The sequence below is a fragment of the Daucus carota genome, chromosome 9, assembly GCF_001625215.2.
Source record: "Daucus carota subsp. sativus chromosome 9, DH1 v3.0, whole genome shotgun sequence".
Lineage (NCBI taxonomy): Eukaryota > Viridiplantae > Streptophyta > Magnoliopsida > Apiales > Apiaceae > Daucus > Daucus carota.
Genome location: NC_030389.2, coordinates 32,617,312 through 32,668,862, shown reverse-complemented (window position 1 = coordinate 32,668,862; position 51,551 = coordinate 32,617,312). Strand labels below are relative to the sequence as shown.

At 34.3% G+C, this 51,551-nt stretch overlaps 6 protein-coding genes and 2 long non-coding RNA genes across 10 annotated transcripts; 5 read left to right on the top strand and 3 right to left on the bottom strand.

Annotated features, from left to right (window-relative positions):
• The first annotated feature begins 648 nt into the window (after positions 1–648).
• Positions 649–3,130, top strand: LOC108200311 (uncharacterized). The gene is made up of 4 exons (XM_017368420.2): positions 649–833; positions 1,456–1,653; positions 1,740–1,803; positions 2,377–3,130. Exons 2-4 carry the CDS (start codon positions 1,490–1,492, stop codon positions 2,680–2,682), a joined length of 534 nt encoding a protein of 177 aa, XP_017223909.1. The 5' UTR covers positions 649–833; positions 1,456–1,489; the 3' UTR covers positions 2,683–3,130.
• A 10,101-nt stretch (positions 3,131–13,231) lies between these two features.
• Positions 13,232–15,479, bottom strand: LOC108200187 (zinc finger protein CONSTANS-LIKE 16). The gene is made up of 2 exons (XM_017368242.2): positions 14,276–15,479; positions 13,232–13,661 (listed from the first exon to the last, which is right to left on the bottom strand). Exons 1-2 carry the CDS (start codon positions 15,242–15,244, stop codon positions 13,437–13,439), a joined length of 1,194 nt encoding a protein of 397 aa, XP_017223731.1. The 5' UTR covers positions 15,245–15,479; the 3' UTR covers positions 13,232–13,436.
• A 9,200-nt stretch (positions 15,480–24,679) lies between these two features.
• Positions 24,680–26,699, top strand: LOC135149210 (uncharacterized). Its single transcript, XR_010287456.1, has 3 exons — positions 24,680–24,876; positions 25,294–25,447; positions 26,233–26,699. It is a non-coding gene; the product is annotated as an uncharacterized LOC135149210 (long non-coding RNA).
• A 2,908-nt stretch (positions 26,700–29,607) lies between these two features.
• Positions 29,608–30,358, top strand: LOC135149199 (uncharacterized). Its single transcript, XR_010287435.1, has 3 exons — positions 29,608–29,742; positions 29,832–29,895; positions 30,002–30,358. It is a non-coding gene; the product is annotated as an uncharacterized LOC135149199 (long non-coding RNA).
• A 2,216-nt stretch (positions 30,359–32,574) lies between these two features.
• On the top strand, positions 32,575–36,753 carry LOC108202965 (protein FLX-like 3). 3 transcript variants are annotated; one of them, XM_064084689.1, is made up of 4 exons: positions 32,575–32,726; positions 35,394–35,930; positions 36,103–36,236; positions 36,347–36,753. In XM_064084689.1, exons 2-4 carry the CDS (start codon positions 35,404–35,406, stop codon positions 36,490–36,492), a joined length of 807 nt encoding a protein of 268 aa, XP_063940759.1. In that variant the 5' UTR covers positions 32,575–32,726; positions 35,394–35,403; the 3' UTR covers positions 36,493–36,753. The 3 variants fall into 3 exon arrangements, with proteins under 3 accessions (XP_063940759.1, XP_063940757.1, XP_063940758.1); XM_064084687.1 differs by having other exon boundaries at positions 36,103–36,242; XM_064084688.1 differs by having other exon boundaries at positions 32,610–32,749; positions 36,103–36,242.
• Positions 36,754–37,139: 386 nt separating this feature from the next.
• Positions 37,140–39,204, bottom strand: LOC108202964 (3-ketoacyl-CoA synthase 6). Its single transcript, XM_017371611.2, has one exon. The coding sequence runs from the start codon at positions 39,146–39,148 to the stop codon at positions 37,658–37,660; it is 1,491 nt and encodes a 496-aa protein (XP_017227100.1). The 5' UTR covers positions 39,149–39,204; the 3' UTR covers positions 37,140–37,657.
• A 1,533-nt stretch (positions 39,205–40,737) lies between these two features.
• On the bottom strand, positions 40,738–42,622 carry LOC108202963 (3-ketoacyl-CoA synthase 5). Its single transcript, XM_017371609.2, has one exon. The coding sequence runs from the start codon at positions 42,386–42,388 to the stop codon at positions 40,877–40,879; it is 1,512 nt and encodes a 503-aa protein (XP_017227098.1). The 5' UTR covers positions 42,389–42,622; the 3' UTR covers positions 40,738–40,876.
• Positions 42,623–46,279: 3,657 nt separating this feature from the next.
• Positions 46,280–47,834, top strand: LOC135149625 (protein FAR1-RELATED SEQUENCE 5-like). The gene is made up of 2 exons (XM_064085383.1): positions 46,280–46,423; positions 46,611–47,834. Exons 1-2 carry the CDS (start codon positions 46,280–46,282, stop codon positions 47,832–47,834), a joined length of 1,368 nt encoding a protein of 455 aa, XP_063941453.1.
• Positions 47,835–51,551: the final 3,717 nt, after the last annotated feature.

Below are 51,551 nucleotides of genomic sequence, written 5' to 3'. Positions count from 1 at the left end.
TAATAAATATTTTTTAAAAATTTTAACAAGTTTCACTTCAAAAAGATTTAGCCGCGGTGAAGATTATCCGACTATATGTTCGAATTTTATAATAAAAATAGATAAATGATATCGATTATGCTATGTATATATATTTGCTAAAATTTGATGATCATCTTGTGATCACGCAATGCTTTGAAACAAAAACACCATAAATATGTTTTAACCAGTAATAGAAATTAATATTTATTAAAATTATTTAGAATGTAAAAATATAAACATATAATCAATGCAAACAAAAATTTAGCTAATAATTTTAAAAATAACAAAAACTACTTGCACACAAAATATATCAGTAACAAATTGAATATTATCTAAGATAAGTATACAAATTCACTAAATTTCTGAATAAAATACACAAAATTGTAAACATTAACTTAGGGTAAATTTTAATTTATAACTTAATTAAGTATTAAATAATTTAATTTATCAGTACTATTACCTAAAGTCCCTTAATACACCTACTTTGAACGACAAATATCTTAAAGAAAAAAAAACACACTCATCTAGTCATGTTGGAACACAAACCAAACAATCAACTAAAATGTCATTTCCCCATTATTTTTATTTTTATTATTTTAAAATTCACACCTCTCTCCATCTCTCCCTATTCCCCTCTTCCCACTCTATAAATCTCTCCCAACCTCTTTCTCGTTTCCCTTTTCTTCTTGTCTATCTCTGACCAAAATTTTCCCCTTCATACACAAAAACACACCAATATTTTTCTTAGCCTTTCATATTTATTTCATTCAAATCACACCCGTACTAACTCCGCTCCTGTACAGCTCCCTTAGGTAACCTTCTATCTCCCCATCTTTTTTTTTTTTTTTTCATTTTGCACTAAATAATCTTTGTATTTTTTCATTTTATAACTTTAATTCAGCGGCTAATATCAGTTTTAAAACAGTTTACGTGTGATACTGTCTTAGATCTGACCAGTTACACAAGGGTTAACTTGTTTTTTAAGGTTAATTAGCTTAGAAACTCTGTTAATCTGCTTGATTTCGTGTCTGTAGGTTTAATTACTACATGTTTTATATGTATCTGTGCTTGTTTGAAGTGATCATGTGTATGTAACATGGAAGAACAAAGAACATAGTTATCTACAACAGATCTGTTTGATTATATGTTTTTATGTTTATATGTTAAGTTGTTTAGATGTCATAATCATGATTCAGCGTTTTGTGGTTTAATTTTATCCTACAAGTTAAATTAGCTTCAGCCTGCAAGCTGAGGGTGATTTTTTTAAGTTTGATTTGTCGTGATGCGGTTAAATTAGGCCTCGGGATATCAGATCTGGCATAAGAAATGACAATAATTGTAATTTGAGGGGTGTGATTGTGTTTTTGTTGTTTGTTTTGATTTGTTGCGGACTGTGTGGCTAATATTCTGTTTTGGTGTTCGAAAATTGGACAGGTGTTAATTTAGTGTTGTTTTAGAGAAGGAAAAAATGAATCACTGTGTCGCGGCTCGTGATGAAGTGAGGAGCTCTGTTACTGTTTCGGTTGGGGTCTCGGATAAGAGGGATACTTTGGTGTGTCCTAAACCCAGGCGACTTGGTCTTATTAACACGATGGCCAACGAGCAGATCAGATCTTTGAGATGGCATATGAGGTAAGTTCTGTGAAGTTTGTAAGTTTTTTGAATATGTTGCTTAGTTATGATGAATTATGAAAACTAAGGGTTGTTATTCCTGGCAGCTATCAGTCGGAGCTTGGTGATTCGAAACCAGGATCTGAGCTCTTGGACATCATCTTGTCCAAGGTGTGTTTTTTACTCCTGTACTTATCGTATTCTACTACAATTTGTACTTCATATTCCCCGATTTAGAATCTGCTTGTTTATATATGGAGTTTTCTGTTGATCTGTTTTTTTTATAAACGGAGGATTTTCATAACCAATAATAGTAAAGAGGTTTGAACGCTTTCGTAATGGGCTTCATTGCGTCATGTAATTTAGTGCCCATAAAAAGATATTAATAGACTTCTATGTATTAAATGATTTTCATGTGACGACGAGAGTATGATTCTGTTCACCTATTACGCACACCAAAATACGCTTGCGTGCACATACACTTGTGATTGGCCTTCTTAAATTCCGGGTTGTTATGCACAACGGCGCCCACTCAGAGTTGCTGACATCTATAACTGTGTGCTTGATTAGTGGGATATACTCTTGTACCTAAGCTTCAATAATTTTCACTTGTTGGCATGAAATCTCTTTTGAATATTGTTTTTTTTTTAATTTTTTTGAATCGATTATTTTCCACGTGTGTGAAGTTAAGTTACTTTTTCCTTTTGTTTTGCAAATAAAGATTATTGTGAATTTTCTTTGCAGGGTGCATATGCTGTGGAACAAACTTGCACTCAAGCTGCCTCGTCGCCCCCTTTTTTTTGTGGGTCGCCGCCGAGCAGAGTTTCTAACCCACTAATTCAGGATGCTCACTTTGGGGATGCAAAGGTCACCCCTGTATCCCCTAGGTCGATTCCCATTCCCTCTGGCGTGTCTTCTTCCCCTTCTTCATCTGCAAGGAAAGGAGCATGTGGCAGGGCAAATTTTGGTAACAAGCCAGCTGTGAGAGTTGAGGGGTTTGATTGCCTAGACCGGGATAGGCGCAACTGCAGCATCCCTACAATGGCTTAAACCTCTCAGAGTGTAAACTTCTTAAAAGAGTACATAGAAAATTAAGATTGAGAACAAAGGTAAACTTGAGTAGTAGGAGAGAACAAAGAAAAAAAATTTAATATTGCATTTTCATGAGAGCAGGAGAGTTAAATTCCTTTTCTTAGTGTATATATGTTTATAATAGTCTGTCTGTAAATGTGTCTGTAAGAAATTAGAGAGTAATTAACCGAAATAATCCAGAGGTCTTTAGGTGTTTGCTTTTGTTGGAGAGTGTAAGGGTAACCCTCTTGTAATGTAAGTATGAGTAGAGGGGAATTTCAAATTCACATCCTTCCGGGGAGTAAAAAAAATTTACTACCCGGCTTTCTGTAGAAAATTTGTAGAAGATGAAGTCGGGTAATGGAGTCAGCTTTTGTAATCATTTTACCTTGTAATCGTATATATCAATGTATCTATGTGTTTTTTATCTGTTGTGTTCATCCTAATTGCCTCTCTTCCATTGAATCGTGAAAGACTATTAGATTGGTTTTACTATGTAGCTCATAATGTGCAAATTTTGTACATTGTGGATTATGTTCATGAGTTCATCTTCTCTTCCTTTGGACTGTTTTCGTCTTTGGTTTTTGACTGTTTGTTTTCAAATTAATTGTTGTCCGTAAATGTTCTATCGATTAGTTCAGATTCATGATCTTTAGAACAGTGGTGGTTATACATTTATATATACTTTTAATATCTTGACGGTCATACATCTTGAGGGGCTTGCTCTGAATCACAAATTGGTGACCTGCACAGCTAAGAACCAAGAGCATCATTTATTCTGCTATATCTTCGAAAAATGTCTTTGAATTTTGCTTGTGTTCATCAATTACAAACAGAGCAGCACCTGTCTCTATGTTGTACGTCGAATCACGAAAGTGGAGAGTTGAAAGTCATTGTTTCGTATTGACCAAGTGTGGGGGATTTGAATTTACAGGGATCTAACTCCGATCTCATACCAAGGTGAAACACGGGAACGGACTATATTATTCTGACCGACTTATTGAGTTGTCACAATGTTGTCGGTCTTAACTTATTTCTGAAATAATTATGTAAATGACCGGTGGCATACTAAAAATGGAAAAATAAAAATACTAGAAATGGAAAAATAAATTTTTGTTGGTCTGCTTATTTTTAAGTATTTATGCATATACATGAACGTTATCATGAAATTGCTTTATATTAAGATTTTGGTGTTTTAAGATTCGGTGTGTCTATGGACACACAATAAGCACTAACTCCCATTAGTTTACGTCAAAAAAAAAAAAAACCTCCTACGAGTTTGATGCATTTTTAGTAGTCATCTAATCATAAATAAGGATGACCCCTGCATTTACACCAAGTCTACCAAAGAAAATCCACCAAACTCATCAAATTTAGTGTATAATGTGTGCCTATGGTCATACATAGGGGTGTAATTCGGGCCGAGCGAGCCGAGTTTCAAGCCGGACGTAATCCGAGCCGAAGTTAATCGCGCCGAGCCAGCTCGTTTAACTAATCGAGCCTAAATCCCTGCCCGAACTCGACTCGTTTAATTGCACGAGTCGAGTCGAGCCGTCTCATTTAGCTAAACGAGCCGGTTTTAGCGAGTCGGGCGAGCCGGTTCGTTTAATTTTACACTTAATCGATCTAAACCTCTCCCCGAACTCGGCTCGTTTAATTTCACGAGTCGAGTCGAGCCGGCTCGTTTAATTAAACGAGTCGGAACCTTTGCCTGAGCTCAGCTTATTTGAGCCTAGTTAAACGAGTTTGAGCCAGGTGAGTTCGCGAGCCGCTCGACTCGAATTACAGCTCTAGTCATACACTAGAAAGACTCTTTAAGATTTGGTTGTCCATCAGTTTCGAGAAAAGGCTCCGGGTGACACAAAATCCACAAATAATGCTCAAAATAGTTGTATTGAAATAAATGACGTCAAATATAATTAACGTCAGATAATCCAATATTCTACTTTTTAGACAAAACCACTAGATTGTGTTATGTTTATGTGTAAAAAAATGTACAAAACGCAACACGATCTAACATTTTAGAAACAAAACACAACACGATCTGGTGTTCAGAATTTCAAAACGCTAGATCATATAGCGTTAAGAAGAAAAAGAAGATATACGTCAGACAATCTAGTATATTGCAAAATGACACGTCACGACCATCTTCTCCACTATTTGGGATCATTTTTCTTGAAAATTATGATAGTGAAGAGCAACACCCTCATTTTTCTAGCTTATTTTTAAAATTTTGGCGCACAGGAACATTATTGTGTTATCTGGCAAATATGACTCATTTTATGATTTTTATTGTCCATCATCTTTTAAGATGGACATATTATTAATAATCAATTATTCTAAATCAACATTGATATGTAAATTGGAATGATAAATATATATTAAATAATTAATTCTGAATATATTATATAAATATAATTATTTTTTCTCGAAATAATTCATCATTTTCATAAAAAAGTCATCCCAGATATGCCTAATAATTTTTCCTCTTTTTGTTCACGCAGTTTGCAGGCTATTGCGTGAGCTCGTGGGTTTACCCAGTGCGCACCCGAAAGGTAATGACTGCGGGTTCCTACGTTAAAAAATAAATAAATAATTTTTCCGCTTTATGTAATTATCTTTTCCAAGTGCAATCAAAAATCTTAAATAAAATCCCGACTAGCCATAAGATACTCATTTAAAAACTCCTTAAGAGCATTTCCAGCAGCTTAGCTATATGGTGTCTTAAGCTATTATAATAAGAAATATGACATAAAACACAACTCCAGCAGAATCCTAGCGGTTCCTTAAAAAGTTAGGATGCCCACTTCATTCCTCATTTTTAAGGATTGTGGAACCATTCCTCATACTATTTTGAACAATAAAATATCCATTTCTCTCCTTTCCCCCCTTTTCCCCTTATTTCTCTCTCCTACTTACAAGTTGAATATAATGTTATAATAATAATAGGGAATACAAATAGAATGCTGTTGGAGTTCCCGTCCAATAAAATGTAGTAATCCCTTAAAAAATAATGTAGTAATCCCTTAAAAAATGCATATTTTATTATATATTTAAGTCACATTGTAGGACTCTGCTGGAGATGCTCTAATATACTCAATATCTGACTCAAAAGTTCAAAAATGATTAAATACGGAATTTAATTTAACTTAGCTTTAGAAACATGACCCGATTTTATACGTGGACAGAAATTGTTCGAGTACATGAATATAGAAAATTACGATTGCGTGCGATTTTTATCCAAATATGCAAGTATACGTAATCAAACAAGCAACCTACGTACTCTTTTTTTTTGACAAGAAAAAAGATTACTTTCATTCATTTAAATCCCTCATACAAAGAGAGACCACCTCAGATGGGGCAGTAGCCTCGATAAAACTACAATCAGAGAAATAATAGGATTGCCTTGCTAAGCAATGTACTACCTTAGCAAGTACTACTCTATTTGCTTATCGTTTAACGAAACAAAAATCAGCATCTACTTAATTAGTTAATTCATATGCATTCCTACTTTTGTAGCAGCAAACTTGAAATGAAGATTATTATAATTCAGAAAAAAGCCTTAGAATTAGCATACCAACCCCATTTAGAACATGTTACTTGTGCCCGAAATATACAACAGTCCACATTTAAACAACCCATAATCCTGGTATCCTTTTCTTTAATTTTTTTAGTACACCATGCATCTAGAATAGAAATTCGCACACCCTCCAAAGTATACAACGACTGGACCACTGGTCGTAACCAAAAAAAACATGGCAAGACCCTTTGTTCTTACCGGTCTCCTGCAATTTTACCGCACGTATCAAGCCTCAGTCCAAGTGCAAACTATACCCGGGGACGTCAGGGGCGAATTTATAAATATTTTCTTAGGAGGGCACGAAACAAATTTTCGAAAAACATTTATATATTTTTTAATATTCAGGAGGTACTTCTGTAATTTCATAAATTTTAGAATGATGGGAAAATGTAGAAAAAAAATTAGGGGCACGTGTCTTCCCGTTCTCTTATGTTGTGTTTGGTTGGGGTGAATGATTCTGGAAGGAATGGAATGAAAAATGAACTATCTTATAGATGATTTTGAAGAAATTTCATTTTTTTCTCCATTCCATTCCCTACATCATATGCTAAATATCACCCATTCCATTTGAGATGGAATGCTCCATTCTCTCACATCCTCAATTTTTTCTCAAATCTTATCGTAGCAATTTTGTACTCTTTCAAATTTTTTCAAAACTTCTAACTATCTCAAGTAGGAGATGAGATAGATACTTAAATAAAGATGGTAAGGTGACCTCAAGAGGCCAAACAAAGTAACAAACCCGTACCTACTTAACCTTGCGAATATCTCAAAGGCCAATACATACAGACCACAGTCATCAAGCAACTGTCCATATAAAACGACAACATTTATTAACTTAATTTTGTGCAAGCAGGATCCATAAAATCAGTAGTATTTCACAAGCTTTTCCGCCTTTCAACAAAACACATATGAACCTTACTCCCTCAGTTAAAAGTTTGCACGTATTTTAACTTTATTATAAATTATACTTTTGTAATATTTTTTTAATAAAAATTTAAATGTCAAACCTTTATCAGAAAGTTTTTTTTAAAAAATATTATGAAACTATATTTTATAGAAGTTTAAAAATACATGTCAAAAGGTAAGGTAAAGAATCTGTTAGGACAGCGAGTAATATTTACACCTAACGATGGCAAAGTTAGAAATTTGAATGCAAACAAATTAAAACGGAAAATATTACAAATATCATAAAATATATGAGGGGTAATAAACGTGCGAAACCTGCAAAAATTAACATATAATTAGATATTTAGACTAATTTTCTTAATTTTATTGCTGGAAAGCGACATACCCTGCATATCAAAAAGTTTATTACACGTGTTCACAATTTTTGGACGGAAAATTAATATTTAGAAGAATAAAGTAGCATAAAACGGAACAATATTAGTAGAATAAAGCAGCAAGCATAAGTTATGGTAGACAATAAAAAGAAGCAAAAAACATGTGCCCACCATTTTGCATTATTTAATATCAACAATAATTAAACTCTTTTCTTTACATGAACTTGGTCAAGGTTTCCGTTTTAGAAAACGACCCCCTCCCTTGGCCCCCGCATAAATAAAGGTTATAAGCATTTTTCGTGCCTGTCGAAATATAATTATTTTAACCTCTTAAACAAAAAAATATCATTATTTTAAGTAAGAGTAGGGTTAGATATTCGCTCTAAATATTATGACAGACACATAACTAATTTTAATTAATTAATTTGTGTACACACAAAATTTATTATTATTAGTGAGACTTGAGAAATATTTGATTTTTTTTGAAATATTTAACATTTCTTAATGTGATATATATTATAAATTTATCACAACAATTATATATATATATATATATATATATATATATATATATATATATATATATATATATATATATATATATATATATATATAGAGTCCTACTCCAATAGAAACTAAATTAGCCTAAAAACTAAAAACCAGTTTCTGGACATTTTTTATCACTATTTTTAACTACAGAAATCACTAATTTGTACATAACATATCACTAATTTATATATAGCATATCTCGCGAATATAAATATATACACACACGTATATGCAACGTATATGACCATCATCTTCACCTAAATCGTAATAATGGACCTCTTACCACCATTACCAGACGTTTCAATGACTTGCCACCATTGTTTATCATCACTAATAATCACATACACTTTCCATCATTACTTACAAAACTAACGACTACTTACCGTCATCATACAACTTCTCTTGCGGCTTCCTACCGCCAAGAACCTTCCTACGGATGAAATTGATCATCTATAATCGATTATCAATAGTTTAGATAAGTAGATTTTCTCAATTTTGATAATAAAAATCGCTGTTTACATACTGTATAAAAACAGTGATTAGTGCAGTATAAATTAGTGATACCCGTAGTTATAAATAGTGGTGGGGAAACTGGTTTTTAGTTTTTATTTTAAGAGTGGTTTCTATTTGATCATGAGCCTATATATATATATATAATTATATAGAGATTATACCGTTACAACATATGTTTTTTTTGAAGAAAAGGAGATAATTCAATAAATAATAGCCATACGGCATCTACAAGAATGATCGAGTTGAACAAACATAGAAAAAATTAACATGCCTGTCTTCATACCTAAGATGAGACAAATAAGCGATGTTGAAATTGACGATGGTACATGTATAAATCCTTTCTCTGTGTTCACCATCTTTTCCAAAAACTCCGTTTGAGCTATCGACCACAAATGCAATTCCCGAAAGACTTTATCGATGAATCCAAACCACTCTCACAAAAGGAGAGAAAAATCACACACTCTCACCGGGGAGAGAAATCAAACTATAATCAAAACAAACTAAAACAATTAGATCTGCACCACGACGCTCAGGAGATAATCGATCCACTCACAAATCCAAAAAGGCTTCTGGAAGCGAATAGAACGAAAATCGAAAGTTTCGGTGATATAGATCTAAGAAAACTTTCTCCGAATATGGAGATTTATTAAGAAACTCAATGAAAAAGCAAGAACAATCAAAAACTAGCAATCAAACGAAAAGATTTGGGGCTTTCCACCGGAAACCGATGGAAGCCCCGTCGGAGATGAAAAGAGGAGGCGGCTAGAGAGAAGAGAGAAAAAGAAAATTAGGGTTTTGTAAATAATCCCGTTACAACATATGTTATCGGAAGATTGCAAATCTTCTCTCACAATTGCGTTAATCGATTTTTTGTTCACCCTATGCAATTGCGTGTGTTAAAAACGTTTATCAATAAGGGAAAATTTATACAAGCGACGAAATTAGAATTCAAACGATCCGAATCATTATTTTCCCTGTGGATTCATTTGTTTCTTGGTGTGTTTCTAGCAACGTGCAACACACCAACAGTGCTACCCGGCGCTTGGAGGTGTAAACCTGTGTATGTACAGAGTGACTAATCCTTTTTTGTATAGGGATTTTAAAATACTACTAGAAGAGTTTCATACGATAAGATTTTTATTAATGTTTGGAAAACCCAACCTTGACTAGAAGACAAATCTCTGTCACGTGAAGACGTGGTCATTGATTTTTCTAATCTTCACACATCACCATTCACCATGCATAACCAAGTCCCCAAATTTTATTTTCGGTCCAAATTAACTTCACCCCTTCCTTTATTTATAGCTACGTGTTCCCCTATGATTTTTGTCACAACCATACTACATGCACAGATAAACTCATATTTCTTCCGTCTCAAATTAGTTGTCTTGTTTTAAATTTGTGGTGACGGAAATGGGGGAATGGATTAAGGAAGAGGAGGTGGTGGGAGGAGAAAGGGCGGATTTTGTGGCGGTGGAGGCGGGGGAGGTGGAGTTGATGGAGTGGGAGGAGTGGTGCAGTAGCAGCAATGTGTGGATGGTGGGGGATGAGCAAATGTCATGGGGTACAAGTTGGTGGCCTTGTTGGGATATTGAGTTCATGGGGGAAGCTTATGATGATTTGTATAGTGATGTTGTTTGGGATGATGATATTTGGGATTTGAAGGGCATTAAGGAGGTTCCAAACTAATATATTCAGACATACCAGAGTTGCAACCTCTCTGTTTTTTTCGTGTGTACATCTTACTCTCCCCGGATTTCGGTTTGAAGTATATCTCTCTTTCGCCGGACGTACCAGAGTTTCAGAGTATGGTTTAGTATAGTGAGATACATATCTGATATGGAATCTATCAACTCGATTCGATTTTTTTGCATTTGCAGTAGCAGATGTTGCATTCGACTTGGAATCGGTGGATGAAATCCAGAAAAATGTACCAGTGTTTTTGTAATCCAAGGTTCCATGTACCTGGGTCTTTTCATTTTATCATTGTATCGAGTCCTGGTGATTTCTGAATACTATTTTGAGCCCGTTAGAGGTTTAGACTGTTTAAAACTTATGATTTAACGTGACTTAATGTGATAAATTTAAGGGTTTAAAATCTCCGTGTTAGATAAATTTGACTCATTAATAATTTATAAGTTAGTAGAAATGTAATAAAAAGAGTGATATATCATATATGAGTAACCTGTGACTTTTGCGTTAAAATTAAGTTAATGAAAGAGTACCTCAAACTAACTTATTGTTTTAAGTCGATTTCTAACCTTTTTCTAAATCGACTTCTGCTTATTAGACGAACAAACATTTTTTAGTTTTAAATTAAAAATAACTTAAAATCCGGGGTCAAAACCCACACAAACATACTCTTTGTCGCAAAGAAAAGCCATTATATCCGAGTCTTAACAAGTTTTGAATATCTTCGGATCACAAAAAATGAGCTTCTAACAATCAACTTTTCGATTTTAATAATTTCTGAATACTTCTGCAAAGATGAGTTTCTAATAATCAACTTTTCGCTATCGTGGTATGTAATGCGAATCAAATGTATAGATGAAGTTAGAAAACAAACAAATAGATATATTATTTTATCACCAACAATCACTACATGTCAATCCTCTATAATTCCAATTATCTTGTGTTGGAGAAGCAAGTAAGAAATTCAAAACAAGATTACAATCATACAATTCAAAGGAATAAAATGGAAAATGCAAAGGTTTATACATCAGCCGAACAACATAAAGGATAAATCGACAAACAGATTGATCTTCACATTTACTCTGGCCGGTGAGTAATGAAACTGATGCATGATGAATGTTGTCGAATCCGATAACACGCACGTAGGCCTGGGGGTACACCTTGACGCGCTCATCAAGCTCCTTTAACACCTGCGATGAGTCGGTGCATCTGAACATAGGCGGCTTCCACATGACCCAGAATCGTCTGTCATAGTATCCGAGGGACTTGTTGTACTCACGATAGACGAAATCATGCTACATTTGATCAATATGAGACAATTTATATGAACATTTCCAAACAAGGAACCCATCCACTACGGAGAAGCTAGTCGACTTCCTTGGCCAATTGCGGTTAGAGGAGGAAGGTATGAGAGGGTCTCAAACTTCTTCATGTTTATTGGTGGCCATACCTGTGCCATTTACACAATTAGCGCCACCTCTCTTCGCGATAGAAGCCTCGAGGTCCAGAGCATAAATTTAAGTGAAAATACTAATGTCCTAGCATATTTGGTCTCGAAAATCACCAATTTTAACAGCAAGAATTCATGTTTTAAGTAATATCACTACTACCACTTAGACAAGTTAATTCAATTGAAATCCTATAAGTGAATTACATCATTTCTAACACTACAAGGAAAGCGGTAAGCGGTCATTTTCGACCGGTGAAATCTGGTCGAAAAAGCTTATTTTCGACCGCATTTCCGCAGTCGATAATAAGCTGGTCGAAATTACGTCTCCGGTCGAAAATAATTATTTTCAACCATTTTCGACCGCCCAAATTTTCATCCTTCGCCTTGAAAAAATTTGAAGTTTTTCGTTTCCCGCTCAAAATTTGAAAATTTGGTCGAAAATATAAATTCGACCGCAATTTAAAACTCCCGCCAATATCTGGTCGAATGTAATTTCAACCGTTTTCGGTCAAAATTATCTTTATTGTTAAAATTAACTGGTCGAAAATATTTTACCATTCATTTTTTTTGGGTCAAATTTTTTACGCTATTAGATCGAAATTATTTTACCATTTATTTATTCCGGTCAAATTTATTATGTAATTATCAAAAAAAATCTGGTCATATAGACCTCTGCCTACCTGTACAAACCCAAGAAATGAAAAAAAAGAACAAACACAAATTGCCAACATCCAAATATCCTTAAACCAAATTCAACGTACAAATATCTTTAAACCAAATTCAACAGACAAGAGTAAGACTTAAAGACACACTGCCATGGCAATTCGGTCGAAAATATAAATTCGACCAGAAACGGTCGAATATATATATATATATATATATATATATATATATATATATATATATATATATATATATATATATATCGACCAAAGTCGGTCGAATTTGTGTTTTTGACCGACTCTTGTCGAATTTATATTTTTGACAGTTTCTGATCGAATTTATATTTTCGACCGAATACGATCGAATTTATATTTTTGACCAGAAACATCCTCAAAAAGTTTTAAATGTAAAAGTGCGGTAAAATTCGCGCCACCAATTATTTTTGACCGGAGCTTATTTTCGACCAAACACATAGGCGGGATAAACTAAGGCACAGAGTCAAAAATAGGCGGTCAAAATAAGTTTATTTTCGACTATATACGGTCGAATTCATTATTTTCGACCAGTTATTTTTTACTGGGATTATTTTCGACCAAAAACTATCGAAAATTAGTGTCCGATCGAAAGTTCTGGTCGCAAATAGCCACTTTTTTTAGTGTAAAGTACTTCTAGTCCCGAAATACTTTTAGTCGAAAGATATATTTTAAGTTGCTAAAGTATTATTATTGTTTAGTTGCGAATAAAATCTGCCATCAACAATGTTATTTATGATGAAAAAGGTGCTAAATTTCTATCATAAAAAGCTGAATGTTTTGTAGTAGCATTGATTTTAAAAGATAATTATACGTAGGACAAGAGTTTGAAGCAATTTACAGCGAGAAATGCATATAGATATGTACATTATATATGAAAAAGTGGTATATATCTTCCTATAGCTTCCAGTAAATGAGTAGATTTACCCCACTACAATTTGGCTGCAAGCATGAGAGAAATTAACTAGCAACTAAGCTGCATTATCAATTGGCCTCTTAACAAACCTTCCTTTGATTCTAGGCCTCTTCTCTGCATTTAGTTTCCTCACTTCATACCTTATTTTCTTGCAAAACAGTCTTCTTCTTCTCTTCTCTCTGTACCTTAATACTCTTGCTTCTCTCCCTCCGTCCGCCATTAAATTACTGCTTCCCCCCATCTCTCCGTACGCCTGATTATCAACTCCTCCACATACCTCCTGTAAAATTTGAATAATTCTCGTCAGATGACATGAAACCATTTCGTTTGTTTACGTTTTTGTAAGTTTCAAAAGGAAGTTGCATTTGTATTTCTCCGCCTTTATTTCTGTGAAATTGACCTTTACTAATAAGTTTCGTATGTATTTCTCCCCCTTTTAATTTTTGTTGATAATTAAACAAACTCGTACCCCATCATTTACGAGATTTGTGCTTAAAATCGGTGTATGCTCTTGTACTAAGTTCAACTAACCCTTCTGATATGGACTAGCCAACAACAGAAAGTTACTAAGCTAGACATTACATGCATAGTCTATATGATTTATCTCAGAAAATGTAATTTACAATAAGAACCCTTTTCTATATATTTTACTATAAAATTTTAATTAAATAGCTACATGAAGTGAAGTACATTTAATCTCGATTAAGTAATAATCAATAAAGTAAGATATTTCTATGGTCCTAACTAATGTAGGCGGTGTATTTTTATTTTAAATAAAGTAAAAAACTCGTAGTAATATTTTCATTGGTCTCGACGTTATTACTTTAAAGAGGCTTAACTGTGCTGCCTAATACTGTACAGTAAATTGAGTGACAAGGAAAAGAATCATTTTACCATGAAATCAGCTGGCCAGAAATCATTAAGGTCCAGTTCCGGCCGCCCTTCACCGATCACCCACGGTCTCTTTTGATCAGCCCAAGCAGAAATGACCCCTTCGTAATCAAGCGCCAACAAACGATTCCTCTTCTTTCCTATCAATTCATCTCCATTTCTGACGACAAATTCTTCGTTCTCCACACATGTTCCACCGTTAGCTCCTGCTTCATTATCTTCTGCACAATTCTCCGTGGACTCGTAGTCATCGAAATTCAGCTCAAATTTTTCCGTAATATCAATCTCACCAATATTTATCCCCATTGTCACTGCCGTGTCTTTATTTTCTTCGAGCTTCACTGTTTCGATACTTCTGTCACAACTTTCCACCAAGTCCTTCTCTCTGCAATTTAAAAACCCTAATTTTTCCATATCGAATGACTCCTCGTCTAAACCTTTGCCTAGTAAGCTTTCAACATCAGCTGCGAATTCCTCGATATCATTGTTCGATTCACTCAACCCGCGCAAACTATACTTATCATAATTTATCGTTCCATCACTTTTTTTGCCTTGTTTCGCAAGGCACAGCTGATCAGACAACAGGTCCAAATTCGGGACTTGATAAAGAAGCTGTTCCTGCTCATCATTCTCCTCAAACGAATTCTCATCCTGACCCATCTCTGGCACGAGATGTATCGGGTTTTTCTGCACGCCTTGCAATTTTGATTTTCGAGGCGTTCGAGGTTTTCTTGTAAATCCATTATGCCAGGACGGCTCCACGGAACCACGTTCCGTGGAAGCCGTCTTTAGGCGTACTCTTTCGTGTCTCCCCGCTAAAAGATTCGCCGAGTGAACAGACGAATCACAAGCTTGGCATAAAAAAGCATCATCGGCGGCACAATACCACCGAGCCCGCTTCTTTATGCAACCATCGCAAGCTCTAGCCGTTTTGCCACCTACTGCACTGGCCAATTTTTTGCTAGAAATCATCGATTCAATCCAATAAATCTCCGATTTTTCAAGTTTTCCGAACAACCTTGAAAGAAAACAATTAATGTAGCAGAAAAATTAGGACAAACGAGTGTGCACTTTAATCAGAGAATTTGCGAAATAATTGTGAACTGAAGTGTCAGCAATGACTCAATGAGGTTGATTTCATGCACTTTTCAGGGCCTTAGTGGAACTTCTGATTATTACCAGGATATATATTACTAAAATTGCAGATAATCTGATGCACTTTTCATGAGACAAGTGCACATTATTTGGATTATTAGGACCCACCGAAAGGCCTTATCTATTTTCTAATTGGTTAAAAATATAAATATTATCTAGTTTCTGATTTCTAATTGGTGACATGTCAATTCACGGGATTTCCATTGCTGTGGATGAGAAATAAGTCTCTGATCTAGTTTTTTGTTGTCAATTTCTTGCTTGCTAGATGTGAAAGTGACCCATTTTGTTAGATTGTCCCCTTGTTTTTATTTACCTCTTAAGTAATTTGTGTCAACAAATTATAATTCTTCTGTTTGGTACAGATTGAGGTGTTGCCCCGTACTCAAAACACACTGTGCTTTACTAGCTGGTTGGCTGTGCTTGGAATCTGTCAATATTGGAAGTGATTAAAGTTGATCAGAAAAATTATTGAAATGATATCAGTTTTTGGCATAATCGATAAATAATATAAAGGTGGATTAGGCATGTAAGCAGGGGCGGATCTAGGAATATTTTCCTAGGGGGGTATCAAGCAAATTTTCGAAAAACATCTATATATTTTCAGATTTTCAGAGGACACTTATATAATTTTGTAAAATTTATAAAGGTGAAAAGACGTTAAATTTTTTTTAGGGAGGACACGTGTCCCTACGTGCCTATTACTAGATCCGTCCTTGCATATAAGTATCTAAATTACATAATTTGTCATCGCAAGATAAGATAAGTATTTTAGGATGAACTATTCGTTGCAACTTTACTCATCATCCGAGTGCAACTGTGAGGAGGCCTACCATGATGTTGAACGTGCTACGCTTTTACTGAACTTGTGAAGTTGTGGCGTTTCGCTTAATTTGCTACTCGAGCAAAAACTACGGAAATTTTCCGTCATAACTTGGCAAATAATGATGGATTTAGGCTTAAATAACCTCTATAAAAAAGGGTGATTAGATATACTGTTGCGGGAATTTCTGAGTCTAATCACCGAAATTATTAACACTTATCCTAGTGAAAAATACTTACTTCCTTTTGGTATTGTTGGCACAGACAACGATAATTTTTCGAGACTTTTCTCAATATTGACTTTTGAATCACAATTATTTTTAATAAAACAAACACTCTCATCTTTCTGAAAAAAACTATTTTTAGCATTATCGGAAAACTGTGACAGATTTCAGTATTAAATATCATCAAAATTATGCTTATAACTTGAAAAGTTAAAATATGTAAACATAAAGCCTACGCTAAATCAAATTACCTCCAACTATTAGAGTCAGCTAAATATTTGTAGGGTTAAATAAAATTTACACCGCAAAATTATTGCATGTTTAATGGAATGAATCAAAACAGGAGTGTGAAAGCTGCGAAAAGGTAGAAATGGTTTCCTGCCTACTTATTGTCAGAAGTCAAGTACAAATGCTTGAATAAAATACAGTCATACAGATTACTACTACAAAACAATACAAGCATTTGGCCGAGGTTTAATATCAACAGATAGGTTTTGTACTAATGGATAATCTTGACGTGGAAACCTCATCCTACCTTGCATATGTGGGAATTTCAAAGACTTTCTACGGGTGTGCCCGTGACTAATACCCTGCTGGCTTATCCACTTTTTAGTTCAGTTCCTTTTCACCAATGAAGTAGGAAAAAAGTTTACAAATTTCTTTTAAGGAATATATAGTTTCGATAAACTACAAATTCTTTACAAACACTTTTCATTACATATTTTTAAAGTGTCTCCAAAAGTATTCTAATTTAGAGCATTTCCGAACATGCAAACCCGTAATGATAATATCTTATGTGTGGCGGTTCTCAGTAATGAAGCACTTCAATACGTAATATGTAAAAAAAGAATTCTTAGCAAAAAAATGGAGATAAGTTCTTACCGATGATTATATCTAGTTAATTTCTAATATATGTAATCAAATATATAAGTGCCAATACATTTTGAATTGTACATCTTTTTTGGTGTCCGTATATTAGTCAATTCGGCGAAAATGTTGTTAGTTATATATAATATTGAAAAGTCAATTATAATGATTTGGGACATACACACGTAATGTTATCGCCAACAATATTTTTTTATGATGTCTATAGTAAAGTAAGATTTTATATACACTTCAGGCTAATTAATTGGGATAATAATCTTCACAAATTATCACTTATTACATATATTTTCTGCTTTCAAATAATACATGTACGACCGTCGGCATCTATCTATATATACTATACTACTATTAAAGACGAAATATTAAAAGTTTGGTCGGTCGGTACTTGGGCCGAAAATATGGGCCTATCTATATAACTATAGTATTAAAGCCGAAACATTAAAAGTTTGATCGGTCGAACTTGGGCCGAAAATACGAGCCTATCTATATAACGAAATATTCATTTTAAATATGTGCCAATCTATATACTCAGGTATTCATTGTAACCAAAATATATTATCCTCTTTATATTTTCTAACTAAAAAAAATCAATCTCTTAGAATAACATCGAGCAACATAGTAATTACCTTTTTAACTAAACACATTTTAGATTTTCTAACTAAAAAACCGATGTTCTATAATTAACACGGGCGACATATATAAAAATATAATATTATTATATATGATTTTTAGTAAATAAGCCGAGTTTTCTGAGCCGGTTTATATTCGACTCACGTACCCCCTTAATTTACAACATATTATAATATATTTTTTATTATCAACTAAACCAAAACATTAAAAATTAGGTTAATATGATGGGTCGGTATATGGGTTTACGCATCTTTTTAACTTATATATGTTATATTCTATATTATTCATTATTAATTATAAAATATTAAAAAGTTGGTTGGTTTAAATCTAGATTTACAGGTCTCTTTTAATTATAACATTTAAAAAAAAATATTTTAACATTTATATTAAAATATATATGTTCGACCTATAATTAGCCATTTGACGGACTTAACTATTACGTATCATTGTATCTGAACCAGTGGCTCACTTTTTCTAATTATTCAGTTATTAAATAAAAAATTATTTAACCACATTATTGTGTCTTAATTTATTTTCATAATAAAATTAATTAAATTTGAAATATATATGATAAAATAATAAATATTAAAACCACCCGTGCATTGCACGGGTTATAAGCTAGTAATACCATTAATTTAGAAGACTAACATATCAAGTGGTTTGATAACTAAACCGTGTGTAAATAAAGTATATTTGCTTGTCCTATTTTAATATTTTTATCATAAAAAAACCTATTTTTGGGACTTTAGCGGGTGTTGTACCAAGCACAGATTCCTCTCAATACAATAAACAATGAAGACTTACATCGAGCCAAAACCAATTACGGGAGCCACTACTTAAAAATAAAAATAAAGAACTAAACTATCTTTGAAAGAACACAAAATATGAATGGAAATTGTCCGGATATTCTATAATGACCATGCTTGATAATGACCAATATACAGTTGGTCTGATCGAAAAAGTAGAATTATTATAAATTTGTGTATAAATTGTAAACTAGTCAGGAGTTTCCTTTCTTCTGCTAAATGTTAAAATTTGCCTCATATAACTAAACTAGCATAAAAGCATTGTGTTTTAAATAATATTCGTGTGTCATCATATTATTTCGAGCATAAGTGCATAACTATTACGTCTTTTTTTTTAAACAGAATATGTAAATATGAAATGTAACATTTGCAATCTAATAGCATTGATATATAGTAATAATATGTACTATATTTAAAAATAATTATGGATCAAAAACAACATTTGAACTAATTTTTCTATATTCTAATTCGTTAGGATATGGAGGCCACTACCATATTATCTACATGTTCAAAATTATATTCGAAATTAATCCTGAAACTTTTAGAATTTAAATATATTATACCTCATTAAAAAGATTTGTAATTTATTGTTAAAAATTATTAAATTATTTCATCCAATATGAAAACTTGTTCTTGATATGTGAATTACGATATCCTAAATCATGATTAGATGAAGATGTGTGGTCCGCGTTGTTTTATATATATTTCTCTTTTTTTGAGCGTACGTTTGTGTAATAGTTAAGTGATATATGATAGACAGACCATCAACACATTCTTTTATATCATATGTTGCACACACCTTGTATAAATAATAATTGAAACATATATTGTATGTAAAAGACCCTACCCTTTATTATAAAAGCATCAATTACAAAAGTTTTCAATGTTTAAACATATATTGTATGTAAAAGACCCTACCCTTTATAGGAGAGGCGTTATCAATGTTGCTCTCCTCAGCTGCTGATAAAGGATTATTTCATAGTGTACTCCTCCCAAACTGCAGTACCCCGGTCACCCATCTGCAATTTGCAGATGACGTGATCCTTTTTATCCAAAATGACAATATATCAATCTCGGGAGTCAAGAAAGTTTTACAGTGCTTTCAGCTGCTTTCCGGGTTGAAAATCAATTTTCAAAAGAGTTTTCTCTACGGAGAAAAGTCTACGTTCGATAATCTTCATGCCTGGGCAAATCAGTTAGGTTGTCAGGTTGGTTTTGATAGCTTTACCTATCTTGGTTCTGTCATTGGTAGCTCGCCTAAATCCTCTAAATACTGGCAACCTCTATTGTCAAAGGTGGAATCAAAACTTAGTCAATGGAACCCGTCTGATATCTCTTTAGCTGGACGGCTAATTCTCTTGCAATCTGTGATTGACTCTGCTCCAGTATACTGGTTTAGCATGTTCCGTATTCCAAAGATGGTGCTTCAAACTCTGGATCGCATGCGTAGAGGTTTCCTATGGGGTCATGATTCTAACAACCATAGAAAGCTGCACTCGATCAATTGGGATAAGATCTGCAGCCCTAAAGCTTCTGGTGGCCTTGGTATGGCCTCTCTGCAACGTCGGAATATCTCTATGCTCACGAAGTGGTGGTGGCGATGTTACGAAGAAAGGGACAAAGTCTGGAATAAATTATTTACTGAGCGCTATGGCAGGGTGATCAATCACAATTTATATGATCTTATGATCCCTAGAGGTGCTTCTTCTATTTTAGAGAGTTTTGTCAACATTAAATCTCTACCAGAACTTGTCCCCCTCTTAAACAATGAATGCTTTCGATGGAGACTCGGCAACGGAATCAAATGCTTCTTCTGGGAGGATATTTGGTGGTCTGACCGTTCATTAGCTTCCTTATTCCCTAGATTATATGGATTAGTGTCTGTTAAGTACATCTCCGTGGCCTCGGTTGTTTCCTTATGGTCCCCAGATAACAGGTGCTCCTTTATGTGGACAAGAAGCATTCTGGAACGTGAAAGTTCTATGGTCTCAAGCATCTGTAACATAGTGGCCCAAATCAGTCTAAATACCTATCAGGATACTCTGGTATGGGCACCAATCAATGGTCAGTTTTCCTCCGCATCGTGCTACAAACTCTTATCTCCTAATTTAATAAATGGTGGTAATCGCCACTCGATCTGGCAACTCATTTGGAAAGCTCCTACCCCTCCAAAAGTTAAAATTCTCTTGTGAAAAATGCAATGGGATGCTATACCCACTGGAAAATTCCTTCACAAACGGATGCCTCATGTTTCTCCCCTTTGTCAATGTTGTCTCTCTGATATTGAATCAATCACTCACATTTTTTGGGACTGTTTGTTTGCTAGATGGGTGTGAAACTTTGTCGAAAAATGGTGGTCCCTGAAAAATAATTTTCGCCGCTCAAATTTCTCATTGAATCACCTCCTCTCTCTCTACAGGGGCAAACGTGAGCATATATTCTGGGTATTAGTATCGGCTGCCTCCCTTTGGACTATTTGGCTTGCTCGCAATGAACATATTTTTCGTGGTACAAATCCAAATGAGAAGAGTATTTCTATTCTCCTTCAATCCAGAATTTTTGAATGGGGCAAGGCTGCAAACTTATTGCCTTTTGGTAATGACCCCCCTGTGGCTTATCAACCCTATCGGTGCTATAGCAATCCATCATCACACCATGAATTCCAAATTCTGGAGCCACAAATATCATAATTATGATCTAATATGTGGAGTTGATGGTGCTTGGGGTGCCTCTGCTCACGGTTTGTTGTCTGGTGGAATTGGAGGTTTTATAAAAAATAAGGATGGTGCCACAATCTGTCTCTTCTCAGGTCCTCTAAGGGTCAATAACATATTATCAGCAGAGATTGAAGCAATTTTGATGGTTCTTTCGTTGATTAAAAATTTCAGGCTACTTTCAAAAAACACGGTTATTTGCAGCGACTCTCAAGATGCGTTGTCCAATATCTTTCAAGGCCTAAAATCTTACTATCCGGTCAGTGGAATGATTGTTACCGCAGATATTCTCAAGGTGCCTAATATTTCGTTCCAATATGTCAATCGAGACTTAAACCTGGAAGCTGATAATTTGGCTAAGGAGGGGCTTTCAAGACCTCATATGTCTGTTAGGTGGCTGGGCATTAATGGCTTCTCTAGCCCAAATCCCCGATAATCTGGATTTTAATTTCTAGGACAGCTGCAAACTCTGTTTCTCAGTCTGGAAGCTAGTCCTCCCTTTCATAGTATCTCCATCCTGTCGCCTTTATTGCTCCCTTCAGTGCCAGTTTCACCTTCTCGTTATACCAGAAGATCTATAGGTCTGCTTTATGTCAATCTTCAGGATTTGGTCAGACTCTTAAGGGTCTATTTATCTCACTCTCTTTCATTTCCTGTAAGTCTGGTATTGCATCTATGGAATATGCTTGGACTACTCCCGTAGTTGGGTACGTCAAAATCAACGTTCATTGTATCTCAGTGGAGCAGGCTCTTGTGAATGGAAATCGCAATGGAGTGGGCATTATCATTCGAGACTCAACTGGTCAGAAGATTTGGGGTGCTGCAGGGCCTATCTCGGGTCTGAATGAAGACCAAGGCTTCATGTGGGGCGTCCTAACAGGCTGTATCCAAGCTCTGCAGATGGGTTTCGAGCATACTCATATCGAGTTGGATCATGAAGATGTGTTCCAGAATATCCGATATCAAGAACACATTGTCCTTCCCCCTGAGCTTGATGAAGTCTTCCGTCGTTTCAACTCGCTGCATGCTAATCACTACAATCGTGGTGTTACTGACAGGAAGGTTACTTCCATCCCTCTAGTCATGAACCGTACGGCTGAATACCTTGCTAGGTATGGCATCACTACAAGAAAAACAGCCTCAGACAACACACATTACACAGCGGTTTGGAAAAATTCCGTTGTGCCAATCCGAAATACAACGGTGAAATATTTTTCCTTAACATACCGTTGTCTGAGAGCGGAACAGACATTGGTTATGCAAACTATTGTCTATGTGGTCATCTTCAAAACTTGACAGACAAGCTTTATTTTTGAAAGTGTTGTGTGACATTGTTGACACAATGGTCCAGTAAATGTTGTGAATCTAGATGGTTAAGACAATGGTTTTTAACGCAATGTTGTGTAATTCAAACAACGGTTACATTTCATTTAAAAAAATAACATTGTCTAATAAACATCACTACAACTGTTTCAAAACAATTGTCTAATTAATGAATTAGACAAGCCTTTTTGAAACTGTGTTGTGCAAATTAGAAAGTTTGTACAATGGTTTTTCGAATGTATTGTCCTATACAATATCACACAACGGGATGAAACCGTTGTCTGAAATAACTCTTTTAGAATTTCAATGGACACACATGATGAGGTGGCACCATATGATTAGTCATAAGATTGTCACTTGGATTGCTGAGATGGCGCAATGAGAGCCATTGATTGAAAGGAGATTTAAAATCAGTCGTCAGATTAAAAAACGTTGATACGCTTACATAATGGTTTTTGTCAAAAGAAATGTTGTCACAGATTTTCTCAGACAATATTTTCTCATAGAAAACCGTTGTCTAAAAGCCTTGTTCTAGAACTTTCGGAAAGAGGACACAGCAATCATTAATAAAATAACTTTTGTCTTTAGACCTTATTCTAGAAGGTTCATTAATCGAACAACGGATTTTTATCAAAATAATTCAACGAATCCGACACGAGTCCTATGTTACGGACTAGTAATTTTACCAGCATTTTATTAAAAATTCGTACAAGATAAATTTCTAAATTTATTATTTTTTGATTATTTTTTTATATTACTAAAATAAGTGGATATTAACATCGATATGATTGGATTGTTGAAAAATTTATTTCAAACAATATTTCAGTTAATCATGTTTTTTGGGGACTAGTATTTTTACTAGATATATATTAAAAAGTAATACAAGATAAATTTATTATTTTTGTACAGGACTAAAATAAGTTGATATTAACATCTGTACGGTTGGATCGTTGAAAAAATTATTTGAATTTTTTTTCCAGTTAATCTGGTACGAATCCTATTCTGGGGACTAGTATTTTTACTAGATATATATTAAAAAGTCATACAAGATAAATTTATTATTTTTTGATTATTTTTGTAGATGACTAAAATAAGTGGATATTAACATTCGTACGGTAGGGTCGTTGAAAAATTCATTTGAAAAAATATTTTCAGTTAATGGTACGAATCATGTTTTGGGGGACTAGTAATTTTACTAGATATATATTAAAAAGTCATACAAGATAAATTTATTATTTTTTGATTATTTTTGTACATGACTAAAATATGTAGATATTAACATCCGTACGGTAGGATCGTTGAAAAAATCATTTTAAAAAATATTTTCAGTTAATGTGGTACGAATCCTGTTTTGGGGACTAGTCTTTTTACTAGATATATATTAAAAAGTAATACAAGATAAATTTATAATTTTTTGGTTATTTTTTTACATGACTAAAATAAGTGGGTATTACCATATATTCGTATGGATGGATCTTCAAAATTTTTTATTTAAATAAAATAGTAAAATTGTTAAAAACTAGTTAATTATATATATATATATATATATATGTATATATATATATATATATATATGAATTGATCTAATAATATTTCTTTCAACGATTTAAGAATACCGACTATAAGTTATAATGATTTTAATTATGTTACACCAAAATATAGTAGAAAGTAAAATAATTATATAATGATACACATATATAAAAGAATTAATTATTTATCATTTTTAAACTTTAAAATCCATCTTTTTTCATTCCCGGGCTTCACCCAATTTTCCTTCCCCCCTTCTTTCTCTGCTATTTCCCCCCACAACCTCACACTTCCCCATTAATAAAATTCTAAAATCCTCCCCCCTCTCCCAATATTGCCTCCGCCGTCTCTCTCTATGAACCCTAAATTTATCCACCTCAAACTTGTTCATTTCTCTAACCTCTCCCCTCTCTCAATCCTAATTCAAGTCCTAATTCAAGTCATAAGCACTATGAGTAAGTCGATTCGTTCAAAAGCTCGATTCACAAACACAAACCATAGCTAGATTTGTTCGATTAAAGGTATACACTTGTCTTGTTTCTTTCTAAATGTGCTGAGTTTCACTGTCTTTGATTTTATATTCTCATCACACTATAGTTCGATTTTGTGACTGTGGTATTAATTCGAAGCTCAGATGGTGATTTCTTGAAAGGGCTTTTTATTGTTGTGTTTTTGGGATTTATTGTGACTAATTTTTATATTTTTTGATTTATTTCGCCTCCTCAATTATAAAAGCATCGGCATCAGTTGTTGGCGTACCTGGTTTTGTGCTCTTTCACAAGTTGATTTAAAGGCTGGTTATGCACTCTTGATAAGAGATTGTGTTTAGGGCCAGACACTCTTTTCATCTTCTCTGTAGCAACACACAAACACTTTAGTTTCTTTTATTATGTTAATTTTTATATATTAAAAAAATTCTATCTTAATGTTTTCATTAGGCTTTCGGAGATACAGAGAACATGTTGTTCAAGAAGCACTAGTGTTATTACTCTGAGTTAAGACTCTCTTGCTTTGTCTCGGAAGCTTCTATGTTGGTTTGCTCTTCACCAATTGCCACCGGAGACACCCTTTGTGCTGCTATGAATTTACTGGGTACTTCTTAAAATCCCATTACAAAGTGATATGTTCTTGTCAGAAAAAAACTAATCTTAGCAGATCACATTATATTTTATTTTTGCTAAATTGGTCTTCATGTCCTTAAAGATTTGATTATTATTAGATTTCGACCATTGTGGTTATCTATCAGATAGCTAGTAAATGAAAGCGAGTCTTTGAGGATATAGAAGCTGGATAAAGAACCGAGACTCTGGCAGTTTGGGTTACTTTTTAGGATTATTCTACTTTTTTTACATATGAGTGTCTTGGATTTTGCTGTTTCCGATAAGCTATGCCACTGTTAAAAAAATTTCAGTTCAGATGATGAAGTGCAGGATTATTAACATTAGGTTTGTAATCTAAAAAGGTGGCTAGTTTAGTAATATTTTTGATAGATGTGCATACATGGCTTATTATCAGTCCGTCTAGTATATGTATCTAACTGATGTATTTGGCATTTTAATAAGTTAGTTATTTTGTGAATGTCTTCTTATCCTGCTCCAATGTAGCAATAGTAGGAATTTGTCGGGTTCTTGAGTTGCCATTGTTCCTATTTAAATTTTACATTTAGACTCTTATAAACTAATTATGTTTATGAATGCTCAATGCTGGCAGTATTAAGGTTGATTTTGAAAATGCATCTCCATGTGCCTTTGGTGAACTATAAGTGTATTGGTTCTGGATAAAACTTTTTTACTTGATTTATCCAAGGATTGTTAGTTTATTCATGTTTGCTAGTTGTGCTTCATCTTTGCCGAACTATCATGTATTGTTTCTTGCAGAATCTCTGGGATTACGACGAAGAAGAAACATATAATCTTTCTTGTAGTAAGGAATGACGACGAAGAAGCAACAGATGATCAGCTGTAGGGATCAGCAATCACCTAATTCAGATGTGTAGTTTCTTCGGTCTGAGAAGAATGGATATACCTTCTTGCAGTCTTCAATTTACATACTTAGCACACCGCCACTCCTAGAGCCTAATGGAATCAACTACATTGCTTACCAAAAGGTACCAGAAGCTGAACCTCGTGGGTGGCATCCTGACAGTTTTTCAACATCTTGTATGCAGTGCAATTTTCTCTTCACAACCCTTACCCAAGGACGCCATCAGTGTCGATTTTAAGGAGGGATCTTTTGCGGGGAATGATCAAAAGGCAGGTGTTTAATGCCTGTTAAGTTTAGGGAGAGAAATCTATAGAGGGTGTGTGACTCTTGTTAGTGTCATAGTTTTATATATATTTTTTGCATTTACTGTCCAAGATTTTGGACCAAATTTTTTCAAATATATTGTGAGCATATTTTTACTTTAGATGTTTTTATATGTGAGATTAAATGTGTTGTGTGTAAGAAAATATGACAATGACTTGTAAAAACTAAATGAAAAAACCATTGTCCTAAATGAAGAACGATAACAATTCAAAAACTAGAAACTGTTGTATATACTATTTCTTAAAACGGTGCTTAAATTGATATGTTCATAAACTATTGTTATGTATTCTTTCACACAACAGGTTTGTATCCTAAAATTGTTGTTTCATATGATTTTCAACAATGATTCTAATTTGCGAATACCGTTGTGTGGTATGCTTTATTACATTGGTTTTTTTTTGAAAAACTATTGTTTGTAATTCTTTACAACTTTGGTTGAGTTCTCAGAACTATTGTGTCACTAGCTCTTCAACAAGTGTTAAAAAACTGTTGTTGTAGTTATCGTTCAACAATAGTTAGATTCTCGTTGTGTGATACATTATCAGATATCGCTTCGATATTCAACGGGATCCCGAGATGACAGACAACGGTGAAAAACCATTGTATATCCCTGTTTTTCTTGTAGTGCATGGAACACATGAGTGTTTTTGCTGAAGTCCCGGGCTCTTTTGCCGACCTGCAATCGTTCCTGGATAGAGACATGGGGGTGGGTCTTCCCTTCCAAGTGTTTGAAGCTTTTGGCCTTGGTGATGTGATAGACTAAATGCAGTGGTGCAGTGGTTTCTAGCTAGTAACATGCAGGGGTTTAGTTTTATTTCGTATCTTCTTAGTTTCTGCAGTTCTTGTTTTAGTTTAGGTTTGCAGGAGGTTTTTCACCTCATCTGTGTATTGGTAGCCTGCTACTCTTTTTCAATGCTATTTTGCTTATCAAAAAAATAAAAATAAAAGCATCAATTGAACTACTAACCTTATAATTGTACCCGAAAAATTTCGGCATGTTTGATGTAGCTTACCCTTTTAATTTTCATATCAATTATATAGTACTTCAATGTCTTATATATTTTTTTATTAATTTAAAATATTAGATGATTATTACTTTGATACCGCGTGTTATAATATTGTCTTGTTATAAAATATTAATTTTTTATCATTAGTTTTCTGAGCTTGTTGATTAAGACTTTTAATGATTTTTCATGTAATTGTTATAAACCAGATCTCAAATAGCAAAAATAGAGTAGATGTCAGTTAGGCACCATGAAGTTCATAAAAATAAGAAATTTTTAGTTTAATTAGTCGTATAGTTACTTTTTTAGTTTTGTGCAAACTCACATTTTTAAATATTTTGATACTCTTATTTCTTAGGGGTGAGTAATGTAGTATATCATGTTCAGTTGTTAAAGATCAAATCAGGTGTTCGATATTCTGGATTATGAAAAACTATTCTTGTTCTATTCCCGTTTAATCAGATATTAGTTTTCACCTTATCGCGTCGGATTATCCATTTCAAAATTAATTATATTTTATTAGTTTAATTTGTAAATGATTAATTAATTTAATTATAGTTTGAATCATTTTATTTAACTCGTATGTTATACATTGATAAATGGCATATTAAAATTATAGTTTTAAGACTTTAATATATATATATATATATATATATATATATAATTTATTTCTCTGTGTTATTTTATTTTAAGCAAGTAAAATTTATAACTCAATTCTTTTTAGTAGGTCTCGTGAACACGTTTTATTATTATTTGGTTGACTTTTGATTAACAACATAGAATTTCCCTAAGTTCACCTTTGTATCACAAGTTATAATATTTCAAATTCATATATCACCAAAATCACATGATTTAGACATATTTTCTAACACCAAATTTGATGTCTTTGTCACTATTCTTATATCTATAAAAAAAAAAATCAGAAAGATTTGGTTACACGTCGAATTCTGAATTCATAAGTTTAAAATAAAATGTAATCTAAATAAAAATATTCTTTCAGTTATCTTATTTCATGTTCTTCAAAATATTGTAATCTCTTTATAAGTCACCTTTCATAATTAAAAAAAAATATGACATAGTCCATGTTGAAAGTCCATCAATTTTTCCTTTCAAAGATGCTCACCGAAATCTTAGTTTTTGTGCTTATTTCTCACATTCATGAATTAAATTTCTCTATATTGTATCGGTACTCGTTTAGAGTATTAAGTTAGATTTGTCCAATTTTATTCAAATATGAATTATATCCATTTTTTGAAGTCTGAAACATGGCTCGAGCCCAATTGTTCAAATTCTTTTTCAAATTTAAATTTATTACATAAGTAATTAATTTATGGATATTAATATATCATGTAAAAAACATATGAGACTTACCAGAAATAATAACTTAACTCAAATAAATAAATATCGAAAAGAATATAAATACAACAGTTTTAATGTATGAGTTTAATGCTTTTGAATAAAAAGATTAATTGCTTGTGTAGCTCAAGTGGTTTGAGTGGTGTAATTGTAATGAAGTGGCTTATGTTCGAGTCCCATGAATAATATTTTTTTTTATATGTATGAGGAGGAGTTAGGTTCGGAGTTAGGCTCGAGTTCGGAGCTAGCTAATTTATTTGCTCAGGAGGGAGGCTTTTTTTATATGTACGAGGAGGAGTTAGGTCCGGAGTTAGGCTCGAGTTCGGAGCTAGCTAATTTATTTGCTCAGGAGGGAGGCTTGACACGAACGTGTTGGGCTATTATATATATAAGTAGATTCATATTTGAGTATGCGTATAAATCTATTACATCTATAAATCCTGTTGCCTATTTACCCTGGAAAAGTCTACTTTGTCCCTCTACAAATACTGTTATTGCTGTATTTTGCCATTAGTCAACAGCTTCTTATACGGTCAAAACTCCTGCACCCCACGTGTCTCGACCCTAGCCATATCTTTCTATTCTCACTTTTTCAAACTTTCAAACAAATCTCTTCTTTCCTCAAATTTGAATTTCTTTCTTTACCAACATCTTCATCTACTGGGCATTGCTTCGTCTTGCTCGAGGTTCTTTCCTAGGCGATTTGGGCTGCTGCTCTCGGTACTTCTGCGCACTCTCGGTACACCTTCATTTTTTTGCACCTTACTTTTTTAGGGTTTTTTATGTAGAGCTCGGATGTTGTTTTATAGGAATCATCTACCGGCTTGAACAATTATTTTCTGCTAAATCCTTTGTCCATCCTCTCAAATGTGTGTAAGTTTTATGCTGTATGTCTCACGGAATGGTTCCCCTGTATTTGGGCAAATCATATTTTGAGGAACATATTTTTACTGCTCTGTCTTAATTTGTGCTTGGATAGCCTTCACGACTTGCTTCTAATTGCGCTCACAACTTCCTCAGCATTGTGTTGGAGGCGATTACTACCGTTGCTCGGATCTACTGATGGAGGAGGTATTTCCTTCTCCCCAATATCTATATCACTTCCCTTTTTTAGGTTAATCTCTTTTTGTGTCAAGTGATTATTTGATTTCTTGATTTTCTACTAAAATGGTGAGGCTTTTGCACTCCATCTGTTTGATGAGAATACTGATACAGTTTTATGATTTATCGAAATGTAAGGATTTAGTACTGCAGTCCATGTGTCTCCTCTTCAATTTTCATAAGTTTTTGTGCTGGAAATAAATTCATATATGTCACCTTCATATATGTGCTGAAACAACATACATTTAACAAACAATAAACTTATGGCTCAAAAAAGGCATTTTTTTATTATACCATGTTTGTATATTTTGGGAGAAAAAGAAAAGAACAATAATTTTGTGTCACCTTCATCATAAATTAAATATTTAACAATAATGTTATGTCTTCAAACATTTTATTATATAAAAATAAAAATTGTCAAGCGTAGCGGGCAAAAATACTAGTATATTATAGAAGTTGGACTCGAACAATGTCATTTAAGTGGTGACGTATAATGCAGCAAATAACATGATTTGATGCTAAGTGACTGAGAGATAAAAGACCCCATATATTATGGACTTTATGTGCTATACACTGATAAGTGTATATTTTATCTTAATACTGTCAATGTATTTCAGCTATTTTGTATTTAATTGAATTTATTTAATAAATATTAATGCTTTATTACAGGATGTAAGGATTTCTTATTAGATATGGATTGGAGTTTAAATAGCAGAATTGAAGATTAATTCAAATAAAATTCATAATTGAGCATTATATACTATTAGATGATTCAAAGGTTCACGCGAAACTTAGGAGAAGACTTTTAATTTAAAAGTGGTCTTGCAATTATATTACAACCGCATCAACCGAGAATGAGAGTCCAAAATTCAGCTACGAATTTTCTATTTTGGAATTTTATTATAATTTGAAAATCTCCTTGTATTTGCAATAATTAATTGAAAATACTCTTAGTAGAGATATTTGAGAATTATTATTGAAAATTAGAATTAAGGATATAAGGATATTAAGCAATAGACAGGGAGCCACACAAGAGAGAAGGAGGAGCCATCAACGGAAAAGATTTCAGTTATTGAAGACATTTAATTGATTTTGTTTTCTCTTATCTCATATATATCTTTTCTTATGATCCATGTTGGTTTTTTGGGACTATTTTGATACTTTTATTATGAACACTTTTATGAGTTAAGATTTTATGAACCATAGCGTGCGATTGTGGTCTTAAGTTAAGAAGTATTATCTACAGTTACAATTTATTCATTCAAATGGATTTCATATTCAATATTTGCTACTGTTTGGCCAATTTCGATGAATGATGGAGTTGATTATAATATTGAGAGAGTTATATTTAACTGATATAAAATTTGAATAATGCATGATTATATATAACGATAATAATCCTGTAACGATGATATTTATGACTATATTACTTACTTGCGATTTTATACACTTGTAGATCACTATTTTGCGCAACACACATACATTTAATATTATGCTCGAGGTCGTAAGTAAATTTGTAAGTATTTATCTAGTTTTCTATATTATTATTTTTTTTGCACTTTTACGTGCTATTTGTTTTCATTTGTTTCCATATTTTTTTTGTGTTGTTCTTGTTTAGTTTGCTGTAGAGTTTTACCTAACTTTTTGTGTAGTTTTTGTCCAGTGTTTTCAGTATTTTTATTCAGCTTTTTGCAGGCTTTGTTGTGCATTTTTTGTCTAATATCCAGTAGATTTTTTATGCAGTATTTGTCCAATTTCTTGCAAAATTTTTGTGCACTTTTTTCCAATTTTAGCTGATTTTATGGGCATTTTTTGTCTTTCTTTTATGCATAATTGTTATTCAATTTTTTTAAAGAATTTCAAAAGAATTTTCTATAGTTAATTGTGTGCAAATTATTATGTTATTTTTGTGCAGAATATTTATGTAATCATGTGCGGATGATATTTTAATTTGTAATTTTTAACCTTTCAGTGATGTTAGTTCACATAATAATCATGTCGCTATGAAGGCAAATCTATAGAATTTAATGATAATATTTTTGAAAGTAAAAGATATATGATAATAATATCGATGAGAATTGATTATATTCGATTGTATAATGATATCATACTTAATATTCTTATATATTAATATCATGATCTAAACGTACTAAACTATCATACATATTCTATTATGAAACTTTTAGTTACACATAGAATTATTCAAATAAATAGTATTATTTTAAAATTTTCGTTTTCAACTACTCCTTCTGTCTCAATGGATTGTATATGTTACTTTTTGTCACGTTTTTTAAGCCTTCTATAAAGTATAGTTCCACAATATTTTTTTAAAATTTTCTTATTCTGAATAAAAATTTGATGTTTAAATTTTTGTTAAATTTTTTTTAAAAAAAACATTATGTAACTATACTTTATTGTAGTCTCAAAATGCGTGCAAACAGTGAGCGGGTACGGACGGAGGGAGTACTATTTAAAGTTTTGCCGGATTTACCCAAACACGCTCCATTAGGTTGTCGACCCGGGTACAACACCCAGTTCTAGTGTCTGTTATTTACTCTGCGAGTTAGGGTTCTTTAGCTCACCAGAATTTAATCTTTGTGCTGGTAAGCTCTTCAATTTCTTACAGGTTTCTCAATTATCCTGCTCAAAAGATATATTTTTATGTTCTCTCAAGTTTATATGCATGTAGATATAGCTGTGTATGAGTATTTAGTGACTTTTGACAGTGCCACAAAATATAAATTCTTATTTTTTTGGTATAATTGGTCTTTGGGTTATCTCATTGTGGTTTTTTCTTGATGGGTTTTTAATTTTGCATGGTACTTTAGTTTATATTGTCAGATTCTATGTGATTGATAAGAGAAAGATGCAATTTTTATTTTCTTGATGTGATTGAATGGAGTCTTGTGATGATTGTTGGTATTTTTTGGTTATTGTGCTTATGGCAATTGTTAAAATTTGCTTCCGGGGATATTTGCCGAGACTTTTTTTTTTTATCAATGGTCACATTCTTCTTACGAGAGTCGAACTGATGAACCCTGGATATCGGTAGCTAATAGGGATAGATGATTAGGGGATATGAGTATCAACACTTACATATGTCTGTTTAAGGATCACTAGGACTAGTCGAGAATTTTGGGTAGCATTGAGAACAAAAGTATTTTGAAGAGTGCAAGTGTTGTGTTTTTAGATTATGGCTTCTTTAACACTAGCTCATGTATGGATGATGAGATTGAAGTTCAGTGTATTTTTATTTGAGGAATTAAGCACATGGACACAGTGTTTGTACATTTGGTTTTGTGAAGAAAGACTGAGATCCTGCTATGATCAAATAAGATGGCTGCTTTAGAGCTAGAGATATGTCAAAGCGGCTTATGTGTGTGCTCAATTTGATTTGTATGTCGTTATATACAATGTGGTACAGGGTCACACGTGAAAGTGTTAGGTAGTTTGGTGGTGGTGTTTGTTAGAGAATTTATTTTTATCATCGGTGTTTAATTGTTGCACCTTGCTTGTTCAAAAGTTTATTAGGAATGTTATCGGAATTGCTTAATGAAGCTGCTGTATGCATAATGCAATGAAGCTGCTGAATTAGTATTCTAGTGTAAGTTGGCTTTTGATTATAATTTCCTCGGCTCTCATTAGTTAAGGTTTGGCTGAAAAATGGGGGTGGCTCTGTAGTTGTTCTGACATGAAAATTAATTGAAGAGCAGAAGTCAAGATCTCAAGGAGGAGGAGAAATCAATGATTGAGCCATTCGATGTGATCTTTTCGAGCACGAGGCTACTCATAGGATCCTTCTTGCCATTCTTGTTTTTCTCCACTTGGTTGTTTGTATTTGCTACAATAGTTGTGCAGTGCAAACATGTCCATTTAAATGCTATTAGTTGGGTAAAATTTCTACCTGAAGGTCGGGGATGTGACGAAGGATGTCGCCATCTTCCTAAAATGTGGATCTTAGGACTTCAAGCCAACGGATGTAAGGCATGTAGTAGAGATTCTTGCAATCATTTAATTAAATAATCGGAATATCAAGGCCCTTTGATCTTTCTTTTTCTCGTAAAAAGAATTGCTAGCAAATATGTTTTACTTGTTACATATGGGCTTAATGATCGTTTGGCCCTTAAAGTTTATGACCGTGTCTTGATCCCTCAAGGTACGAGATATATTCCTTTTGATCCTTATACCGCAATAAAGATGTATAACGGTATATATCGGTGGGACAAAAAAGACAACTGCCTTCATGATTTCCCTCTAAACCAAAGTTTATTGTCTTTTTTATTCCTTGTTGTCACATTTTTTTTTGTTTTGGAAAGAAAAAATCAATTATCTCTTTTGTCCCTCCGATATATACCATAATACGGGTCTGGTATAAGAGTCAATAGGTATATATCCCGTACCTTGGGGGCTAAAAGGTACGGGTTTAAACTTTAGGGCTTGATGGGTACACACTACACAGTCATAAACTTTAAGGGCCAAAAGATGATTAAGCCTTACATATTAATTTCATAATTTAACTTTAGGTGTAAGAAAAACAGTTTAGGATCTTCATGCAGCAGTATTAGCTTTCCTACTGATAGCGAGTTACAATTTTCGCCAAAGAATAGTGCACCTGCAACGTTTTTATGACCGGAAGGCGAGAGGCGAGATCTAATATCGACACCCTGGTTGAGTTGGATGCCTACATGCAGGTATGAGCATCACCCTAGAAGTAGGGAGAAAACACTAATAGAGCAGGCCATTTCATCCTGCATCGTTGCCTTCAACGATGCCCTTCCTTTTTTACTTTGAAGGGCATCTGTTGTGAGAAACATGTACATGGCATGGTTCTTCTTATATAGTGACTAGCACCAGCCACCAAGAAGATGAGTCTCAGCGAGGCTGTAGAAACACTACCTGCTACCTTATGGGCTTATGCAAGTAAATCTTTTTCCTGATGTAATGCATGACATTATTAAAACCCCGACTAATCAGTTTCCTACCCCTAGTTAATACTGCCCCTATTTCAATATCTGCATCCTGTCAAACTTTATTTGATGAAGAGTTCATTAGTCTCATTCTAGAATTAAATTTGATGTGGCTAATGGCTATGAAGAATTTATGTGACCTGAATATATGTGTGTCTAGTACTACATTAAAATATGTTGGTAGTGTTAACATATAGATGCAGTAATGTTTAAAAGTACAGGATAATGTCTATGTTGGCATATCCCACATTCCTATCCTGAGATGTAGACCAATTACGCTTTTGCTCATTGGCCTCACTGCAGTGTTTGAAGTATGGAAGGGAGATACCGAATGCCTCGGCACCCTGAACCCTATCGAGGTCCTCGTGATGATCCACGAGTTCTCATGCATCGGGGACCAGGACCCCTACCACCTCACCCTGCTGCTCTGGAGGAGGAAATCGAATACCAACATAGAGATATTCAAAGACTTCTTTCAGAAAATAGGCATGTCATGGATGAAAACATTATCCTGCAAAGGGATTTGGCTGCAGTCAATGATGAGATGCATAGATTAGGTCAGGTGATACATAAACTACATGCTGAAAAAGATGCTAAAACCAAGGACTTAATTGAAAGAGGATTAAAGCTAGAAAGTGAGCTTCGCGATATCGAGCCACTGAGGGCAGAGGTGGTGCAGTTGAGAGCTGAAGCTCAGAAATTAAACTCTGTTCGACGAGATATGGTTACACAAGTTCAACATCTCACAGAGGACATTACTAGAGTTACATCTGAGAATCAACAGATATCTGCTATGAGGAATGACATTGATGGAATGCGTAAAGAACTAACCGAGGCCAGGTTGGAAGTTGTACTTTAAAATTGTAGCCCTCTGGAAAAGTTTCTATGAGTCATGCTCTTTAATTTTGCAAGGGAGTTGCTACCTGTTGTAGGACCATAGCAAAATAAAATCTGTACTAGTGTGCTTTTATCTTACTATTCTGCTTCCCTGATATTACCACAACTCTTGTAGGAGAGCTATTGAATTCGAGAAGAAAGCAAATGAAGAGCAATCGGAACAAAAGCAGTTAATGGAGAAAAACCTTATTACTATGGCTCGGGAGGTGGAGAAGCTGCGAGCTGAGCAACTGAGTTTAGATCGGAGAGGTAGAGGTCAGTTCCTGCCCCTACACTTTTTCTCTCTTGTTTGTTTGCTAGGGGTAAGGTCATTTTCTATTTTTTTGCCCTTGTCTCAAATCTCTGGCAAATCTTGCAAGGTGCTGGAGGTTATGGAATATTGAATGGAAGCCCTGACACAAGGTATGCTGGTGGTGACACAAGGTACGCAAGTGGTGCATATGGTGATGTCTATGGTGGTGGATCTTGGGGAGTGTATGACAGCCGAGGCTCTACCCGTCGCTGATCCTAATATAATGCAATTAGCTATCTGTTTCCTACTGTTTGTTTTGCATTATCTAGGTGTCTTCAGAACCCACAAAAAGTAGTCTAGACATCGTTCCTGTACTATACCAGAAGTCCAAAACTAGATCCTGTAGTGATGTTGATGGTAGCTGTGGTGTTAATCGACACATTTCGAATGAATGTCATGCAATTGCAATGTATTTGTCTAAGCAGTACAATTGCATTTCATATCAAATCCAAGTCGAGCAACCTCACAAACCTACTTATCGCTTCTTGTCTGTTCTGTATAGTCGAACATGTTCCCAAAACTTCAAGCAGAATTATAATGTTATCAAGCTTTGCCCAGTTTAAGAATCTAAACCTTATTCAGGCTTAATGTGTACTCAAGTTCAACTTGTTCCAGTCGTAGCCGTTACATTGGTACAGGCAACATTGTTCTAAAAACACATTCAAAAAAATGTATATATTAATTTAAATATATTCAGAAGTAAGCAGTAAATTGGGTATTATATCAAAGTGCCCATCATTGTAATAAAAACTATAGTGACTATGTGATTTTTACGGAACTCATTTAAGTCGCTATAATTACTAGATATCATTACGTTAAATTTTGAAAATTAGTAATGAAAAAATTAACCAATTGATTATGTGTTTGCTACAATTTTTTTATATTTCTTTATAATCTTCAATTCTAGTTCTTTCTTATTATCCATGTGACTCACCAATCTGCTAATTAGGATTTCATTAAGTTTTCTGTTACATATTTTTCAAGATTTTAGTGATTCTAGTGGCTAAAATAAGTTCCCATGGATATCGGATAGTCTGCTTGAAATTTTTTGGCGAGAATGATGGACAGTTTGATATAAAATGCGTAGTAAATTTCGTTGATCCTTGCAACATGCCGGCTCCCCTCTTCTCACTTGTACCCCGGAACCCTTGTGCAGCTTGATCTTTGATGTTCCGAGCTAAGTGCTGCTGCTTAAAATTATGCACTGACACATTTCCTGATATTTTGTTATTCATCTATTTATTCTCTAACAAGAGATGACTTAAGTCAGTACAATCAATACAAACATAAAGAGCTTGCTACATAAGTTTTAGAGCTAGGACACTGCAGAATAAGACATGCTTTTATTTAGCTTATAGTTAGGGAGGTTGAAATACTATCAGCCCAGTTTTACCACCTGAGGAACATGAACAGGGTAGTTCTGGATGCAATCACGCCATGGTCCATCTATCGGTGTTTCGACAGTTTTGTTGCATCTCCACACAGCACTGTTGCACTTAAACCCACTCCCGAAAGCTATTTGCCAAACCCTGTCGCCCTTTTTCATCCGTCCCTTGGACTCGATGTAGCTAAGCTCGTACCACAATGACGTTGATGATGTGTTTCCAAACCGGTGTAGTGTCATCCTCGAGGCCTCGACGTTCTCTGTGGAGAGTTGCAGACTGTTCTGCAGCTCGTCAATTACAGCGCGTCCTCCAGCATGTATACAGAAGTGCTCAAATGCCAGTTTGAAGTCTGGAATATAGGGCTTCCACTTGAGGCTAAAGATTTTCCGACCAATGAAGTTTATAGCAAAGATGAGTTGTTCAGATGCAGGAAGAACAAGCCGAGCAAGGGTTGTCATATTTAACTTCAATGCTTCTCCGGCAATCATCATTAGCTCTTTTGACAGCAGCACCCCTAAATTCCCCTCCAAATCTTCTTGTTGAACAGCACATCCGTAAGCCTTATCATCAGCGCCTTTGTGGGTTCGGACTGTGTGGAGGAGACTGTACTTGGCTCTATGGCGAAAAGATTTTCTGTTTGATAGTAGGATGGCTGTACTTCCCATACGGAACAAACAGTAAGGGACAAGCATAGCTTTTTCTTTCCCTCCATAATAGTTTGGAGTCAGGATTTCCACACTCACAATAACGGCATTGATATTAGCATGAGCTTGAAAGAGGCGACGAACCAAATCAACGGCTATTACACTAGCACTGCAGCCCATGCCAGATAGATTGAAGCTCTTAACATCATGTCTCATCTTATACTTATTGATCACCATGTCTGATAGTGTTGGTGTAGGCGCACAACCGCTGCAGTTTACGACTAGTACATCTATGTGTTCAGGATTAATCCCAGTCTTCTCAAGTAATGAATCCATTGCTGAGAAAATAACCATCTCGGCTTCTTCTCTTGCAGCTGTTAATGTAAGCTGTGGTGGGATATAATGCAATGATTCTGGCAAATATGTCTCTTCACCTAGGCCGGACCGTTCCAAGACTCTACGCAGAAAATGGACACCTTTAGGATCTAAGCTCATATTGATTTTTGAGTGTTCAATGAAGGCTGCAGAACTAAGACGACAGTGGGGAGGCTGCTTAAAACAGGCAAATTCAACGAGGTACACTGGACGAGGCTTGGACATGAAATAGAGTGTCAATACGAAGATGACAACAAAGAAGGTACACTGTACTTTGATCAGATCTAACTGAAGAGGATTCCATATGGACAGAATTCCATGGGGGCCGAATCTAAGTACTTTGATAAATAGAGTAGATATAATAGTTATGAGTATTATGGTAAGGAAGTGGTTCACAAGATACTGAAATCCTAATTTCGCGTACTTTGGCAATACAGAAGTTGAAGAATCGTGTACTTGAGACATTTTGTAAAGTTGAAGAATCGTGTACTTGATAGCAGTGCAGTGTGGCTACAAGATCTTTCAGACTATAAAGGCTTGCGAGCATGGTAATTAATGTTGGTAGATAAGTCTAGTAAATGAAGCTCATACATATCTCAATGCACACTTTGTTGGTTGGACTGTTGTAACGGTCCAGTGCAGTACACTCATAACTCAACATGCGAAGGACAGTAATACAGGATTGTTGTGAGCTCGTTTCGTCTTGTTGACAGTCAACTAGAAAGTTCACTGCTAAATGTTTTCTGTTGATATTTTTGTGTCAATAGTTCAATCTAGCCAGTACACGTATGCGCTAACTATCTAATGTTAATCTTTATCTGTATGGTCCTGATGCAGAACTAGCAATTAATAGCTGTAGATGCACCTTATATCTGTAAGAAGATACTATCTACTGAAAAACCTAACTATTTCACTAGTTTGGTTTCTTTGGCTGGAATTTTGGGACTGATCTGCCGAACTCCCTCAATGTGATAGAAGAGTCATTATCATTTATTCATTTCAAACTGCCTAATCTGGTGGAAAGAATGACAAATGTGCGGAAAATTAGAGGGGTGATACAGAAGGATGAAAGAGAGAGGAGCGAAGAATATGAAAGGTAACTTTTCTAGGACATTTCTGAAGGACATGACATGAGTAGGAGGATGGAACAAACATATATGTAAGATGCCGGGATTTATCTCTTCTAGTTTAGATTTGCAAGGAGAGAATGGAGGGTGTGTGAACACTGTGGATAGATTCACGGGAGGAGCATGAGGTTAATTTAATTTGAACGTGGAATGTGTTCAATCTATCCACAGTGTTCAAAAACAGTGCTAATATAGCATTTGTTTCACTTTGATTTATATTGTCAGACAGCAAACAACGTCACTGAAGGGAAATCACACATATCAGAGATTGCCACTGAGATTGAAAAGTTATGGTTGTAACAATATATATGCAGCAGCGCATTTGGCACTTGGTGGACTGTTTTTGATACGTACGTACAGAGTTGATCTTAGCTATGCTTTCGTGACCTTAATTTTTTCAAAGGGGACTGGATACCCAAGACTGAACAGGCGTGTAAGTTTTAAAAGTGCTTTGTGGAGTCCTTTTCATCTGTTGGGGTTCATCTATCATAGTCTGATGCTTAAGGTGGTGTTAGTTTAGAGTTCTGTAGTAATATCTTATCAGTAAGGCATATTTAGGGACTTTTTCAAATATGGTACCCGTTAAGTACATTTATCGAGTATTTTTTACGTCATACCCCTTGTTATACCAGTTATGCAATACCGTATTATTTATAAACTTATGCGACAAAATGATACAAGCTAATATTACATTTGCCTCACTGTTCTGGATTTCTAAATATGGCTGCAGACGACAAATAACAAGTATAAGAATAATAAACATTAATGTTGAAGCATTAAACATAATGCGCAGAGATTCAACACACACTGACGCAGTGAGCAAAGTCATGGCTACTTAGGTTGCGAGTTGTTTATGTAAAGCTAAGCTACTTGGTAAGTTGTGCATAAGTTGTAATAAGAAGAGGCTCAGAATCTGAATATCTGGTTAATTAGCTTTATTGGGGTTTTATTTCTATTTATTGTTCATAATAACATAATACCGTGGTTATATATTTAGTACTGGAGTAGAATGTACGAATATTCATACAAGTTCTTCTGTACTTTAATTAATTGTCAAATCTACATATTATTGATCTGCAGATTTTATCAGCTGAGGAACACATGCCGGATACTTATGAATGCAATCCCTCCATGGGTCACCAGTTGGGATTTTGACAGTTTCAGCGCATTCCCACACAGCGCTGTTACACTTGTACCCGCTCCCAAATGATATTTGCAAGATTCTATCACCTTTCTTCATCCTTCCCTTGGCCTCTATATAGCTCATCTCGTACCATAATGATGATGACGACGTGTTGCCAAAGCGATGCAGTGTCGACCTTGAGGCCTCCACTTGCTCCACTGACAGCTGCAAGCTATCCTGCACCCCATCAATCACGGCACGCCCTCCTGCATGGATGCAGAAGTGCTCAAATGCTTGTTTGAACTTTGGTATATAAGGTCTCCACCTACTGCTAGATATCTTTCTCGCAATAAAATTCATAAAGTAAAGTATTTTTTCGGATGGAGGAAGAACAAGAGGACCAAGGGCTGTCAAATTCAGTTTTAAGCCCTTTCCAGCTACGGCCATTAGCTCTTTTGACAGCCACGCCCCTAAATTTCCCTCCAGATCTTCTTTTAACTGAACACAGTTATAGGACGTGTCATCATCAGCTGTGTGAGTCCGAACTAGGTGGAGAAGACGGTACTTGGCCCTGATATTGCAAAAAGTCCTTCTGGTTGATAAAAGAATGGCTGCACCACCCATCCGGAACAAACAATTTGGAACAAGCATCGATCTTTCTTTCCCTTGGTAAAAAATTGTCGTCATGAGTTCTGCACTCACCACAACAGCATTGTAACTTGGATGAACTTGTAGAAGGTCACGCACTAAACTTACTGATATCAGGCTAGCACTGCAGCCCATTCCCAAAATGTTGAAGCTCTTTACACTGTCCTTCATTTGGTACTTATTGATCACCATGGACGATAGTGATGGAATTGAAAGGCAAAAACTGCAGTTTACGACAAGTATGTCTATGTCCTTGGGACTGAGTCCAGACTTCAGGAATAATGAGTCCATAGCTGAGAAAATAACCATCTCAGCTTCTTCCCTGCAAGCTTCCAGCGTGGGATCTGGTGGGAGTAGATGTAATGCAGATGGCAAACAAGTATCTTCACCGAGGCCTGCCCTCTCTAAAACTTTCAGTTGAAATTCGAGACTTTTGGGTTCTGACTTCAATATAATCTTTGAATGTTCAATGAAAGCATCAAACGTAACACGGAGCTCAGCTGGCGCTTTGTAACATGCAAAATCGACTAGGTAAATTGTTCGCCGCTTGGACTTATTGTATAGGGTTGACAAGGAGATGACCAGAAAGGAAGAGAACAATATTTGGACGTGACCATAGTGAGAAGAGTTCAAAAGGGCCAGTATCTCAAGATTACCCCTGCTAAGTACTTGAATAAATAGAATAACCAAGATTGGAACAGAGATCCAGGCAACAAAGTGGTTCGCAAGAAACTGGTAGCCTGGCTTGACATACTTCAGTCTTGCAGAACTCGAGATGTTACTTATTATTATCTGTGAAGGCATCATCGATGATTATGCTTTCGTGGGTGTTAAATCTATGGATAAGAGAATTGAGTTGTGCAAGCAGAGAGATCAGGAGAAAGCTGATATATATAATATAAAGAATTTCTACCGAAACATGCATGAGGTAATTACGAGTTATGGACAGTATAAGGATCTAGATTTGTTGATTAAGTATGTGTGATGTACAACATTTTATGATGACCAAACCCCTTGGAACATAAGTTCCTAAAAAAAAAAAAAAAAAAAAAAGCGGCAGGGAATTCAATAGCAAATATCAGTTGGTGAAAAGCGAAATTAGATTAAATGCCATTTCATCTTCTGTAAACTATAGGCCGAACTTTATGTGGAAACCATGTGTAACAGAGTAGCATTTAGCAAGACGATTTGTGCCTTTCAAGTTATTAATACATTCTACCACAGTTTTGGCCTTGGCTTAAAGCCTCTTGAGTCTCAGAGTTCAATCTTTTTAGTTTTGGTCCAGAGGTCCAGTGTTGAGAGTACATGATTGATGATTGGACTAAAGCGGCGGATTGCTAATACGTTGTACGAGTTATTCTTTACTTTTGGTCCAGAGGTCCAGTGTAGAGAGTACATCTCCACATTTTGATCCGAAGCTGTGCTTTAAACACTGTACTGGGGTACTGGTCAGAATCGACAGAGACATGGTTGCTATAACTGACTGATGTAATCTTAAGAGTAGTCACGTTAAATCTTAAGAGTACTGATGTTAAAATGTAATCCTAAGAGTAGCCATATCAGAATGTACAAGTTGCGTTCGCTTGGATAGAACATAACAAACTAAGGCCATAACAGGATATCGAGATATATTATTCATACCATTCTCTCCTTATTCATTTCCATCCAAATGAACGCAATCATAGTTTTAAGGCCATAACAGGATATCGAGATATATTATGTAGCAAGGTCCGATCCAGTTGTCAATTTGGCTGGCCATTTCAGTGCATGGTCTGGTTAAAAATCAACTAGTATAGAAGATCAATTAGCATAGTTCAAAAAAATAGTTAAACGTGTTTTCCTTAGATGCTCATTAGAAATCCGTTTTGGCTAATAACTCAGAACTAAAGATACCTGCTGCATGCCTGCATTAGTATGAATGTTTGCCTGCATTTGTTGTTGTTACAGTGGACTGTATAAACAATACTAGAACCATAAGTAATGATTTTATAGAATCTCTGATTCACATTTCTAGACAAACTAATATCAAACTAGCCAAATTATATACTTGCGAGGAACATAATTTGGTGTATGATATCATTACAATCAATAATTATGATCCGTCGAATCATATACAAGATAACTAAGTATCGTTAAATCACAAAGAAACATAATCTTATCCTATAAATCAACTGAAATCTACTTTCATATTTATGATTATTTTTCTTAATTCAAAACGAAACAAATTTTGTCGAATAAAAACAAATATTCTAATATTATTGTTGAATATAATCAATCTCGAACATCTCTAATAAGAAAAGTTAGAAAACACAAAAAAACATAAATTGTATATAATTTGTACTCCCTCCGTCCCACCAGATTCTTTACGTTACTTTTTGACATGCATTTTAAAACTCATATAAAGTATACTTACATTATATATATATATATATATATATATATATATATATATATATATATATATATATATATATATATATATATATATATATATATATATATAGGCCTTTGTTCTATGGAGAACCATCTTATATGGAGTCTTGTGGAGAACCCCCTCCATTAATCTGGACCGTTAGATCTAAATCAAATCTAACGGCTGTTCATAAACAATGTTCAATTAGGAAACTGACTCTTTCTCTCTCTCGCTCTGTCCGTTATTTTCGTTATTTGCCGTTATTTCATCTCTCTCTCTCTCTCTCTCTATCTCGCGCGATTTCTGATCTCGCGCGATTTCGATCGCTGCTCTCCATCTCGCTTTCTTTCTATCTCTTATACTATCTCTCTTCATCCTCGCGCTGAATCGTCGGTTGTTTCTCTAACTTCGTCCTTGTCAGTGGATTGAAGCTATCGGATATGGAGATTTCGTCAAATCAAACTGTGTTTTGCTCGAATCAAGCTCAGTTTTCCTCAAATCAAGCTAATTTTCGCGAAGTTGCTGACATTCAATCATCATCAGGTTTGAATCAATAGATCTACTTTATGCATAAATAATACTGAAATAAGTTTTTGAAGATAAAAATTTGATTTTTATGGTGCTACTATAGAATCGAATAAGATTTTGTTATTAAATTTTGTTGCCGCTGTAGAATCATATAAGCTTTTCCGAATTATCCGTGTGTGTTGTTGCTGATAGATAATGTTGATGAGATTATATGAGATACTGATGATTATTGTAAGAAACAGCTAGGAACTTTCAAATTTATACTTTTTGTATTCATTTTTTGATGTTTAATATTGTTGTTGTTTGTAGATACTGATGAGTTGTTACCAGTTCCTGATGATTATTCTCATCAGGAAATGATATAGAATAAAATTATGTTAATGAGATGATTATGTTATAGAATCATATAATACAATCAAAATTTTGTATATGAATGCTTCTATTATAGAATCTATAAATTGAATATATATTTTTATTCTTCAATACTGATGAGTTGTTATCAGGTCCTGATGATTATTCTCATCAGGATTTGACATAGAATGAAATTATATTAATGAGATTATTATATTATAGAATCATATGATATATTCAAAATTCTGTATATGTTAGAATGTTATATGATGACATATTTTTTTATTATTTTTGCAGGCAATTCTGTTTGTATTGATGTTGTTGATAATGTTTGTGATACTACTGTTCATGATTTTGTTGAGGATTGCTTAGAAGGTTTTGATGAGTCAATTAGTAGAAGCTCTAAAGTGTGGAATCCTAAAGTTTCTGATGACAAACTTAAACCATATCCTGGTCAACTGTTTAAAGACATTGAGTCGGCTTTTAAGTTCTATACTGATTATGGCAGAGATGGTGGATTTGAGGTTCGTAAATCAACACAAAAAGTCAGGAATGGTATTATAGTTACCAAGTACATAATTTGTTCTAAAGGAGGGCATCACGATACATCCATGACAAAGGATGTTGATGTTAATTCAGAATCATCTCATGCATCAAATAGTGTTCAACTGCAAGTCAAGAGGAGGAAGACGGTGACAAAGAGATGTGACTGTCGAGCAAAAATTATTCTCAAGTACAATGGTTTCAATGCGTATGTTATTTCGTCATTTATCGAAGGTCACAACCATCGTCTAGCATCGCCATCAGGAAAAGAATTTCTACTTTGTAATCGATCTATGACTTCATTTCAGCGCCGATTTGTTCTAGATGCTGCGAAATCAAACATAGGCTCGTATAGAGCTCACAATTTGTTCAAGTCGATATCAGGATCCTACTCTGAAGTTGGGGCAACCGCTGTTGATTTTCAAAACTGGATGAGAGATATAAAATTATATATTGGCAAACATGATTCTGATATGCTGATACAGAAGTTTCAAAACAAAAGGGACGTATCAGATGGAGGATTTTTTTTCGAATATCAGACGGATTCAAACGGTCATCTTACCCGTCTTTTTTGGGCTGATATTCAAGGACGTAGGAGTTATGAAGTTTTTGGTGATGTTGTATCTTTTGATGCAACATACCGTACCAATAAGTAAGTTTGATATGCAGTTTAATTTTATTTTGCAAATTATGAGTTTTTTGAATAATTTCATTGTTATCTAATTTTACAATTTTTTTGGTGTGAAAGGTATGGAATGGTATTCGTGCCTTTTATTGGAGTAGATAATCATTGGAAGAGTGTTACTTTTGCTTCTGCATTACTAAATCATGAGGATGCAACAAATTTCACGTGGGCTTGTGAGATGTTTCTTCAAGCATTTGCCCGTCCACCAAAATGTATAATAACTAATCAGTGTCTTGGGATGAAAGTTGCAATTGCTAACACATTCCCACATTCTATTCATCGTTATTGTATGTGGCATATAATGCAAAAGTTCCCTGCCAAGGTATAATCATCCTTGATTCTATTGTAGAATTTATTGATTTCTCTTATTACATATTTGTATGAAAATGTTTTAGGAAAAAATTCCACTTCAGAATCATATATTGTATTATTTTAAGTTAATTTTTTGTTATTTATGATTAATTCTCTGCATGGTCCCTTATCAGTTGTTTTTGATATTGTGAATGTAGGTTGGTCCTGTGTTCTGTGCAGAAACGGGATTTATGGAAAAACTCAATAAGTTTGTTTGGTCCTCACATTTGACTGTTCCTGAGTTTGAAAAAGGTTGGGATGATGTGCTTAAGGAATTTGGATTAAGTGAACATGTCTGGTTGAAAGAGATATATGCAATGAGGGAATCATGGATTCCTGCTTTCTTTGCGGACAAGCCAATGGGAGCCTTATTGAGAACAACCTCAAGGTCAGAGAGCAGTAATTTCTACTTTAATCATTTCGTCCAAAAAGGGGATACTCTTTCAGAGTTCTACTTGTGTTATGAGAGTGCTATTGACAAACAAATTCATGACCAAAACAAATTGAACACCACTGACAAGAATTGTATTCCACAATCTATTACTGAGAAGGCTATTGAAAAGCATGCAGCTTGCCTTTATACTCGAAGTATGTTTTATAAGGTTCAAAAACAAATAAAAGCCAGTTGCTTTCATATCAGTCTTGGTGGGCAACCAATTGTTACTGATGGCGTGAATAAATATTTACTTTGTGATAAGAGCTTGAATGGTAAGTTGTTTGAGGTTGAATTTTGTTTGTCAACATATGATATTAGCTGTTCCTGCAAGCTGTTTACCAGAGTAGGCTATCTGTGTCGTCATTGTTTCTATTGTTTGAGTTTGTGGGGTGTTAATAAAATCCCACATCAGTTCATATGTAAGCGTTGGATGAGGAATGCAGAGAGATTTTGCAAATTGAAGTTTACTGATGAAAGCGAATGTGCTACTGATGGGCATATCAGTAGAGAAATTGCAATGAGGATATGGACAGAGTATCAAGCTTGTGTTGATAATGTTTGCAATAACCTGAAAGGTTTAGAGTATTTGTTGGATGAGATGAAGTGCTTGAGGATTAGAGTTGAAGAGAAATTTGATAAACGTCCGGCAACAAAAGATGATATGCTGGAAGAGATTTTTGGTGTGAGGCCTTCAGGTTCAAGTAATGTACTTCCACCACTGCCAAGTAACAACAAAGGATGTCGTAAAAGAATTGTTGGTGGTGCAGAGTTAAGTCGTGATGGGAAGAAAAGACCAACCAGGACATGTAAATTTTGTCATACTCTTGGGTATCATGATTCACGCAACTGTCCGAAGAAACTCCTTGTTAATCAGCAGATTCCAACTATTCCTAATAAACAAGTATCTCTTAGTCCTAGCTTCTACTCTCAAAATATGACTAGTTAGTATGTATAGTTAGTAGTTACTCTCAAAATGTAGATATGTTTTGTGTTGTTAGTATTTTGTGATGAAGAAATATTGTTGTTTGGCGATTCAGAATGTGAAGATTTTTAATATTTTTGATATAATCAGTATTTTTTTTATTAGATTAATTTTGTGTATTGATTTTTCAAGTATCATTGTGTTGGAGTTGATTTTTTGATTCTAATGTAGAGTCAGTTGACTTGTCATGTTGTAATACTGATGAAAAATACTGATGAGAAATACTGATGTATCTATTCCTGATGCACAAAAAACTATTCTAGAGACAGTGATTTCCAATTGACTCTATAGTTGCATCATAGTATATGAATTATAAAATACTGATGTAGTAATCAAATACTGATGAAACACATGAATAATATAGAATATTATTTTATTTAATTTTTTTGCTTCTAAAGTGGAATCAACTACATTTATTAAAAAAAAACTGGCAATATTTGGTTATGTTATAGAATCAGACTTTATATGTCTATTTTTATGTTTTATTTTTCAAAATATCTTTTATTATGAATATGGTTAAGTATGAACAAGTACAAATATATGATTTTATTTTATTGCTTCTATCAAGGGACCAAGATGCACAAATTAACAATGATAATTACTGATGCAAAAATTAATGATGAAAAATAATACTTACAGATGGAGACAAAGAATGATTTATAGATCTTCTGTTCTTTGTTCATTTACAACTTGAAAAACATTGCTTTCACTTAGAAATCTTGCAAGACGTTTATCCTCCCTTGATTTCAGATATTTGATCAGTTTGTCTTTCAAGATTTTCTGTTCTTCATCATCATCATCTATTTGAAATAGAGCTGCTCTGATGGTTGTGTTTGTACTGAATTGAAACTTGTTTTCATCAAAACTGATATAGGTAGGCATTGTCCCTCTTGGATTAAGATGAATATATTTTGAACCTTCTGAATCCGAAACCTTTGCACTCTTCTTTTGCATAGGGACTTCTTTCAGCGAGTAATCAGTATAACTTGGAGTGTATTCACCAGTATAAGATCCATCTCCATCCACCATTCTTCTTCTTATAGTATTCAGGATCATCCTAGACCATAGGGCTGTTGTTTCATTTGTCACTCTTAGTAAATACTGTACAAACTTTAGCTCCTTATTGGACTTGATTAAGAGATCTTCAATTGGCAGCACCCTGGTTGTATTATCATGTAGAAAATATATCATTTTCTGCTTTATGTCCTTTGTATCCCAGTGATCCTCAACAATGGCTACACTTTCAATTTTCTCAAGATGTTCTGCAGTTAACTTCTCATCAGGACTATCTGTAAGGGGACATGGATCAATGTAGATTGCATTCTCATATTGAATTAAATGAGAACCAAGTCCAGCTTTTGTGGAATGACTAATCAATTTTAAGTCAGAAATTCTAATCTTTGAGGTTGCTCCTTTAATAGAAGGCATTTCAGTCATCATTCCTCCAGAGATGAAGTTTATTTTTCTCTGAGCCATGCTGTCATTATTCATTTCTCTGTTTCTACGCCTTCTATCTTTTATTATCTTTTCTGCTCTGGGGCAGTGACTCATTGGGAGGTCAGATTTCAGCCTAGAAGGATCATCCCAGATCTTGCGATTTGAGTTCAACACTTTACGCAGATAAAAATTTTCATTCGCCCGAACCTTTCTTTGAATTTCTCTTTCTCGTTTGTCAACTTTTTTCACTTCTACATCATCGTCTTCATAATAGCTTTCTAGATATACATAAGCCACTATGGTCTCAATACTTTTCATGTAGTCAGCATCCTTAATAACACCATGAATATTCCCAGAATCTTTAACATTTTGTTGTACCGCGTCAGTAACTTTGTAGTGAGCAACTGAAGTCACATCTTCAATTACTTTGACAGTTTTTGCCTGTATGACAAGTCCAATTACTAAAACAGTTTCAGCATCAGAAATATTTTTGGGAATTAAATCAGTTACCAAATCATTAGCAAATAAGTTGTCATTAAACGTGCCAAGTTTTAATAATTGTATTTTACCTGAATTTCAGGATCATTGCCCAACTCAGTTTCAGCATGAGGAACATTTTCATGGACAATTTCTTCACCAGCATCCAAAATATCTTTAGAAATTGGCTTTTCAGGATCTGAGGTTATTTCAGGATTTTGAAGAGAAGCATTTTGCTGTACGCCAAGTGCAATGAACAACATATTATTAGTATCAGGAATACTGTCAGGATTGGAAATACTGTTGATGTCAATTTCATTCTATAAGAGAATCATGTCTTAAGAGTGAAATACTGTGAGGATTGAGTGAAGTACTGTCAGGATTGGAAATACTGATGATTTCAATTTGATTATATAAGAGAATTATGTATTAAGAGTTAAATAATGTCAGGATTGAGTGAAATAATGTCAGGACTGAAAATACTGATGATGTCAATTTGATTTAATAAGAGAATTATGTCTTAAGAGTTAAATACTGATGATTTCAATCTAGTTCTATAAGAGAATCATGTCTTAAGAGTTAAATGCATATATAAAATACTGCCAAGATCAAAATACTGATGATCTTAATTTGATAGCTGTGAAACACAGTCAGTATCCAAATACTGTCAGGAAAGGAAATACTGATGATGCTAAATATGATTCTAGAAGATATTCATGTATCATTACTTAAAGGAATGGAATGTTTTCCAAATGACTCTAACACAGAATCATAATTTTTTACAAATCAGCATTGATTCATTATAGTCAATAACCATCTGCTATTTGAAAGTAAAATGAATAATTGGATTTACCTGAATTTTAGGATCATTGCCTAATTCAGTTTCAGCATGAGGAACAATTTCAGGGACAATTTCTTCACCAGCATTCAAAATATCTTTAGAAATTGTCTTCTTAGGATCTGAGTTCATATCAGGATTTTGAAGAGAAGCATTTTGCTGTACGCCAAGTGCAATGAATAACATATTATTAGCATCAGGAATATATTCTAGATTGATATGTCCATTAGTAACTGTCAACTCATCAAGAATTTAAATATTATGGTTTACCTGTTTTGAATCTTTTGATTTTCTATTTCTAATCAATTTATTCTGTTCTTCTTCATCAATTGCAACTTCTAAGGCATCATTATATTGAACAACTTTTGGAATTGGAATTGATGTTGAAGGAATTGGATTTTCTTGAGTTGCGATCTTTATTGTAGTACTTGTTTCCTCATTTGATTCATTTTCTTCGATCTGTTTCTGACCTCTTCCTCTTCCTTTTCCTCTTCCTCTTCCTCTTCCTCTTCCTCTCCCTTTACCTCTCCCTGAGTCCTCCTGACCTTCTCCAGCTTTCAATTCTTTATACCTTTCTTCTTGAAGTCTCCTATATTCTTCCTCAGTCAAGTCTGCATTATCTTCAGCTATAGCAATAATTGTTGCTCTTTGTTCATTTATATTTAAAGCCTTCTCACTGTTTGCATACAGCAAGACTTCTTCTCCATCATTAGTTTTGAATTTCTGAAAATACTTGGCGGCCTCTTCAGCATTATCAATTATCTTGTAATCATCGTTAGTACCTTGAATTTATACACAAACTACGTTAACCTCAACATCAATTTTTAATAAAGGCATGATATACATATGCATCTATCGTAGAAGCACAACTACACAAATTTTGATTGCATTACAGAACATTAATTTAAAAAAAAAAAGCATTAATTTCA

Coding starts and splice junctions, on each gene's coding strand:
- LOC135149625 (XM_064085383.1), top strand. CDS start 46,280: ATGTTTCTTCAAGCATTTGCCCGTCCACCAAAATGTATAATAACTAAT. Junction 46,424..46,610: donor TGCAAAAGTTCCCTGCCAAG/GTATAATCATCC, acceptor TTGTGAATGTAG/GTTGGTCCTGTGTTCTGTGC.
- LOC108200187 (XM_017368242.2), bottom strand. CDS start 15,244: ATGATTTCTAGCAAAAAATTGGCCAGTGCAGTAGGTGGCAAAACGGCT. Junction 13,662..14,275: donor TCTGGCCAGCTGATTTCATG/GTAAAATGATTC, acceptor CAAATTTTACAG/GAGGTATGTGGAGGAGTTGA.
- LOC108202963 (XM_017371609.2), bottom strand. CDS start 42,388: ATGATGCCTTCACAGATAATAATAAGTAACATCTCGAGTTCTGCAAGA.
- LOC108202965 (XM_064084687.1), top strand. CDS start 35,404: ATGGAAGGGAGATACCGAATGCCTCGGCACCCTGAACCCTATCGAGGT. Junction 35,931..36,102: donor AAAGAACTAACCGAGGCCAG/GTTGGAAGTTGT, acceptor CAACTCTTGTAG/GAGAGCTATTGAATTCGAGA. Junction 36,243..36,346: donor TTTAGATCGGAGAGGTAGAG/GTCAGTTCCTGC, acceptor AAATCTTGCAAG/GTGCTGGAGGTTATGGAATA.
- LOC108202964 (XM_017371611.2), bottom strand. CDS start 39,148: ATGTCTCAAGTACACGATTCTTCAACTTCTGTATTGCCAAAGTACGCG.
- LOC108200311 (XM_017368420.2), top strand. CDS start 1,490: ATGAATCACTGTGTCGCGGCTCGTGATGAAGTGAGGAGCTCTGTTACT. Junction 1,654..1,739: donor TCTTTGAGATGGCATATGAG/GTAAGTTCTGTG, acceptor TATTCCTGGCAG/CTATCAGTCGGAGCTTGGTG. Junction 1,804..2,376: donor TGGACATCATCTTGTCCAAG/GTGTGTTTTTTA, acceptor TTTTCTTTGCAG/GGTGCATATGCTGTGGAACA.